Raw genomic sequence first — 72089 nt, 5'->3', positions numbered from 1 at the left:
ACACCACATTAACAGACTGCAGAAGAAAAACCATATGATTATCTCAATAGATGCAGAGAAAGCATTTGATAAAATACAACACCATTTCATGATGAAAACTCTAAGCAAACTGGGTTTGGAAGGAACATTCCTCAATACAATCAAAGCAATCTATGAAAAACCCACAGCCAACATCCTATTGAATGGGGAAAAGTTGGAAGCATTTCCACTGAGATCTGGTACCAGACAGGGATGCCCACCCTCGCCATTGCTATTCAAAATAGTTCTGGTAGTTTTAGCCAGACCCATTAGGCAAGAAAAAGAAATTAAAGGGATACAAATTGGGAAGGAAGAACTCAAACTATCCCTCTTTGCAGATGGTATGCTTCTTTGTTTAAGTTATCCAAAGAATTCTACTAAGAGACTATTGGAACTCATAGAAGATTTTGCAAAGTAGCAGGGTATAAAATCAATGCACAAAAATCAACAGCCTTTGTATACACAGGCAATGCCATGGCTGAGGAAGAACTTCTAAGATCAATCCCATTCACAATTGCTACAAAAACAATCAAATACCTTGGAATAAACTTAACCAAGGACATTAAAGATCTCTACGATGAGAATTACAAAACCTTAAAGAAAGAAATAGAAGAGGATACCAAGAAATGGAAAAATCTTCCATGCTCATGGATTGGAAGAATCAATATCATCAAAATGTCCATTCTCCCAAAAGCAATTTCTAGATTCAATGCAATCCCAATCAAGATACTGAAGACCTTCTTCTCAGATCTGGAAAAAATGATGCTGAAATTCATATGGAGACACAGGAGACCTCGAATAGCTAAAGCAATCTTGTACAACAAAAACAAAGCCGGAGGCATCACAATACCAGATTTCAGGACATACTACAGGGCAGTTGTAATCAAAACAGCATGGTACTGGTACAGAAACAGATGGATAGACCAATGGAATAGAATTGAAACACCAGAAACCAATCCAAACATCTACAGCCAACTCATATTTGATCAAGGATCCAAAACCAATCCCTGGAGTAAGGACAGTCTATTCAATAAATGGTGCTGGGAAAATTGGAATCCACGTGCAGAATCATGAAGCAAGACCCCTACCTTTCACCTTACACAAAAATTTACTCAACATGGATTAAAGACCTAAATCTATGACCTGACACCATCAAATTATTAGAGAGCATTGGAAAAACCCTGCAAGATATAGGTACCGGCAATGACTTCTTGGAAAACACCCCAGAAGCACAGGCAGTCAAAGCCAAAATTAACATTTGGGATTGTATCAAATTGAGAAGTTTCTGTACTGCAAAAGAAACAGTCAGGAAAGTGAAGAGACAACCAACAGAATGGGAAAATATATTTGCAAACTATGCAACTGATAAAGGATTAATAACCAGAATCTACAAAGAAATCAAGAAACTCCACAACATCAAAACAAACAACCCACTTAAGAGATGGGCCAAGGACCTCAATAGACATTTTACAAAAGAGGAAATCCAAATGGCCAACAGACACATGAAAAAATGTTCAAGATCACTAGCAATCAGGGAAACGCAAATCAAAACCACAATGAGGTTTCACCTCACCCCAGTTAGAATGGCTCACATTCAGAAATCTACCAACAATAGACGCTGGCGAGGATGTGGGGAAAAAGGGACACTAACCCACTGTTGGTGGGAATGCAAATTGGTCAAGACACTATGGAAGTCAGTTTGGAGATTCCTCAGAAACTTGAATATAACCCTACCATTCAACCCAGCCATCCCACTCCTTGGAATTTACCCAAAGGAAATGAAATTGGCAAACAAACAAGCTGTGTGCACATTAATGTTTATTGCAATTCAATTCACAATAGCTAAGACGCTAAGACCTGGAACCAACCCAAATGCCCATCAACAGTAGACTGGCTAAAGAAATTATGGGACATGTACTCTATAGAATACTATACAGCAGTCAAAAACAATGAAACCCGGTCATTTGCAACAAGATGGAGGAATTTGGAAAACATCTTGCTGAGTGAATTAAGCCAGTCCCAAAGGGACAAGTAGCAGATGTTCTCCCTGATCCACGACAACTAACTGAGCACCAAAGGAGAAACTTGTTTAAGTGAGATGGACACTGTGAGAAACAGTGACTTGATCAGCTCTTGTCCTGACAGTTGATATACAATGTAATACTTTATCCATTTTAGTATTTTTTTTGTTCTAGTACCATTGGTTGAACTCTGTAATTAACACACAATTATTCTTAGGTGTTTAAATTTTAACTGAAAAGTGATCCCTGTTAGGAATTTGGAAAACATTATGTTGTGTGAAATAAGCCAATCCCAAAGGGACAAATACCACTTGTTCTCCTTGATAGGTGACAACTAACTGAGCACCAAAAAGGAAACCTGTTAAAGTGAAATGAACACTATGAGAAATGGTAACTTGATCAGCCCTCACTCTGACTGTTGATGAGCAACTTGATATGTTATCCCTCTTAATATCTTTTTTTGTTTGTTCTACTTAATACGTTTGGTTGAATACTGTAATAAATACACAATTCTTCTTAAGTGCTGAAACTTAACTGAAAAGTGATCACTGTTAAATATAAGAGTGGGAATAAGAGAGGGAAGAGATGTGTAATTCGGGACATGCTCAAGCTGACTTACCTCAAACAGTAGAGTTAGAAACATACCAGGGGATTTCAATTCAATCCCATCAAGGTGGCATGTACCAATGCCATCTCACTAGTCCCAGTGATCAATTTCTGTTCACAATTGAACATAATGATAAGACTAAGAACCAAAGGGATCACATAAACAAGAATAGTGTCTGCAAATACTATCTGATAGAATAAAAAAGGGAGAGAACACTCCAACATGGGAAGTGAGATACACAGCAGACCCATAGAATGGCAGATGTCCTAAACAGCACTTTGGCCTCAGAATCAGCCCTTAAGGCATGCGGATCTGGCTGAAAAGCCCATGAGAGTATTTCAGGCATGGAAAGCCAAGACACTCTGGCAAAAAAAAAAAAAAAAAAAACAAAACAAACAAACAAACACCTAAATGAAAGATCTCCACGAGTGAGATCCCAGTGGAAAGAACAGGTCATCAAAGAAGGAGGTACCTTCCTCTGAAGGGAGGAGAGAACTTCCACTTTGACCATGGCCTTGTCTAAATATGGTCAGAGTCAGTGAACTCAGGGGGCTTCCATAGCCTTGGCAGCTCATGACAAGAGCCTAGGGTGATTACTTTGGCCATAAACAAGAGTGTCAATTTGTTAAGTCAACAACAGGAGTCACTGTGCACTTACTCCTCATGTAGGATCTTTGTCCTTAGTGTGCTGTACATTGAGATTTAATGCTATAACTAGTACTCAAACAGTATTTTTCACTTCATGTTTGTTGTGGGAGCTAACTGTTGAAATCTTTACTTAATGTATGCTAAACTGATCTTCTGTATATAAAGAGAATCGAAAATGAACCTTGATGTGAATGGAAGGGGAGAGGGAGTGGGAAAGGGGAGGGTTGTGGGTGGGAGGGACGTTATGGGGGGGAAGCCATTGTAATCCATAAGCTGTACTTTGGAAATTTATATTCATTAAATAAAAGTTAAAAAAAAATAAAGAAAGTGCTTTGGAAACCTTGAGTGGCAGCTTGGATCTCCTGCCACACTGAGTGTTCCTTCAGGGCAGGGAGTGGCTGTTGTTTTCCTCTGCATTGTCCACAGCAGCTCTGACTGTGCTCTTCACATTGGCTCTCAATGACCATTGTTGATTCGATGAGTGAAGCACAGCACTGATAGGCTTCAGGCTGAATTAATTAGGACTGTAAACCATGTCATATGCTGTTTTCGGCAGATCCAGTGTCTCTGCCCTCTCACCTACCCGGAGGATAAGGCAGACAGACACACAGTACATTTTGTGAGCAGGAGATTTCACTGCTCCTGAACTGAATGAGTTCCTAAAAGGAATATATGCGTTTGTGGGAGGTTTTATTTGGGGGAGGGGCTAGAAAACTGGGTGCATTATATACTACATAAATTGCTAATGTGCCTACGTTTTTTTTATCTTGATACTTCTTGAATATAACTTCATTGCAAATAATATTGTGTCTTGCTTGGTTACACTGAGTGTGTTGTGTGGACAAAAAATAGTCTCTGGATCAAACTGCTAAGATTAGAGGTTCTGGCTCTGCCACTTGCTGTGTGACCTGGGCAAGGGATGTAACCTCAGTGTCTTGGTGTCCTCAACTGAGGAATGTGATTAGGGGCTTGCTCTGAGGATTAAATAGTTAATGTACGTAAACCATCAGGAACCATGTGTGCTTCATACTACATTCTGTATATGAGGTAGCCATCTGACAGACCCTTGTTCTTTATTTTTTTTTATTTTATTTATTTGAGAGGTAGAATTACAGACAATGAGAGGGAGAGACAGAGAGAAAGGTCTTCCTTCCGTTGGTTCACTCCCCAGATGGCCGTAATGGCCAGAGCTGTGCCGATCCGAAGCCAGGAGCCAGGAGCTTCTTCCTGGTCTCCCACGTGGGCGCAGGGGCCCAAGGACTTGGGCCATCTTCTACTGCTTTCCCAGGCCATAGCAGAGAGCTGGATTGGAAGAGGGGCAGCATAGACTAGAACCAGCGCCCATATGGGATGTCGGAGCCAGAGGCAGAGGATTAACCTACTGCACCACGCAGCCAGCCCCGATCCTTGTTTTTATATAGTGCAAAACTGAAAGATGGAATAAGATATTGGCGTTACAGAAGGATGGATGGTAACAAATATCTGATAAAAGGAAATGATGCATTACTAGATTAATAGATACTGGTAGTTCAGAAGATGACTGAGGGTATCCTTATTTCTGTCAAATTTTTGTTTTCTTTGTTTTACCTGTTCTAATTCTCGTTATATTTGCATATCTGAGAACTAACACAGCCAAAGTTGAAGTATATTATTCCCAAAATGCTTTTGTTAAGTTCTTATTAGTCACAAGAATGAAAATCACCAATAGACTGTACTTTAAATTCTCTATTCAAAAGAGATGATCAAGTTATGACTTATCCTTGCAGATGGATTAAAAATTGTAATACAGAGTGAAGACATAGACAAATATATGAAATTGCAGTAAAAATAAAAGCAAACACATCACAAGTTTCAGGCAATTTCCCATTGTGTGAGGGAAATGGAATTTTCTCCAGCTACTTGGGAGAAGTAACACCAGATGGGAAAAGAATAACAAAATAGGCAAAACAGGAAAATGATTATCCCAGTTAGTCCCTAGATAATCCTACACCATGCTTTGACAAGTAAGTGACTTTTTTAGTTTAAAATCCATCAAAAGACTAAGAGAGAACTAAAATAACACCTATGTTCTCTGGTGGCAAAGGGTTCTATAAATACAAGGAATAAATAGTCATTAGACATTGTAAGTGATCCTGTAGACAATGAAAGCCCATACCAATTGATCATTTCTTCATAGGAATATCACAGATGGATTAAAATTCAGCAGTGTGGTTCGTAAAGTGTTCAAATAGTGTTATTCACAAAAAATGAGGCAAATATTATTTATGGATGCTGTATTTTTGTTAAAACCACACATAAACATAAACACACAAACCTGCCATCACCTCATGTCCAATTCTGTTTTTCTTCCTTCTTTTCTCTCCTCTCCTCTCCTCTCCTCTCCTCTCCTCTCCTCTCCTCTCCTCTCCTCTCCTCTCCTCTCCTCTCCTCCCCTCCCCTCTCCTCTCCTCTCCTCCTCTCCTTTCCTTCCTTCCTTCCTTTTCCTTCCTTCCTTCCTTCCTTCTTTCCTTTCCTTTCCTTTCCTTTCCTTTCCTTTCCTTCTCCCTTCCTTCTCCCTTCCTTCTCCCTTCCTTCTCCCTTCCTTCTCCCTTCCTTCTCCCTTCCTTCTCCCCTCCTTCTCCTTCCTTCCTTCCTTCCTTCCTTCCTTCCTTCCTTCCTTCCTTCCTTCCTTCCTTCTCTTTCCTTCTCTTTCATTCTCTTTCATCTATATTTCTATACTTCTGTATTATTTATTTTGAAATAATCCTTGTGGCAATGTTAGTGCAAGGGATTAATGGCCCAGATCCTAAGGTACTTTAGATTATCAACATTCAATAGAAAATCCATAAAATGTGGATGTCAAAGAGAAGGTATCGAGAGGTAAATCTTCATGAGTTACAAAGTTGGCATAAAACAGTGAATCAATCAGCTTTTTAAGCATAAAGCAATGCAAATCTCAGGAGCCTGTTTACTTTTGATCTAATGCTACAAACTGAGCGCAGGGGGTTCACGTGTCTTTCCCCTCCCAACCAGATCATATACATCTCACGGTGCTGGTGGAAGCCAAAAAGAACAAGCTGACCCATGTGAGTACATTTCAATTATCTAACGGTATCAAATCTGCTAATACTAAATCTGCAGCAAGAATTACAATGAGAATTGGGCCAAGTCAGTCACATGACAAAGCCAACATTCATGAAGTGAGGATGCTTTTCTGGTGGAAGGGCGGGCTGGGGTGGGGGGAGGTGGAAGAGTCTAAACATAGCTGGGCAATAACTCAAATTGCCAAAATTACCCTTGTATTCCACATAAAGAGCGTGGAGAAGAGCAAGGCGGCCATACATTAAACGGCACTAATGCCAGGACCCAGGCTGCCTTGGCTTCTAGAGGAAGTCGAGGATACAGGGTACAGCCCCTGTCCTTCCCAACACTCTGCAAATTCCATTTCATCTCTCTGTTTTGACTGGGGAAGGAACTGCCAGTTGGCATCTTTGTGTTGTAAAGGGAGCTTGTGTTCTATGGTAGAAAGAGCATGAGCTATGCTATCAAGAGAACCATGGGATGAACCTCAGTTCTGACACCACCTGCATTACCTTGGATAAGATTATTAGTTGTGTGTCTCATTTTCCTAAATGCAAACTGAGAGTACTATCTTCCACATAATGTGCTTGTGGCGCATGATGCCTGGTCCCAAGTAAGTGATCCGTAAATATAAGTTTTCTTTTTTCCTCAGGGCTTAGGGGGCTTCTGCAGCAGTAAGTAGAATGAGTGATAGCAACCTCTGTGAGACAACCCTTGATCTTTGCATTATTGCTTGATGGCACTTAACTCTGGTACTAAGGCTTACTTTAATATACCATTGTCTCTACAATTACAATAACAGACTTTTGGATGAAAGGGTCTTATTGCGTGCTCTGTGTTTCACAATACCTAGTAGAGCCCTAGCCTTATGAAGCAGTGTCAGGATAGGGAGAAAGCTTGCCTTTGAAATCAGAAGGTCTTTCTGCTACCCTGGGACTTGTTACCTTTAGTTGACATTTTCCTTTTCTGGCTTTTTCCCCCATCTCTAAAACAACAAGCTTGGACTGCAGTCCCAAGAACTGTACCTGACACATAGTAAATGCTTAATGAAAATGTTTTAAGAGAATCAATAATCCCTATTTAAAATTTCATCAGGATCTAAAATTCTGTAATAAAGTTGATTTAAGGCAGAGAAACAAGTGGCTGAAGTTTTATAAGCAAAATGAATTAAGCATTATTGCTAACAATTTATTATCAGATTTCATATCCTTTCTTCTCCCTAAACAGTTTGAAGCTAGTGAAAGCCTAGGAAATACTTTGTCAAAAGATACATGTAAGCATGCACTACTTTTGAAGTAATTTTTAATTATTTAATTATGAAAACAAAATCTATTCAAGTAGACATCATTTAAGTTCACTGTGGAGACACAAATTCTAACTATACTTTACAATTTGACACATTGGTCAGATCTGATGAATTGCAGCTTTTATATGCTAACTCAATGGACCTGTTAGATATTGAATAAATTTTGTGAGTTCCCTATAGACTCTCAATGATGAAAATTCCTGTTATCAACCACAAAATACATTTACCAGTAAAACACAAGAATGTTCTTTGTTGTTTTTCCTCCCCAAAAACAAATTGTCTGTTAACCTAGCTTTGTTATGAAAACTTGAAAGAAATATATCTAAACATCTCGATCTATTAAAGTAGCAGAAGGGATGGTTGAAACCAGATCTCTGCTCTGATCTCTTATGGAATTCCTGGCAGATAATTTATGGAGCTTTAGGCAGCATTGCTGTTTTTATCACTCCTATGGCATCAACTTACCCTAGCAAACATTTTTTTTCACCGTCCTCAAGAAACTGAAGAATTTTGAAGAGATAAGGAAAGATGAAATATTTGTCCCCTTTTCTGTCTCTCCCTGGCCTCACTCTTCTAAGAAGACAGCTCAGCAATTTCTTCTAGAGCCACAGGATAGTTTTAGGTGTCCTAAGTCGGGTGATGTAGGCAGTGGTGTGTCGTGGTAGAAGCCTGGAATCTGTAGCCAGATCTGCTTGTGTTTAAATACTGGCTCTCCCTTGAGCAGTTTACTTAACCTTTTTTTGTGGCTCATTTTCCTCACCCATAAAATCAAATCACAAGTATCCTTGTGAAGATTAAATGAATTACTGTACATTAAAGGTTTATAGTAGTACCTGGAATGGAGGAAGCACAATGTCATTTTTATTATCATTATGTTAATAATGTCTTTTAAAATATTTATTCATTTATTTGAAAGGCAGAGTTACAGAGAGAGAAGGAGAGACAGAGATAGAGGTCTTCCATCCACACCCCGAATAGCTGCAATTGTCAGGGCTGGGTCAAAACAAAGCCAGAAGCCAGGAGCCAAGAACTTCTTCCAGGTCTCCCACATGGCTGCAGCGACCCAAGCAGGTAGGACTTGAACAGGTGCCCATATATGATGGTGGTATCACAGGTGGCAACTTAACCTGCTATGCCACAATGCCTGTCAGTAACATTTTTCTTGGTTCATTGGTTCTATTCCTGTTGTTTGAGTCTGGATGCTATTGTGGTCACAAGTTCATCAACTTCTTCCCTTTTGCTTTTCTATCAATGCTTCCAGTTTTAGAAACACCCATTCAGGTTTGGGGGAAAACAGTAATGCTTCAAGAAAAGCTGTTTATCAGGCAGAGAGAAATTTCTAAACCATTTAGAGCTGTTAGTGTCTTTCTCCAGCTTTGGTGTGTTTTATGTTTTCCTTTGGGCAGGGAACTCATTTTGAAATTGTAAAAAGAGTAGTGAAGCTCTGGTCTTGCATCAGAATGATTTTGGATGCATCCAATTTGCATGTTGAAAGTCATCTTTCCAGAAACATAAAGCCATCAGTTGGGAAAAATAATCATTTCTCCAGTTCACTATCAGTAAAGAATTTCCTGCAGCAGGCATGAAAGACAAGCTTAGAGGATGCATCCCATAAGAAACTAAAAATGATCAGATTTTATTTATAATGGAATTCACAATGCATTAGGTACCTTTGGGGCATCAGCGCGTTCTTTTCATTAGTTTCTCAAGTGTTCTGCAGCCCTTTATTAAGATGTCTCATCTCTTTCTGGAGAATCAAAGCAGGAATTTAAGCTTCCAGGTTACATCAATAAGCCACTTGTTGTACATATTTCTTGTACTATTATAGTGGAAGTACAGATGGAAAAGAAAAAGATGTAACATTTGAAAAAAAATTATAGTGCTGTGGTTTGGGTCAAATATTTGCCTTTGAAACTTAATGTCTTAGAATGCAGATGACTTATTTGATAGCTGTCCTAGGTGGCTTATTAGAATACAGTATGAAGGATACACATTGCCTGGACATTTTGCTGAAGAGAGCAGCTTGACTCCCTTGTGAAAAAAAAAATCACCTTGAATACAATTAATATGTCCCTAGAATATTTATCAGGAGCAGCTGGTGATCTTTGATAATATATAGTAGAAATATTTAATGTGTGCAGAGAAGTGGGAGCCATCAGTGTTTTAGAGGTAAGGAAACTACATAATGTCAGATTCTCAGGGAGATGGATCAAAGTATTTGGGGTCACATTAATCTGTGGTCATCTGTATTTACATTCATATTCACGCATATAAACTACCCCCATTCCTGATCACTAAAATCTCACCCACTTTATCTGGGGTTGGAAAACTATGACCTTCCATCTATGTTCATGAATAAAGTTTTATTGGAAAACAGTCATTCCTATAATGTGTATGGCCACTTTCATGCTACAATAGCAGAGTTGCATGGTTGATTTATATCCTGTAAGTCTAAAATATTTACTGTCTACCCACCTCCTGCTGTTAGCTTAAAGCCCAAGATCTCATCTTCTGAATCAGGGTAAGTTTCAGAAGAAGCTTTCTAAGTGCAGTTCATTGAGTATAGTCACTTGCTATCTAAAGACCTGTGAACTAAAGAGCTAGAATATAACCCCCATGCATTCCCCAGCGCACAATTGTAACTCAGAGATGGGGTAGCTTCAATAGTTAACCCCTTTCAAAAAGGACTGGTAGGTAGGTACATAGCTGTGACTAGTCTACTGCAGTGCCAAGATCTAGCTGAGGGATGGGCATTTGGTACATATGCAAGCCAATGTTTCATTTGAGAGCACCTGGGTTGGACTTCTGGTTCTGCTTCTGATTCCAGCTCCTTGCTTATGTGCACCCTGGGAAGCAGTAGGTGATGGCTCAAGTACTTGGGACCCTGCCACCCACTAGAAAGACCCAGACTGAGCTCTTGACTCCTGGCTTTCGCCAGTTCAATAGCCTGTCATTGCGGGTATTTGGGGAGTGAGCCAGAGGATGGAAGATGTGTGTGTCTGTTTCTGTCTGTCTCTCAAAGAAATACAAATAAATAAATGTTTTAAAAATTAAAATCCCACTGAGTACATTATGCTAGTTTCCTGATTATGGTCCATTCTTGCTCCTTGGGAGACTTTTATGGGTCTTCACTCTATTAGCTCATCTTTTGGTTCTGCTGAAATTATCTTTCTTTTATATGCATCCTGTTTGAAACTGAATAGTTTTTTTCAGGCTGCTTCCTGTCCACAGAAGGTAGGGGTCCAATGTTGTCTTTTTTAAAAAAATATATATTTTCGAGAGACCCTTAGAGCTGAACTTTCATATATACAGTTGAAAATGTAATGATTTTTAAAAAAGATTTATTTTTTATTTGAAAGGCCGAGTTAGAGAGAGGGAGAGACCTGCTACCCAGTGGTTCACACTCCAAATGACTACATTGGCCAGAGCTAGGCCGATCCAAAACCAGGAACCAGGAGCTTCTCCCGGGTCTCCCACATGGGTGCAGGGGCTCAAGCACTTGGGCCATCTCTACTGCTTTTTCGGGCCATAGCAGAGTGGATTGGAAGTGAAGCAGCAGAGTCTCAAGCCACTGCCCATATGGGATGCCGGCACTGCAGGGCTTTGCCTGCTAAGCCACAGCCTGTCCCTCAATGTTGTCTTTTCATTCTAACCATTTCTGTCCTTTCAGTCCAAGCTAAAAAAAAATCCGTTCTGAACTTCCTGAGTTTCTTAGGTACTAATTCAAAATAAACTTCTTCAGAGAAACACCACACCAATACGTCTTTTCTTAGACAGGTCCTTCTCTACTTTTGACAGCTGTGAATCTGTCATGGAACAATGCCCATAGGATCCTAAAAATCCTACCATTGAATGAGAAAGATCTATGAAGCACACTCTTAAGATTCGTAGAAGTCCTGCAGGCTCACTCTTAAGTATTTCTGAATGGTCTTCAAGCCATGCCCTGAAATCTCTAGGCTGAGGTCTTATTTTACAGATAGCTCCCTGGGTTTGATCTTTTGTTTTCAAGTGATTTTTGTTGAAGAATATGTATAAGAGACACTGTGGATTAGAAACAATTTTCATTTTTCAAATCAAGAAAATCCCGATTCTTCATATGTCTCCTAAATTCTACTAGAAAACTTAACAGTTTTTTTTCCTAAGTTAAATCTTTTCTAGTATATGTTTAAGGGTATCAGGAAGCCAACTGACTACTACACATTCTACCTAGCAGTTTCTCAAGCTAGATCCCTGATTTATTAAATATCCCATCTATTTTCCGCATGACCACAGATATCAGTATTACCAGACTTTGCACCTCTATAGAATAATACCTTCCTCATTAAAACCTCACCAACATTCTCCCTAGGCCCTCTGAACTTCTACTTGTTGTCCAGTGGCATAGGTGGTAGATATTTTGTTCTGGGCAGCATCCCCTTCCGTGTACTAGATTCTTTTTTGTTTAAGATTTATTTATTTATTTGAAAGGCAGAGTTACAGAGAGGCAGAGTCAGAGAGAGAGAGAGAGACAGAGAGAGAGAAATAGAGAGAAAGGTCTTCCATCTGCTGATTCACCCCTCAATGACTGCAATGGCCAGAGCTGGGCTGATCTGAAGCCAAGAGCCAGGAGCTTCTTCCAGATCTCTCACATGGGTGCAGGGGCTCAAGCATTTGGGTCATCTTCTACTGCTCTCCCAGGCCACAGCAGTGGGCTGGATCGGAAATGGAGCAGCCAGGACTGGAAGCAGCACCCATGTAGGATGCCAGCACTGCAGGTGGTGGCTTTACCTGGTATGCCACAGTGCCGGCCCCACTAATTCTTATATATTTGATATAGTCAGTGTAGAATTACTGACATCTGTCCCTTTTTCCTGTCATGTCTCACAACTGGACACATTTTCTTTATTACAAGCACAAAAACTTAAAATGGCCTTTGTCATTCTCTCTCCTAGGTCTTCTGCTACAGTGACTGTGTGTTCTGAATATTCTGACAGTTAAGATTTGTGTGTTAAAGAATCCTTAAGTCAAATAAAGTGGTTTATACCTAAATAATTTCCTAGGATTGCTTTCTTCAATCTCTTTTAATGCTGCAACTTGACAGGAAAAAATTGAAAGGGAAAAACAAAAGGAAATTAAAAACAAGGACAAGAGAAAGGTCATAAGCAGTTATCTCTTTATCTTTGCTCTAGTTTAGCTAATACTTTAAGATATGCTTGGTAGTTAAGTACACCATAAAAGAAAGCCATAGCGTGGATTCCAGCCTTTTATTGGGGGATGTGAGGTGTTGTTCTCCATTGTCTATACAACTTGCACCTTACAGATGGGAAAAGCTGAAATTAGCAGGTGAATGTGGGCTGTATGCAAAACAACTAGTTTTTTTTTTTATTAAGATTTTATTCATTTACTTGAAAGTCAAAGTTACATAGAGAGAGAAGGAGAGGCAAAGAGAGAGAGGTTTTCCATCCACTGGCTCACTCCCCTGTTGACTGCAATGGCTGGAGCTGTGCGGATCTGAAGCCAGGAGCCAGGAGTTTTTCTAGGTCTCCCATATGGGAGCAGAGGCCCAAGGTCTTGGGCCATTTTCCACTGCTTTCCCAGGCCATAGCAGAGAGCTGCATAGGAAGTGGAGCAGCCAGAACTCTAACTGGTGCCCATATGGAATGCCGGTACTGCAGGCAGCGGCTTTACCCCCTACGCCACAGCACTGGCCCCACTAGTTGTTTGTGGGTTGCAAATACTGTTTTATCTGAATAAACTTTTTATTAACTGTCTTAATTCATTACTACTGTTTTCCTCATGCCCAATAGGGCAGATTCTTGGAGAGGTGTTGGGTGGGGAGATGAAAAATAAAGAAAAATATCAGAAAAAAATACCACCTGGAAATGTTTCTCAAATTGCACATAGCCAGGCTTCCCAATGGGCATCACTAGACTAGGGAATTGACTGTCGCTTTTTCCAGGGCCCTTCTCAGTTTAGTGGTAACTTCTTCTATGACTGTGCTTTTAATTCTATTTGATTAGACAGTTCCACTTGCCTCAATATTTTTTCAGCCTCAAAATATTTTCAGCTCATAACTGGGTGGTGGACTTGTGGTCAGAACTTTCTAGTACAGAGCTTTGAACAAGTTATTTCTACTTCTTCTAGGGCCTCATTTAGTACATATCCTTCCTACCTTACAGAGGAATTTTAAATTTTCTTTAAATGAAGCACCTTAAAACTCTAAAGAACCTTGAGGATCCTTTCAAAAGGTCTTTGAAAGGCTTTCCTGGGGCCACCGTTGTCACCTAATGAATTAAGCCTCAGCCTACAATGCTGCCATACCATATAGACAATCAGTCCATGTCCTAGCTGCTCCACTTCTGATCCAGTTCCCTGCTAATGCACCTGGGAAAACAGCAGAAGATGGCCCAATTGCTTGGGCCCCTGTACCCACATGGGAGACCTGGAAGAATATCCTGGCTCCTGGCTTTGGTATGGCCCAGCTCTGGCCATTGTAATCATTTGGGGAGTGAACCAGTGGATGGAAGGTCTCTCCCCCCACCCCCATAACTCTACCTTTCAAATAAATAAATAAAACTATTTTAAAATGGCTTTTTTATGGAAGAGACATTATCCATGTTATTTTTGTTCCCACTGGTAGCACAATTTAAAATTATATATAGCTCCATTTTCAGCTATACCTCAAGTGTGGGCAGCTACCTGCTCTGCAGTTGAGATTGTAGTATTAAGCCATAGTGAAAGACTTCTAAGGAAGTATTGAAAATCCATTCAGGTAACTGTTAGCTCTTCTTTCTCATCAAGGAAATTTAAAGGCTGAGTTGGAGCTGTGAAGATTTGGGGAGTGCCCTTAGTGTGTTTTGAGTCTCTCCTGTTAAGTGGGGCAAGGGATTATTTTTTTGTTTGTTTGACAGGCAGAGTTAGACAGTGAGAGAGAGAGAGACAGAGAGAAAGGTCTTCCTTCCGTTGGTTCATCCCCCAAGTGGTTGCTACAGCTGGCCGGCGTGCTGCGCCGATCCGAAGCCAGGAGCCAGGTGCTTCTGGTCTCCCATGCGGGTGCAGGGCTCAAGGACCTGGGCCATCCTCCACTGCACTCCCGGGCCACAGCAGAGAGCTGGCCTGGAAGGGGAGCAACCGGGACAGAACCTGCACCCCAACCTGGACTAGAACCCGGTGTGCCGGCGCCGCAAGGTGGAGGATTAGCCTAGTGAGCCGCGGCGCCGGCCGGGACAAGGTGATTCTAAGAATCCACAAAATGTGTTGTGAGAGGGGAGTCAAACTTGAAACACCTGCCAAACTCAGCAACAAAATTGTATCATCTTGACAGTACCACTGAAATGAGCTCTTCCTTGGCTCTTGCTTCCCGTATCTCCTCACCCTAATCTTGGAGGCGGCAGAGGTAGCTGAGTGGGCTGCTAGGGAGAAGAGAAGTGCCAGGTAGGGAAGGAAAGAAGAGAATGACCGCTCCATCTCCCTTTCCTACTGCAGATTTTATCCCAGAGTAAGTTAAACTGCAGGTTGGTAATAGAGATGGAGGAAGAAGAAAGCTGAAAGTCTTAGTAGAGTTGTAAGTATATATGCTTGTTACATAGGGGTATTGTGTGTGTGTGTGTGTGTGTGTGTGTGTGTGTTTATTTTAATCATGCGGGTGTAAAGACAAAAGTCAGAGGACATCCTAGGTGTTTATAGGGGCATGAAAAGAAAGCAACAAACTCCTCAAAGCAGGCTTAAATGACAGTGATGGGAAAAAAATAAAGAGATTTTCTATTACACCTCAGCTGTCTTACTTGTTCAGTGTGATCATAGCTTAGAGAGCAGTGTCAGGACCTGGGGACAGAAGTTGCCAGGCATGTCCTTAAAAAACATTGGCAACCATGAGAGCAGTCCAGAAATGGAAGAACTTAATGGAAGAACTTTCTTTGACTTAATTATAAAAGTTGGTGATGGCTGCAAAATTAGACTGAAAAAACCTGTATGCTATGAATCTGCTCATTTTCAGTTCTTTTCTTTTTTTCAGCTTATTTTGCAAGATACCTTTGGCCAAGGCTGATGTACCTTGCCACATCATCCCATGCTGTTTTCTGATCCCACCTCCACAGATAATGCATTGGCTTAGCTACTGAAGTATTGCTCTAACTCTCAAAAATGCAGGCAAAAGGTGAGAGCTGTATCGCAGTTAGAAAACCTACCAACTCCTTGAGGGAAGAAATCATCCCCATTGATAATGAGAGCAGAATCTACTCATGCTATGGGCCATATCTTAAATCCCAGGGATTGCCTGGCTAACCTTCAACTAAAATATGTGGACAGTGAATATGATAGACTTCATTTGGCACACCCTCCCTGAGTTAGTGTCAAGGTAATAATCTAACAGAGTCATCAGATCCAGAAACTGATAACAAATTCCATGGTAGATACCTTTCAGAGACTGTGAGGACTCTCTTAATTTGAAAAGCTCTTCTCTGTTTCTATTTCAAGACATTGAGTACTACAAAAGGTTTTCCAGCTGAATTTAGCCGATTGCATATGAAAATGTCAAGGAGTAGGAAAAGATGCAGAATTAGTTTTCCCTTTTTGGGAGACTTTTCTGAGCTTTCTAGGAATGATCTTAAGGCTTTTCCTTTAATTGTACACAGGATTTCCTGTGTGTAGAAGTTATTAAGATAGAATAAACAATATTGAAAATGAAGAAGTTTGATGTTAAAAATTAACATGGAACTACACGTTGCTCTCTAGCCTTCTTAGCCTCTGCCATACACATTTTTAAGGCAACTGTAGAGACAATATTAATCCATAGTATTAAAATAACTCTGGATGGAGTATAGCTATTGAACATGTAAACCAGTATTAGCTATGGTGACAGGTGCCCTGCAAGAAATGAACAAAGTGAAAATATGAAAGGGAACAGAGAAAACCCACTGCTAGAGTAGTCAGTAAAATCTTCTTCGCAAAGGTGACATTTTCACCATGGTAGGAAGACTGTGGAGAAAAACAAAAGGGGTCACCTTCTAGACAGGCAAGAAGGGGTTTGAAGATTTGAGGAAAGTGTGAAGGGCAGTGAACTTCACGTGAATAGAAGCCCTGAATTGGAAAAAAGTTTGAAATATTGGAATAACTTAAGGGAGGCCAATGTGGAACACTTTCATAACAAACATTTTTGTAGTACTCCTCTATCATGAAATGAAATCACATAGATTTATAGACATCATTTAAAAATCAATATGATGCCTTAACTGGGATATAAAAGAAATAAATATATTATAAATTAATAAGAATTTTCATGTATGAACTCTTGGCCACAAGTATTCTGGAATGTGTAAAGATATTGTCAGATGCTTATACCCAAAAATCAAATCAAGTCAAAGTGAATAAAAAAATCTATGTGTTGGTGCTATGGTTAGGTTGTGATTTGTTCTCCATAGTTCATGTGTTGGGTACCTGAGCCTTGGTATGGCAATATTGTGAAGTGAGAGCTTTAAGAACTGAGGCCTTAATGAATGGGCAGTGGTTAAGATGTCACTTAAGAGGCCTTAACCTTGTATCAGAGTACCTGAGTTTGAATCCTAACTCCACTTCTGATTCTAGCTTCCTGCTAATGCATATCCTGGGAGGCAGCAGGTGATAGACTAGTTGGGTCTCTGCCAACCATACGGGAGACAGATTGAGTTTCAGGCTCCTGGCTTTGGTTTGGTCCAGCCTTTGCTGCTATGGGCATTTGGGGATTGAATCAATGGATAGAAAACTTTCTTTCTCTCTCCCTCTTTCCTTCTCTCTCTCTCTCTCTCTCTCTCTCTCTCAAGTAAATACACCTAAGTGAATAAAATTGAAACAGAAGTGAGGACCAGTGGGAGATTCTCTGTGAATTGAGGTTGTACCCTTGGAAAGAATTGTAGAATCCCAGTCTCACTCTGGTTTCCTCTTTGATGATGTAATCTCTTCTTCCCATATATTCCTGCAATCTGCCATGTAACAGGAAACAGGTTAATTACTAGTAATTCACATTCCATGAGTTGTGTTGCTGTTGATGGCATGATATTCCCAGGTGGTGAATGACTCTTGTAAATTTCTGAACAAAATAAAATACCATTTCTCTGGATTTACAGAGAAGTTGTTTATACAGATTTTAACCCCTATAGAATTACTTTCTCTTTATAGATAAAATATAATTAGGTTCAGAAAACAAAACTGAAAAAAATGCTTTAACTTACATGAATGTCTACTTGGATATTCTGATGTTGTGTAGAGTACAGAAAGCTTATTTACCATGGCTAGTTCCACCCATTTAATGTCAATAGTGGCCTCCAATCACTGTGACAAACAGAAATTTACTCCCCAGAGAATGTACCATACCCTTGAGGATTACTGGAGTAGAGCATTGTGACTAATTGGGAGAGATGCTAATGATGAGGCTTGGGAGATGGTCATCCAGGAAGTGTAAAACCCAGGGGGATGATGAAAGTGTTTCCTTAGTATATATTTGGTCTTTGCATACGCTTTTTTTTTTTTTTGAAAAAGATTTATTTATTTATTTCAAAGAGTTACACAGAGAGATAAGGAGAGGCAGAAAGAGAGAGAGAGGTCTTCCATCCACTGGTTCACTCCTCAATTGGCCTCAATGGCCGGAGTTGTGCTGATCCGAAGCCAGGATCCAGGAGCTTCTTCCAGGTCTCCCATGTGGGTGCAGGGGCCCAAGGACTTGGACCATCTTTTACTGCTTTCCCAGGCCACAGCAGAGAGCTGGATCGGAAGTGGAGCAGCTGAACTCGAACTGGCTCCCATATGGGATGCCAGCACTGCAGGCAGTGGCTTTACCCAGTATGCCACAGTGCCAGTCCCCTTTGCATAACTTTTTAATCTGCTATGGTTTGAAAAGTATATGGCTCCTGAATCCATATAGCTGGTTAAATGTCAAAGTCATAAATTGATGCTACTATGAGTATGCAAAGATAATTCATTTGTGATGTTTAGGAGGTAGACCTAGCACTAGGTCCTTAGATCATTCTTGGTATACTGTAAGAAGGCAATGCTTGTAAAAGGTTTGGTTCTAAAAGCCTAAATTGGGCCCAGCCAGTATCTCTTTGCCTACTGGCTCACCATGTAATCATCCTTCCACCCACATTCTACCCTTGCCATCTTCCATTCTCACAGACATTGAGCCAATGAATCCTTCCCAAACTTGGACTGTGAACTTCCAAACCAGGAGCCAAAATAAACATTTTCTCTTTCATAAGTAGCTAATTTCAGGTACTTACTTATAGTGGCAAGAAGCTGACTAATACATAATCTTTTTGGTTTGTTTTATGAATATTTCTTACAAATAATTTTTTAAAACTATATTTGACTCACTGTACTTTTAAAACTATATTTGACTCATTATCTACCACTTGAATTTCTAGATTGCAAAGCACTGGTATAAACCCATAAACTAGGACAGCACTAGTAAACATTAGATACTTAAAATGTCTTTGATGAGTGAATGAATCAACTACTTCCTTTAATCTTCTTCAATGTTTTGCAAGTTATACATTTTGCTTTGCATTTTACATGTGATTATTTTTATATTCTCCCAAACCACTCATTAACATTTTCTATAATAATCAAAATCAAGAGTGACATGATTTATTTTGAAACTTCTTTAAAGATAATTTCTGTTTTTCCATTACTACTTCTCAGTCTTCATTAATAAAATCTTGAGTATTATGTCTACATTATCACAAGGACTTTTTTCTCTGAGAAACCTACTCTTTTTGAATTTACTTCTAGTTTTACAACCAGATGGGCACTTACTTGGCGATTTCATTTTAGTTGTTCTCTGTGTTCACTGACCATTTTATGCTTACTTTCCTGTTTTTGAGCTGTTAATTATATTTCTTCTCTCTTCAAATAATCTTCTTCAAGAAGACATAAAGGTTGTATGTTTCTAGAAACATTACATTTGATCACCTTTAGTAAGAGTTAGTTTGGTTAAGTACAGTATTTGTGAAAGCTGCATTTGCAGATTTAACCAACTACATATTGAAAATACTTGAAGAAATAAAAGAAAATACTTGAAGAAAAAATTCCTTCTGTACTAAACATTTTATCTTGTCATTATTCTTAAACAATACAGCATAATAAGAATGTACATAGACTCTCCACTGTATAAGGTATTATAAATAATCTAGAGATAATTTGAAGTGTAAGTGAGATGTGAATAGGTTATATGCAAATACTATGTCATTTTATATAAGGAACTTGAGTATCTGCACATTTTAATATCCATAGGGGTCCTGGAACCAATCCCACATGGATTCTGAAGGACAACTATTGAGTTCTTTTGAGTACTTAGGTTACAACCCTTGAATAATTAGTGCCTGAATAACTGGAAGCTGATTTGAATAATGCAGCATTTTAAAGAACACGGTTTCTAAAAACACCATTATTTACATAGTTCTAAAGTGGAAATATTTTAAAATGGTGTTTTTTTTCTGGTTTCATTATGTGAAGCAACTTTTTTATCACTCGTCATGAGATGCCCTCTCCTTGCCCACCCTTAACAGATCAAATAAAAGAGATATATCAGAAAGTTTGGTGGTCATTTATTATTTCTTTTATTCAACCAAAAATACAAAGGTGCATGATTCATCTGCTTTTTTCGAGCAGTTACAGTTTTAGCTTATAAATATAACTTGACAGAAGAGGATATCCTAACCCCTGAGATTTGAAGAAGTTACCAACTTATTGGAGAGAGAAATAATCTGTAAAAATAACTGAGGAGCCAGTTATAAGGTAGTCTGTAATTAATATTTCACATAAGGCATTCTTTTTTTTAATATTTGTTTATTTCATTTGAAAGGCAGAGTTACATACAGAAGGAGAGGCAGAGAGAGAAAGAGGTCTTCCATCCTCTGGTTCACTCCCCAGTTGGCCACAGTGGCCAGAGCTGTGCTGATTCGAAGCCAGGATTCAGGAGCTGCTTCCTGGTCTCCCACACGGGTGCAGGGGCCCAAGGAATTGGGCCATCTTGTACTGCTTTCCCAGTCCATAGCATAGAGCTAGATCAGAAGAGGAGCAGCTGGGACTTGAAATGGCACCCATATGGGATGCTGGCACTGCAAGTGGTGTCTTTACCCGCTATGCCATAGCTCCGGCCCCAGAAAACTAATCAATATGGTGAAATTTAGTGGTTGCTCCTGTTGTCAAAGAGCAAAGAGGAAGGAAAAAGAAGATGAGCTGAGAGATGAGGATTAATGTCCCAGAGGTTGAAGATCAGATTACAGGAGTCCGATGACCTAGCATGTGCAGGGTTCTTGTACCAGTTGACAACAGAGCAGGTTAAATAATTTGAGGAAGCAGCTCTCTCCAATAATGGGAAAAAATAATAACTCATGAGGTCAAACTGAAGTCTTTAAAAGTAGCAACAAAATTTGATCAACTTTGAAAACCTCACATAGTCTTATTATCTTTTTACTGGTGTTTGCTCAAAAATGGCTGGTTCTATTGGGCCACATTCTTTTTTTTTTTTTTAAAGTGTCTGCGAATATTTCCTCTCCTGTTTTTTTTTTTTTTTTTTTTAAGATTTATTTATTTATTTGAAAGTCAGAGCTACAGAGAGAATGAGAGGCAGAGAGAGAGAGAGAGAGAGAGAGCGCTTCCATCTGATGGTTCACTCCCCAGTTGGCTGCAACGCGGCGCTGATCCGAAGCCAGGCGCCAGGAGCTTCTTCCAGGTCTCCCACATGGGTGCAGGGGCCCAAGCACTTGGGCCATCTTCCACTGCTTTCCCAGGCCATAGCAGAGAGCTGGATAGGAAATGGAGCAGCCAGGTCTCAAACCGGTGTCCGTATGGGATGCCGGTGCTTCAGGCCAGGGTGTTAACCTGCTGCACCACAGCGCCAGCCCCTGGGCCACATTCTTGATGATGGAACATTTCTTTTCTTGTTAAGGCTTCTTACTGGTAACAGAACTGTCAATAGCTGACGAATGAGAGCTAGAGTGCAATGCTTTGGTGAAATAATAAAGTAAGTTTATTTATATCAGTTTGCCTACTCCAGGGTAAACACTTCTTGGGTGGAAGTGTTTTTTAAATTTTTTTCATTTAAAAACTGGCTTGAATACTAACAAGAAACTCAAGGTATATGAATTCAAAGTTGATGTTAATTTTAGAGGTGTGCATGGCATATCTTGGCTTCAGTTTTTTCTTCCCTTTCAATTAAGTAAGATAATCATATTAACAAACTCATCAGGCTGTTATGAAAAATATTTTAATAAAAATATTCCCATAGCAAAGCATCCCTTTGGTGATGAATAAAAACTTGGTGTAATGAGGTGGTGATCCCTAGCTCAGTAGGAGGGGAGCCCTGCAACAGGAAGCACTGCAATTCTTTAACCTCACTTGGGAACAATTTGAGTAATCATCATCATAACAATGCTAACAGGAAGGAGCCCAGCAGTTCTTACTATTCACAACAGAACCTGAAATTCCATTAAGAAGGCAAGTGGCAAGCTGGCTGGAAGGCTGTGGGGAGGCTAGGAGACTTGTCTTGAGGTTTGCTTGGCAGAGCACTTTGTCTAAGATGTAGAAGATGACAGCTGTTGGGAACAGGAATGGGTCAAGTGAGGGGAGTTGAGGGACCATGGTGGAATATCACTGTATTAAGCTTCCTCATCCCCTCTCCTCATTCCTCACAAGCTACTTATTATTTTATTTAAAGATTTTATTTACTTATTTGAGAGGCAGAGTTATAGACAGAGAGAGGGAGAGACAGAGATAGAGGTCTTCCATCCATGGGTTTACTCCCCAAATGGCAGCAATGGCTGGAGCTGGGCCAATCCAAATTAGGAGCCAGGAGCTTCTTCTGGGTCCCCCATTGTTAGTGCGTAGGCCTAAGCACTTGGGCCATCTTCCCCTGCTTTCCCAGCCATAAGCAGAGAGCTGGATCAGAAGAGGAGCAGCTGGGACACCAACTGGTGCCCTTAAGGGAGGCCAGTGCCGAAGGTGGAGGCTTAGTCTACCACCGCACAGCACCAGCCCTACTACTTATTATTTTTTAAAAAAATTATTCATTTATTTGAGAGTCAGACACACAGAGACATTTAGACACTCACACAAACACACACACACATACATACACACAGAGATCCCATCTGCTTGTTCACTCTCCAGATGTGTGTGACAGCTGGGGGTAGGCAAAGGCCAAAGCTGAAGCTGTGAGCTGGAAACTCAATCTGGGTCTGCACCTGGATGACCAGTTACTAGGTGAACCGATCACCCCACAAGCTACTTCTTGGTCACTGATGTGCGGTGTCTGGCTTTTCCAAACTCAAAATAGTTTATTCACATCAGTATTCTTATTGCAGACAATAATCCCCAGATAGTCTTCTTTTTTCTTCTTTAATTTCTGTTTCATATCATTCTCTCATAGGAAGGCCTATGTAGCCTGTGTAAGACTGAAATGCCAAAGGAAAGCCTGCATGGACAAACGTGAGTGCACTTCACGTCACGTGAAGTTGTCTAGTATCAAGTAACATATGTTTGAATGACAACTGGCTAATATGCTTCCATTTATGTAGAAGTTAGTACACATTTGGTAACTGGGACCCGGTGGAGACAGTCTTGGTTTATTCAGGGTATATGCATTCACTCTGCCCCAACCATTTTGTGGATGACGGCTGTATACTGGAACCTCTAGTTTTGGAAACTTTCAGTCATCTTGCTTTAAAATGAAATATCATCCTTTATGTGCATGAACTCATGAGAGCGTTTATAGCTGTATATAAATATTCATAAAAGGCAAGTATCACTTTTAACTCAGGTCACCCGCACACTGGCCTGTGCCATCAAGTATTGGAAAAGGTTTTCTCCTGATTAGTTACTGAAAGTGGATTAGCCATGTGAGTTTTTTCCTTCAGGGTTATCTGAGTCTTTTGCAGACTGCTTGAGCCATGCCTTAGGGCACATGCTCCAAGGTGCTGGATCCACTCGTAAACTCCAAATTGAGCTTCACATGGAAAACATGCGAGTTTGTTTGTGCGTTCTTGAACTTTGCCTGGGGCACCATCTCTAATTAATCCTCCCACAGGGTTTAGAACACTTCTGCCCAATCCTCTCTGATTTGTTAAAAGCAAGAGAGAATGCTGTAGTCTGAAAAAGCCCTTATCTGATAAGTGCCAAATCATATAGATTTTAATATATAAATATATTGTATTTTTCAATCCAATGGCTTTCGTAAACTGGAAAGATGGAATGCATGCATATATCCATAATCCACCAACATGAGCAGTCAGAAAGCTCGATACTTTCAGTAAAGGGAAGAAATGGCTATTTAATCGTTTTGTTTTTCCATTCAGATCGCATACAGTTCTGAAAGAGGCCTCACAGCACGGAGCCTGATATTAAAGCAGTGTTTTCAGGAAGCAATAATTGAATACTCCTCATTAAAAAGGTTCATAAAAGAATCCTATTAAAACCAATACAAATAATAAACCTTGAAAATGCTGCTTTAAATTCCAAGAGGGTGGAAAAGATTCACTACAGTAACAGTCTTCCTGTTCATAGGGTGGTTTTGAAAATCTTGTGGGCTGACTTTTTCTAAGCCAAGCAGGCAACTCCCTCCCAAATAAAAAACCCAGGGAATATGTTAAATGCATGCAGGAGAAGCCCGTGCCTTTTACAGTCAGTCTTCTCCAAGAATTTATCCCTAATCCTGACAGGATGCCCAATTGAAAGGCTAATTATCTTTAATCACTTAATTAATAGGTAATTTCTTACAAAGTGGCTAAACACCTGAACCCACCAAGTATTCTTTGCATGGGCAAATCCAGCTGGTTCATTGTGCTAATTTCACTAAATGAGAATTTGGCCAAACTCTGTGTTGCTGCAAATAATAGTAAATGTATCCAATTCAAAAATAGTAATGGAAAAGTTATTTTTTGTCCCCTTTTTAATCACAGAGGCGGCTGTGGAAGGCCTCAGATGCACAGGGCATATGGCTCCCCTCGCCACCCCAGATGGTGCTGCCGGCCCAGCCTCCCCTGTGTCTGCTCTGGCGGCTGCGACTCCTTTCCCTTGGCCCTCACCCCTTCTCAGCCCTCCAGTGCACTGCTGCTTCATGCTGGTCTTTCTCCACACTGTCCCCTGTTTTCTGTTATCTCTCAGGGTTTTCCATTCTTATCAGGGTTTTTTCAAGTGCCTTCCTCTCTCAGGTACTCAGCCCGTTTACGTCTGGCTGCTGAAAGGAATCCAAAGTCACATGGACAGGCATTTCCGTCCTCGCCAAATGTTACTAATGCACTTCTCAATCGTAGATCTCAGACACAAGGGGTGATATAGCTGAGATCTTTATACACTTTGGCTCAATGACTTCTCAGTTTTTCTGATCTGAAAAGTATAAGGGATTGCTTTGAACTAAGCACTAAGGTTATTATTTTCTATTCCCTTGAGCCATGTAGTGATTGTTTTTATTACCAACACAAAAGTCATTTAATAAAAAAAAAACCTGAATGCCTCCACCACTTCTCCTTCATTTCAATGAGTTCTATTGTGCTTTTTTTTTTTTTTTTGGACAGGTAGAGTTATAGACAGTGAGAGAGAGAGACAGAGAGAAAAGGTCTTCCCTCCGATGGTTCACTCCCCAAATGGCTGCTACGGCTGGCACTGCACAGATCCGAAGCCAGGATCAGCTTCCTCCTGGTCTCCCATGTGGGTGCAGGGCCCAAGCACTTGGGCCATCCTCCACTGCCTTCCCGGGCCACAGCAGAGAGCTGGATGGGAAGAGGAGCAACCGGGACTAGAACCAGCACCATAGGCAGAGGATTAACCAAGTGAGCCATGGCACAGGCCCCACTATTGTCTGCTTTTGTTCCCTCTTCTCACACAATATTTCTTGTATGCTGTTACTACAACTGAGCCTTTATCAGTGGTTCTCAGATTTTACCTGCATCAGAATACCTGGAGGGCTTTTCCAACCAAGCTGGTGGAACCCTTCCCCAGATTCTGGGTTGGTAGGTCTGGATGTGCCAGGGAATTTGCATTTCTAACAAGTTGCCAGGTGGTTCTGATGTGCAGGTCCAGAGAAGGCACATTGGGAACTACTGCTCTAGAGACAGGAGCAACTGAGGAGGGAAGTGTTTTTGCTCCTGTAAGTTGTAATCTCTGCCACAGTACATTCTGCAGGGTGACCTCAAAGATCCTAAAGCTCACTAGGCGTCAGTTCCTTCACTCTTAAAATGAATTTAACAAAATACCCCCAACAGGGTTACTGTAAGAAGAAAATGAGATAATTTTATTAAGCATTTGAAGGAAAAGTGGGATGGCTTTTTGTTGCTTTTACTTTTTATTTGTTCCCTAGGACTTGATTATTTTGAATTTCCAATTGAATCATAAAGGATACTTTAAGCACTGAATTTGGTTAAGCAGAGTGTGTGTATAGAAACCCATGAGAGTATTTCAGGTATGGAAAGCCAAGACACTCTGGGGGAAAAAAAACCTAAATGAAAGATCTCCACGAGTGAGATCCCAGTGGAAAGAATGGGTCATCAAAGAAGGAGGTACCTTTCTCTGAAGGGAGGAGAGAACCTCCACTTTGACCATGGCCTTGTCTAAATATGATCAGAGTCAGTGAACTCAGGGGGCTTCCATAGCATTGGCAGCTCATGACAAGAGCCTAGGGTGATTACTGAGGTCATAAACAAGAGTGTCAATTTGTTAAGTCAACAACAGGAGTCACTGTGCACTTACTCCTCATGTAGGATCTTTGTCCTTAGTGTGCTGTACATTGAGATTTAATGCAATAATGAGTATTCAAACAGTATATTTCACTTTGTGTTCTTTGGGGGTGCAAACTGTTGAAATCTTTACTTAATGTATACTAAACTGATCTTCTGTAAAAACAAAAAAAAAGAAATTATCAATTCCCAACTTGACTCTCACTGGGATTAAACATGACAATAGGTCTGATCTGATTTCATCATCATTTAAAAAATCATCTATTATTTTTCACTTTATGTTTCTGTGTGGGAGCAAACTGTTGAAATCTTTACTTAATGTATGCTAAACTGATCTTCTGTATATAAAGAGAATCGAAAATGAATCTTGATGTGAATGGAAGGGGAGAGGGAATGGGAAAGGGTAGGGTTGCGGATGGGAGGGACGGTATGGGGGGGAAGCCATTGTAATCCATAAGCTGTACTTTGGAAATTTATTTTCATTAAATAAAAGTTAAAAAAAAAAGAAAATAAAAAAGTAAAATTCCCTTGAGAGGTTCTTGACCAAATAATAATTCTAGAAAAATCCCCTGGATGTGTACAATAACAGACAAGAGAGCTTTGAAAGGTGGCTCTTTTTTTGATTGGGCACTCATCCTTGTCATAAAAATGTATAGATCATACTTTGGAAATTTATATTCATTAAATAAAAGATAAAAAAAAATAAAATTTATATTGGGGAGAAAAAAAAAAGAAAAAAAAAGAAAAAAAAAAAGAAAAATGTATAGATCAAACTATCAAGATGTATTAAGAAGCCAAAGTAATCAAAACATTCCTATTTGCTTAAGAAAAGCAAATATGTTAAAGGAGTAGAGCAAGAAATTCTATATCACACAGGAGCACACACACACACACACACACTCATGCATATGTACATATGTATAAATATAAATATGATTTCCAATAAATGAGAGAAATATAGGCAATATCAAGGGCAATATGTTGGGGGAATTAGCTAATGATATTTAAAAACTGATATTTGCCTTATGTCACATGAAAATAGTTTCTGAGCAGGTTTTTAAATCCTAGAAAGTATTGAAAGAAAATATGGTGTGGTACTTCTGTAATCTTGGGGGATAACAGAGACAAGGGTAAAAATGCCAGGTTTCATCATAAATAAGAGCATCAATTGTTAAATCAACAACAGGAGTCATGAAAAAAAAAAACAAAACAAAAAGACAGGTACTACCTAAGTTAAAGAGAACTAATAAGACAAAAAACTCAATGGAATATGTGATCCTTGTTAGGATCCTGGATTTAGAGATCAAACATGTGTGTCCTCTTCATCTAAGGTAGATTTCCAAAAACTGAATTTCTCATACCTCCTTGTCATTAGCAAATAAGCACACAGCCTAGGTTATACCAACTGGATGCATTGAAATAAGAACTGGATGTAAAGGGGCAGCATGATGTGATGGTCACATACAGGTTAATCTTGGGACTTGAGTGCTGAAGGAGATGTAGCATTGTCAGTGCCAAGTGGTTAGCTGTGGCAATGATGGTTTTCTTACCATAAAGTTCTCACAAGGGTATAGCTCTTGGCTCCATTGTTTCCACAGAATAGCGGGCAGAAAAATCCAGCCTTTGCCCCTGGTACAAATATTATATTTATAATGACAGAAGCTTTAAAGTATGCTTTAATATAGACTTCAATAATTCTGTTTTTATTTTTTATTACCATTGGTCCATATTTATTTTCTGTGTAAATAAATATTTTGGCATTGTAGCTTTAAATAATTATAAATTTGTAAAAAAAAAAGTGCCAAATAATATAATTTGCCATGTACATTTCACCCATAACAACATTATGGGTGCTTCAAGTTAGGTGCTTCAAATTTAACATACATGCCTCTGAGCTCCAAGAGTTCTGAACAATGGTTTATTCAGATTCTGATTGCATTATCAGATCAATGCTCAGTCTTTTGGCTTTCTGAATGCAATTCTCAGGCAAATCTAAAAGTTGCTTTAAAATTAAGAACTGGTATATCAATATTAGTAATCACTTATTTTTAATTATTCATAGCATACTTTTACAGAAAAATTATTGCCATTTTTGGACATTACCTTTCAACTCTTGTCCATATGGTCCTGAACTTCAAATTGTAACATGCTATACCTCCAATTTGTGTTGACTTCAATTAGTCATATCAAAATCCCCGGTTAATTTATGATCTAAATAATTGTCATGATGGAAATTTGGAAATATTCTGTTCTACACCAACAGTAATACATTATTATCTACCAGAGGACACTAGATTTTGTCCCATGTTGTATATCCCACAACCTCACCTCCTCAAGGCCCCACCAAAGGTAACTATTATGTTAAATGCGTGTCTAGCATCCCCATACATTTCTTAATTGTTTCCTAAAATATCTGTATTTCTAAGCAGTATTCAGTATTGTTTTGTGTGTTTCTAGATGTTATAGGAATGGCATCACAAGGTATAAATTTTTCTACAACTTAAATTTTTCATACAAGTCTCTGTTGTAAGAATCACTTGAGTGGATAGACATTACTCTGCTTCCCAAATTTTCACTGCAAGTCTACTATTTGATTTTACCACAGTTCATGTATATCAAACATGCAAATTAAATCTTTTGCATGGCTGTTTGTCTAGCAGTTAAAAGATATCGGAGTGCCTGGGTTTAATATCCATCTCTGCACCTGACTCCAGCTTCATGCTAATGCAGACCCTGTGAGGCAAAGATTATGGCTCCCATCATTATGTCCCTACCATCCGTGTGGGAGATCTGGAGTTTCTAATTCCTGGTTTAGCCTGGCTGAGTCCTGGCCATTGTGGACATTTGGGAAGTGAACCAGCAGATGGGGGATACCCCTCCAACTCAGTCTTTCTGCCTCTCAAATAAATATGTTTCTTTTTTATGATAGTGATGTTTTATTTTGGTAAGAGAATGTTCTTGTTCTTCAGAGATGTATGGCATGTAATTAGTAGAGAAGTATAGTATCTATAACTTACTTTCAAATGGTTTTGTCATAAAGTCAACATGTTTGTATGAAAGAAAGAGGTGTGTATACATATACTTATACATATACATATGGGGGAAGGAGACAATATGAGAAGCCGTTAACAAAAGGTACATCTAGGTGAAGGATAGATACTGTTCATGGAATTATAATTTCAATTTCCTATAGCTTTATACTTTTTCAAAACAAAGATAGAGGAATAAAAGAAAGATAAAAAATAAAATATTCGCCATCAAATAGTTAAATCCTCATTTATGTATGAAGCTACATTGAAAAGTCCATGCAAAATATAATTAAAAATAAGTTTATTTTGGTGCAAAAAATGTTGAAGTCCATTCAAACAAAGGGTATTCACAAAGTTCATAGAAAATCTGTATTATGAAAAAACTATTCTTGTATTTCAAAACTTTTGCATTAAAATAAACATTTTTTCAAATCTATTTTTAACAACTTTTTGAAGTACCCTTATGTCTAAAGAATATTTGTGGATAATGCATTTATGTCAAATTCTTTATAAAATAAGGCAGCTGTAAGAATAAATATACAAGTACATAAAGGGATAAATGATGTAAGTAGAAACCATCTGTCTCTTCTCTTGATAGATGAAGACTTAAATCCAGGAATAAATTAACTCCTATAAGGTCACACTCTAATGTGTATAGGATTCAGTTTCTGTGAGTTTTGTATAGCAAGTGAACATCAAATATGGTCCTTTGAATACTTGAGATTTTCTTTCTAGGCTGTTGGCTGGAGGAAGCTTATAGTGTTACACTTTATCAGAGAGAACAGACCTTTTGAGGATTTTGTTTTTCTTTTTATATCTGCTATTTCTCACGTTTTAGTAGGAATTGAAATATCAGTGGGGATGCTTTCTATTTCTTAACCCGGTTCTTCGTAAACTGGTGAAGCTGTTGGGAATTCATTAGGTCTGTTGAATAAGGTTATAGAGATACTGAAATGAACACTAAAGGAAGAGCATTAAAATAGATTCTAGACAGAACTTAGTATTTTGAAACTACAAAAACCTCTATTCCCCTCTGTTACGTAAGGATTCATTTTCGAATCCTGGATCATGATGTTACGCATAATCACTGGTGCCATTCGCCCGGGCCAAGGGGACTGTGGGACACAGTGATTGCTCCTCCAGTCTTTTGGAGGCCTGGGCCGATCTCCTGCGCTGCCCCTGCCGCCTGTGCGACTTAGGACGCGTTACTGAGCCTCTTCAGCGTCTGTTTCCTCAGGTACAAAATGGGAATAATAACAGTGTCTAATTTTTTTTTAACTTTTATTTAATGAATATAAATTTCCAAAGTACAGAATATTGATTACAATGGCTTCCCCCCCATAACGTCCCTCCAACTCACAACCCTCCCCTTATCCACTCCCTCTCCCCTTCCATTCATATCAAGATTCAGTGTCGAATTGATAGATTTGTTGAGAAAATTAAATGAGAGTATTCACAGGACAGAGGTGTGTACATAGTAAGCAACTGGTTATTTCCTAATAAGCTTTATATCACCAATTGGATTTTTCTTAAATGACTAGAAAAAAATGTAAAATGGTTTCTGTTTTACAGATCTCTCTGACCTTTTAATTTTCATATTTACATATCATGGCAACTTGACTAGAAATTGTTTTTAACATGAGGATGCATTAAACAAAACAGCATGCACTTCTTATATATTTCCCTCATACATAATATAAGGAAATATTACTCTGACATATAAGACTAAGATTTTTTATTCCAACATGTTAGATTGAAACTGGTACCTCACTGATGCTTTTGTTCTCCCATTATTTTCTGTGCTATAATTGTTATATTTGATTGGCTTTTACAATATTTTCAAGGATTGGGAGTGAAACATGGACATATAGTAACGGGGAGCTAGTGTTCAACAACGATTGCATTTGATCTGAGTGAGCTTCGACCCCTATCCTGTGTCTTCTAAATTTTTATGTAAATTCTACCTGCACAAACATTGTTCATGCTTCTAAGTGTATTTATCAAGTGCCTGTTAATGCTCGCTGCTGGGGGAAATGTAGGAATTTGTACTTGTTCTCTAACAAATAACACCATAATTAGAAATCTATGGGCTGCCGCCTGCAGTGCTGGCAACCCATATGGGCTCTGGTTCTAGTTCCAGCTGCTCTGCTTCCTATCCAGCTCTGTGCCATGGCCTGGGAAAGCAGTAGAAGATGGTCCAAGTCCTTGGGCCTCTGTTCCAATGTGGGAAACCCCAAAGAAGCTCTTGGCTCCCTGCTATGGATCAGCGCAGCTGCAACTGTTGTGGTCATTTGGAGAGTGAACAAGGCGGATGGAAGATTCTCTCTCTCTCTCTCTCTGCCTCTGTGTAACTCTGCTTTTCAAATTAATAAATGAATCTTAGAGAAAAAAGAAATCTAAATCATACATATATAAACATATGTACAAGAATGGATGATAATATATAAGGAACCAAAATGATTGTTCCTAGATAAAGGTCAATAAAACCAGGACTGGTCGAAAGTCTTCTCACTTTATGTTAAATGAACTGCTTTTTAAAATCAACTAGAAAAGGAAAAACATTCTATGTGAAAGGAGCTATGTGATCAACAGCTTATAAGTCAGAAATAGGTAGTATGGAGAGAGATTTCAGAGGATCTTATTGTCCAGACACATTTAGCCATGTGTTTTCCCTTAAAGAAAATGAAAAGATTTAGAGGCTATTCAGCAGTGGGAAAACTTGATGACAAAATACTTTATGAAAATTTAATATATGTTACTGCAATTGAAAGAATGAGGAAAAAGAAAATGGAAGCAGAAACACAGACGAAAATACACTATGCATTTAGTCTCTCTGAGGAAAATGAGGTTGGGTGTGTTGTATTTAGCAGTGTACTAAATGCCTGGAGATAGAACTTTGATGAGTCATCCTTAAAATGGTGATTGAGCAGTTTAAAAAGATGAAAACAGAAACATACTGACTCATTCAGACAGGAAACTGAGATAAAACCAAAGATTGTGAACAACAGAAAGAGGGGTAGTGAAAGTCAAGTCATGCTTCATGCTAAAGTGAAACCTTCTGATGTCTGTATTTGCATTTTATGCATTTTTGATATAAATGTTCCAGCAGGTCCAAATGCGAGGTGTGGTCTTGTGAAGTGCCAGAGATCATCTGATTTGCTTAATGACTCTCGACTGAGAAGTACTTGATAAGGCATTACATATACTGCTGAAGTATTTGATAAGGGCTCATTCTCCTTGTCTTCACTATATGCTGTTTTTTTTAAAACTTTCTGGATAAATATGATGGGCATTTATGATCATGAAGAACATTCGAGACTCAAATGCAAAGACCAGAGAATTGCCGTCTTTGTGGCAGATGGATTAGCCAGAGAAGAGCATCAGAGAAGAACAACTTCTCTACATCTTTCATAGTCTTACCTTCTTATCTGTGGTTCTTTCTAGAATTAACTAATTAATTTTTTTTGACAGGCAGAGTTAGACCTTTCTCTCTGTCTCTCTCTCTCTCACTGTCAATAACTCTGTCAAATAAATAATAATAATAAAAGGAATCCCAGAAACTCTAATGAACTTTATTGAGTGGAGGAGAAAGCAGTGAAAGTATACCAATTTCAATGTTTATACAGGATGAACCAGATTGATTAGATATTGCATAACCTTAGGCAATGTGGACCATTTCTAAAACTATTTGAGACTATTTAAGAGATATTGTATCCAATTGGCCAGGATTCCCTAAAATAAAAGTCAATTAAAAATCTCATGTGCATATCCATACATGCACATTTATACACCTGAACATGCACATCATTCTCTCTCTCACACACACACACACACACATTTTTCTTTGCCTTAAGCTACTTAAAATCAAATGGTTTGGCAAACAAAAAAGCTGTCTGCACATTAATGTTTATTGCAGCTCAATTCACAATAGCTAAGACCTGGAACCAACCCAAATGCCCATCAACAGTAGTCTGGATAAAGAAATTATGGGACATGTACTCTTTAGAATACTATACAACAGTCAAAAACAATGAAATCCAGTCATTTGCAACAAAAAGGAGGAATCTGGAAAGCAGATTCTGAGTGAATTAAGCCAGTTCCAAAGGGACAAAAATCATATGTTCTTCCTGATCGGCAACAAATAACTGAGCACCAAAGGGGAAACCTGTTGAAGTGAAATGGACACTATGAGAAACAGTGACTTGATCAGCTCTTGTCCTGATGGTTGATGTACAATGTAATACTTTATCCATTTTAGTATTTTTTTTGTTCTAGTACTATTGGTTGAACTCTGTAATTAACAAACAATTATTCTTAGGTGTTTAATTTGAACTGAAAAGTGATCCCTGTTAGGGATTTGGAAAACATTATGCTGAGTGAAATAATCAGTCCTAAAGGGACAAATATAATATGACCTCCCTGATCAGTGACAACTGAGCACCAAAAAGGAAACCTGTTAAAGTGAAATGAACACTGTGAGAAACGGTGACTTGATCAGCCCTTGCACTGACTGTTGATGAACAACTTAATATGTTATCCCTCTTAGTATTTTTTTTTGTTTGTTCTACTTAATACTTTTGGTTGAATACTGTAATCAATACACAGTTATTCTTAAGTGTTGAAACTTAACTGAAAAGTGATCGCTGTTAAATATAAGAGTGGGAATAAGAGAGGGAAGAGATGTGCAATTTGGGACATGCTCAAGCTGCCTTGCCCCAAACGGTAGAGTTAGAAACATACCAGGGGATTCGAATTGAATCCCATCAAGGTGGCATGTACCAATGCCATCTCACTAGTCCAAGTGATCAATTTCTGTTCACAATTGATCATAATGATAGGACTAAGAACCAAAGGGATCACATAAACAAGACTAGTGTCTACAAATACTAACTGATAGAATAAAAAAGGGAGAGAACTATCCAACATGGGAAGTGAGATACTCAGCAGACTCATAGAATGGCAGATGTCCTAAACAGCACTCTGGCCTCAGAATCAGCCCTTAAGGCATGCAGATCCAGCTTTAAAGCCCATGAGAGTATTTCAGGCATGGAAAGCCAAGACACTCTGGCAAAAAAAAAAAAAAAAATGACCTAAATGAAAGATCTCCGCGAGTGAGATCCCAGTGGGAAGAACGGGCCATCAAAGAAGGAGGTACCTTTCTCTGAAGGGAGGAGAGAACTTCCATTCTGACTACGACCTTGTCTAAATATGATCAGAGTTGGTGAACTCAAAAGGCCTCCATAGCCTTGGCAGCTCATGACAAGAGCCTAGGGTGATTACTGACACCATAAACAAGAGTGTCAATTTGTTAAGTCAACAACAGGAGTCACTGTGCACTTACTCCTCATGTAGGATCTCTGTCCTTAATGTGTTGGTCAATGTGATTTAATGCTATAATGAGTATTCAAACAATATTTTTCACTTTGTGTTCTGTGTGGGTGCAAACTGTTGAAAGCTTTACTTAATATATGCTAAACTGATCTTCTGTATATAAAGAGAATCGAAAATGAATCTTTTGTGAATGGAAGGGAAGAGGGAGCGGGAAAGGGGAGGGTTGCGGATGGGAGGGAAGTTATGGGGCGGAAGCCATTGTAATCCATAAGCTGTACTTTGGAAATTTATATTCATTAAATAAAAGTTAAAGAAAAAAGAAAATCAAATGGTTATGTGTTGAGTTACATTGGGGGCACCAACCTGATAAAAGCAACCGAATGCATGATTTTCTAAAGAATATGAAATCTTGCTGTAAGCAACCTATCTCAATGGAAATACTGGCCTTATTGAGAGAGAAACTGAGGAGAACTTACATTTTGGTGAGAAAATAAGGATGACTTTTCTTTTGGTAGTTTGTTTCCTGGTTTGTAAAAAATACTTGCATATAAAGGTTTAGGGAATTGCACAAGTGCAACTAATATTTATTTCCTCTGAACATTTGCTAATATAGTACCACTGAAATGCACCAATGTGATTGTCTGAATCTATTTCTAAAGAATTCTTGGAACTTCCACCTCAAAATTAGTCAATATGTATCTTTGCAAAAGAAGAAAGAAGAGTGAATATCAGTGAAATGGCCCAATTGTTTCTATGGGTGTGAATGTCTGTGTTCTCTAGAGATATGCTTGTCCTTTCACAAGAAATATTACGTTATTCCTAAGTGGTGTATGCTAAGGAGTGATGAAAGGAAATGGAAACATTTTAAGTGGGGCTCAAGTTGTTTATTTAAAGATTCACATCTCTCCTATTGGTCCCACAAGAAAACAAAATGACATTTTCAAGGAAAAGAATAAGTGAGACTCAATGAATTCATATGACTTAATTTTATTAAAAATTCAAGAAGAACACAGATAATTTAATTTTTGTTGTCTACAATTGGAGAATATATCATTCCATGAACTTGCTGTCTTTAGGATACTAAATGCTATGTGGAGTTTCCAGAAAGCAGCTGCTAACCTGGATATCCCACTTACTTGCCAATATTTTATGACCAAACAGATGTGTACGCAAATCACACCTGTTCTAATTCCAGAAGCTCTGCTTCAGTCAATCACTTTAAAATAACTTCTGTCTCCAAGACATAAAATGTACTAAAGAATCCTGAAGGCTGGACAATGAAGGTGTCAGCAGCTCCCCGACCAAGGGCACAGCTGAAACATATGGTCACATTTTCCAGGCTTTCATGGGACTCCAGGGAGCACTCAATGACAAATCAATGAAAACTTCTTGTGGATGGGAAAGTGAGAAGCCCGGAGAACAAGCTGGGAGGACAATAAGGCATATCTTGCTCTGTGAAAGCTTTTCTTTTGCTGCTCTGTTCAGAAAAATCTTGAGGCATTGATGGCCTTGAGTGAGATAAGAACAGATAAATCTTATTTTGAAAGTTAAACTTATCCACTGAGAGGATGAAAGGTGAAGTACTTATGTCAACTGTTTTGGTTATTCTTAAAATCTTTTTGTGTTTGTTTGTCACATATCAGGTATTATAACCCAGAAGATTAAACTGACACTTTTTCTATAATGATGTACTAATAAGCTGAGAATTTCCACATTCTATCACCCATATCCTCCAGTACTATTGTTTGAGTAGAATCTAGTGTGTTAAAAAATTCTGAAGAGTTTTCCTCCCAGAAAAGTAAATTGATTTTAAATTGACCGTGAGCATTGTGTAAGCTGGGTTCTGACAGGTCCCTGTACTTCTCTCTACACGTGCCTTCATGTTATTTCTGCTTGGTAAAAAAAGAGGCTGTTTGGTGTATGCCCAGAATTTACTGTGCTATGTTTTAAAACAGTCCAATTACTTTTCATTGCATTTCTTAAAGAAACTTAATTGGTGGTGAGAGCAACTGTATCAGTTGTGTCTGGCCTTTTTAATGCACAATAGACACATTCCCAACAGTCCCCTTGGTGATCTGATTGATTGGCTCCCCGTTTTCACAGTTCTTTCACAATTGTCCTTTCACTCTATCATTGCTCAAGACTCCTTATTATAAACGGAGAATGTGATTGGATCTCTTTTTGTTTTAAGAATTTTTCATTTTTTGTTTTCATTTCTTTACTTTCTGATGACATGTGACATCCATAAAGGAAAGCTGTTATGTGAACAGTCTTTCTAAAAATTCATATAGACACAACAAGATAAATGGAACCCAGATAGATAAATGGAACATTATGGGCACCACCTTCTAGACTCTGTCCTAACTCCCACAGGTAACCACAGTCCTGATTTCAAAGAGCCTCACTTATTTTTTGCTTGTTTATGAACTTTGTTTGGATGTTTACACATATAAACATCTTGCTTGTATGTGGTCTACTTCATTTATTCTCATTGCTATACAATATTTCATCATTTATATTTTTCATCCATTCTAGAGCTAGGCATTTACATACTCTAATTTTTAGCTATTATGAAGAAAGCTGTTATGCATTTCTAGTGTATGCCATTTGGTGAACATATGTATGAATTCCTGTTGGGAATAGTTCTAGGAGTGGAGTTGCTAGGTTATAGTATGTGTTTGATTGTAGGATTGTAGAAAAATAACTGATCAAATTCAACTTTTTTGAAGGATTATTGTTATAGCAATAAAATAGTGGACTAAGGAATGGCAAGAATAATTTAGGTAAAGATGAATAGGAGTTTGATCTACTACATATCAGTGAGATGGAAAATAAAGAGATGTATATGAGAGCTACTTATGAGGGAAATAATTGGACTCGATGGACTAATTAGACGTGAAGGTGAAGTCAGATGGCTCCCAGGTATTTGCTGAGTGAATATTGGTGCCACTCACTGGGATAAGAGCTGTAAGAATTTCATTAAATGAGCCCAAGCATGCTTCCAGGAAGTTGTTATTGTTTGTTTTGAAGATGAAGAATTAGGGAATTATAGAGGTAATAGCTGATAAGTGATGTATTTCCTGCAAGATATTTTAACAATTCTTTAAACTGCCAGAATAGTTCCTAGATTAATTTCTTAATTGTCACACATTCTAAAAATTATATCTGTTGGTATCTCACAGAAGGCTGAAAGAGATGGACATAGTTTAGGCTAGCTCTATAACTTAGAAGTGACATGAGCTTAGGCTATTTAATGCCCAAATGGTTGTTTCTTTACCTATAACTAAAGGATAATAATATACATCTTGCATAATTCAATAAGATCAAGTATATAAAGCATCTATTAGTGTGTAGCATATAGTAATATTTTTCATCCAATTAGTTTTTAATGAGATCTTCCATATATGCAATTGTATTTCACTTTAAAAGATTATTTATTTGGAAGGCAAAGCAACACTCAGAGAGAGAGAGAAAGGGAAAAGGAGAGAGAGAGTATCTTTCATCAACTAGTTCACTCCCCAAGTGGCCACAACATCCAGGTCTTTACTAGGCCAAAACCAAGAGCAAGGGACTCCATCTTGGTCTCCCAAGTGGGTTGAAGGGGCCCCAGTACTTGGGCTAACTTCTGCTGATCTCTTAGATGAATTATCAGGAAGCTGGATTGGAAGCAAGGTAGTCAAGACAGTACTCTAATAAGGGATGATGCTGTTGCAAGTGGTGGCTTAACAAGCTGTGCCACAATGCCAGCCTCTCATTTTTATTTTTAACTGATACATAATTATACATATTTGTGGGATACCATGTGATATTTTGATACATGTATAAGCTGTGTAATATTCAGTAAGGGGATATTCCATCTATCTCCTCAAACATTCATCATGGCACATAGTAATTTTAAATGTTAGCTATTATTGTTACATTGAGTTATTATATATTAGTGCATTTTTAACCACTTATATTTTCAAAGGTGTTCTCTCTAAACAACTCCTAACAATTTACCCTAAAATATAAACAATTGAATCTTAAGTAAACATCCATGTTATACTTAGCAACCTTAGACCAGACCTAACCATTCTCTCCCAGTTACTCTCTGATTTAAAGTAAAGATGTGAGCATGCTGAGATCTTACCACAAATATATTCCAGTTTTGTCTATCAAATTTACACAATCTTTTTGTTGGTTAAATATCCTAAATTGCTTTTAGAACCTTAAATTTTGTATCCAAGATAGAATTTTGGCTGATACATGTTCTACTACACATTTCTGAAGTTGGAGGTATAAAACCATAATTGCTCTGGCAACAAATTTGTACAGAATGCAGCCTGAAAACAGCTTTACCTTCACTTTACAGCATGGGGATTATTGGAATTCACCACATGTGCCTACATCTGCATGGGAAACACAAAGATCTCACATAGCATCAACTTCCAGATCCTGAAATATTTTATGGGACTCCAGAGAAGCAACAGTGCTCTTGCAACCCAGCTATGTCTGTTTTTTGTGCTGTTATTTTTAGGAGCAATAAGCAAGACTATATGTTCCCTTATTTTTGGTCCCTCATGTTTAGATCTGTTGACTTTGCAATACTGGTACAGGCTTGGAAGGATTTAAAATATGAAAATGATTAGTGCAATATTGATTTCATTACTGGAAGTGTTAGAATTGCTGAGAGATGCTTTGGAGAGCCTTTTAATCTTCAGCTATTTGCTTCCGGGCAATCCATCCCTCCCCATCATTGTCAGTTTCTTTGTTTTCCCTCCCTGTCTTCAAATGCAAATCCAAATTGCTCTATCCTAGTATCTATGTAATAATCAAGCAAAATAAAAATATTGTAGCACTTTCTACTCGTATTATTAAAAAATGTTTATTTCCTATAAAAGTTGGCAGCAATACATGTGCCATTCATGATTCACTGATTTTCCTGACATCTGAAAAAGACTTTGGATCAGATCTGTGCTAGAACAGCTCACTTGGTTATACTCTGTGGTGACTAGGCTATAGAAAATTGTACCATAGAACTATGTGAGAGTGCCTCAAAAAGTTCATGGAAGAGTGTAATTAAAAGGTAAGTGTATTTTGGTGCAAAAAGTTTTGCAATTCATATATAATTTTTCACATATGCATTTTCAGGAACTTTTTGCATGGATCTCAAATTTTTGATACCAAAAATAAACCTACCTTTTAACTCCATTTCCAACTAAATTTTTGAAATACCCTTACATTTTGAGCTCTAGGAAATGGATGGAATGGATATTATTTAGGGCAGGCATTTAGCCTAGTGGTTGAGATGTCATGTCCCACATTGGGATACCTAGGTTTGATTCTTGACTCTAGCTTCCTGCTAATGCACACCCTGGGAGGCAAGATGCGATGACTCAAGTAGCTGAATCTCTCAGTCGTGTGAGAAACCTCGATCCAATTACCAGCTCCTAGTTTTGACTTGGCCCAACCCTGGCCATTTGGGCATTTGGGGAGTAAACCAGTGGATAAAAGCTATGTGTGTGTGTGTGTGTGTGTGCGCGCACGCACGTGTCTTTCTGTATGTCTACCTATCTCTATGTCTGTCTCTCACTCCCTCCCTCTCTTTGCCTCTCAAATAGATACATAACAGTTTTCTAAAACAAGAAAAGATATTTTTGAAAAGTAAACTGATGTTAATGTTTTACTTTAGTGGAGCTTGAATTAACTGAAAGAAGATGAGAATGTGCTAAGATGAGCAGGGCTATACAAACAACACTCTTGTTGATTACAGGGAATGCCACATGCGAGGTTGCCACCGTGTATGTCTCATTATATTGATTTGAAGACTCAGTAGGAATATTTTGTTTGGTAAAACACTACAGGAATTTAACATACATATAATGAGCATAAAAGTGGTAAAAGTATAAAATTCTGAATTCGTTTCCAAACACTGTCTCCTGAGTCTAGCACACGCCTTTACCATCACAAGGAATAGCTTAGGGGATAATGCCCCCCAAACAGCAATAACATTGGGGAAAGGATCCCCACCACCACCCCAGTCTCAACATTGTACAGTTCTGCCCACTTTACAGTTCTGTACAAGTGAAATGAAAATCAGTAAAATGAATAGAATCCCAGAGGTTGTTTAATACAGCTGTTCAGTGGAGTCTTTTCAGGCTGCGTTTATTGGCAGTGGGGGAGGAGTGAACCAGATACAGTGAATGCTGCCGGGGAATGAAGCGGTGTGTCCAAGGCCACTGGTGTGTAGCCTCCACTCTGGTTCATTTCCTGTGATGACCGGTATTTTCCCAGCACTGCCCTGTGCTCATTTTAGGCCTTTGCTTTATGACTGTTTTTTGAGAAAATATGGAAGCAGCAAGTATATAGAATCTTTATGCGTGTGAGCTAGTGTGAACATGACTTCTTAAACATTTGACAGAATGCTATGGATTTGTGAGATCCAGTTCCTTTTAGTGACATAGATGGCAGTGTGTTATTTGACTTGCCCTTTCCAGAAATGTATTTTTTTTCCTGCTAAGGACCTGTCTTTACTGGAAAGTCCAGAAACATTATTATAATACATATGACATATCTTTGTTCATAAATTTCCATGGGCATTTTTGGTTGTAGATTTTCAGAACTTTCAGAAATATTTTAACAAAGTAGATGTCTTACCTCATTTTTTTTACTTCACATAAACCATGTCATATATTGTTTTGTATATGAAAATGAGAGTACATGGAAAAGGTACATAATTTGAAACATACAAAAAAGATCCCAGGAAGTCAGCAGTCCCCCATAATCACTTTATCATTCCATATATGCATTATTTGATGAGGCTTCTCTTGAAGATATTTAGGTTGTTTTCAATCTTTTATGAATGACGCCATAATGATATATAATTAGAGTGCTTCTATAGGTGTCTGCATAGCTAATGTCTTCATCTCCTTCAGATTTCTGTTTCATTTTCACCTCCTCACCTACCTTGCATAAAATGGCATCCTTCTTCATTATCATCTCCTCTGCTCACCTCCCTTTACCTCACAGCACTTGCCACAGTGAACATGTAATATATTTTTAATAAGCGCTTTTCCCAATGCGCTCCGGCTTCACAAGCTCTCCACTGTGTTTCCTGCTCTATCCCAATGCCTACAGCAGTAGCTGGCATGCAGGTAGTGCTCACTAAGTACTTATTACATGAAGAGATAGTTTTGTATATCTGTGAATAGATTTGCATGAAAAATTACTTGAAGTGGAATTTCTGTATCAAAAGATGTAGGCATTTCTACTTTGACACGGCTTTCTAAATTGTGTTCCCTAGAAGTTTTAGACAGCAATGTATTCACACCCTCACCAACATCGAACTTTTAATATTTTCCAAATTATATGATCTATGTTATACCATCTTAGTTTTAATTTGCATATCTCTGTTTTGAGTAATGTACATGCTGCCAAAAGTCTTTAGCAACTTGGGATGGAGTGAAAATGTATTAAGTATTTTTATTCAGTCTTTTTCAAACATTCAAAAATCTTCCTGACACTCATGTTTTCATACCAGAAGTTGCTTAATATCTCTCTCCTGGGCAGAAGGGTTCCTGGATGCCTCAATTACGTCTTTATTTACTCCGAAGTACAGAATTTACCTGTACTGAATACTGGACAATAAAACCAGGGATTGAATTTATTTTCTTAAATTTTTTTAAAGATTTATTTATTTATTTGAAAGTGAGAATTACAGAAAAAGAGAGGAAGAGGCAGAGAGAGAGGGTGACAGAGAAAGAGAGAGAGAGAGAGAGAGAGACCTTCCAACTGCTGATCCACTCACCAAATGGCCACAAGGGCCAAGGCTGGGCCAGGCTGGAGCTAGGATCCAGGAGCTTCATCAGGGTCTCCCACATGGTGCGGGGCTCAAGGACTTGGGTCATCTTCCTCTGCTTTTGCAGGCACATTAGCAGGGAGCTGGATTGGAAGTGGGGTATCTGGAACTCGAATCGGTGCCCATATGGGATGCTGGTGTTGCAGGTGGCAACTTTATCCACTACGCCACAGCGCCGGCCCCCTTATTTTCTTAATTGAAGTCCCCAAGCTTTCTTCTTCTTATGAAGATACTCATTTCCAATATATTTCCTATTCTAGCCCTTAACTCCTAGGCAGCACAAAAATTTTCAGTGTCCAGAGAAAGCTTCTTCTGTCCAAATAGTGCTTAGTATCCTTTCACCCTAAAGTATTATTACCACAACTGGTTGACAGCCTGATAAGCAAGTTTATAGGTACATTTTGTAGTTTATTTTGACTTCTAGATATCTTATGCAATAAGATTTATCTAATTTTCCTTTTACCTTATGCTAGTTAATGTTCTAGGTCATACTTGAGACCAGGATGTACCACCTTGAACACCAGCATCAAGTAATACATCATACTGTAGCAAAAGTAAAACTACCAGGACTTTGATCTGTAATTGAGTTTAGTTTTCAACGATGATATCAATCCATTGTCCTATTTCTTGGTTAATCAGGTTTCAGGAATCCTTTGACTCCACTTTTTAAAATGCTTCTGTATTCTAAACTGATGTGTTTAGACCACTACACAGTTTACTAGGAAGCAAAAATTTCCTGTTGGAATTCAGTTTTTGGCTTGTTAGATGAAATATAAATGCAAAAAATACAGAATCCTCATACAATAATAAAATACTATGACTAAGTCAATCTTCAACACTGAAACCTTTTGCTGTTGCAACCCTTGTCATAGCAACACCTTTACATACCCTTCCCTTCAAAATAAATAAAAGTAGGCATAGGTTATTTTAGCTTTACAAGCTTTATCAAAGCCTTAAAAATGGTATTATTTCAATAACACTGAATCAAAGACATAAAACAATTGGATCTTCTGCAAACTTTTGTTGTTTTATTTCTAAAAAGAAATCAAATGCATTAAGTATATGCCTGTCTAATCTTGAGGGTTGGTTTAAGATCCTCTGAGCTTTGATGTGGTGTGCCTATAATTTATTATATGATATTTGTTGGATAATATCTTCATTCCATTTGTATTAGGTATTGATATACTAATTATTTAACTTATATAAATGGTACTAAATAAGATTCCATCTTTAAACCAGTTTAGTAAGATATTGATAAAAATACATTTGATAGGTCAGAGAAGCATTTTGTTCCTCAAATCAGTAACTTTTATATTTAGAAAATTTCATGAGTTGAAAACAGATCATTTGTATGCATCTAACCAATCAGATGAAGTAACAAATGAGGTAACAAAGATCTCTTACTTTATAAGGACACAGCAAAATTTTCCACTAATACTTTGATGAGTAAGGTTTTAAAAGCAATAGCCATAATATTAAGGCAAGGGAATATGAAAACTACAGTGGCTAAGAGAATATAACTTTGACACTATAATATAAAATCCCTGACATGTTATAGATGACTATGTTGTATAAATGTAACTTAGAAATATCTTCATGCTGAGATTTAATACATGGGGGTCAGTGCAGTGGTAAAGTTGGGAAAAAAATAAACATATCAACTAAACAGCCTTCATTATTGTGTCCACTAGGGAGTCTCAGTATGAAATCTTTTCACATCAAAGATAATTTCAGCACTGAGTCAGAAAGCCTGAAGCACACAGGAGATCACCAAGCAATGACAAAATTCTTAGAGAAACATGAACTCCTGAACTCTGGCATAAAGTTTTATATATAATTCACTTACAGAAATATATTAAAGATGAACTTGCAAGTAAACAAAGAAGCATATTTCTGATAAGTTATTTTCCAAAGGAATGTTGAGTTAATAAAAATAAAAAATATATTAGAATAATTATTACACAAGATACACATAAAATTAAAGCATAGAAGATGCTTTTATTTATTTTCATATTAAAATATCAATAGCTTTTTTGAGGCATAATTGACCTGTAATAAACTGCACATGTGTATAGTAAATATTTTGGTATGATTTGGCCTGTGTTTGTACCCATAGAAGTATTAACACAACAAAGTTGGTGAACATTTCCTTAACCCCCCAAAGTTTCCCTGTGTTTCTGTTAAATGCACCCTACTGCCCCCTTCCAGTAGGGTTCCTAGATGACTACTATTCTGCTTTCTGTCTCTAAATATATAAATGGAATCATATAGCATGTAACTTTTGTTTGTATTCAACATGAATGTTTTGGATATTTTCCATATGCTATTTATCAAAAGTTTACTTTTAATATTTTATTATTTTTGAGATAATTTATTTTTAACTTGCATTATATTCAAAGGCTTACTGCTCCAGTAAACAAAGTATTCAACAAATAAAAAGACCATAGTTCAGCAAGAAAATAGGCAAGGGCTGTCAGCAATAATCAAATGAAAAGGTGGTTTTCAATTGCATGAAGTTCCAGTTTGTTTACCCATTCACTTGTTGAGGAACATTTGGCTTGCTTCCAATTTTGGGCTATTACAAATAAAGTTACTATAAATGTTTTCTTATTAAGTCTTTGAATGAACATATGCTTTCTTTTCTCTTGAGAATATACCTAGTAGTAAAATGTGTGATATATTGTGGTAAAAAAAAAATGACCTAAATGAAAGATCTCTGTGAGTGAGATCCCAGTGGAAAGAACGGGCCATCAAAGAAGGGTGTACCTTTTTCTGAAGGGAAGAGAGAACTTCCACTTTGAATATGGCCTTGTCTAAACAAGAATTGGTGAACTCAAGAGGCTTCCATAGCCTTGTCAGCTCATGACAAGAGCCTCGGGTGATTACTGACATCATAAATAAGAGTGTCAATTGTAAATTAACAATGAGAGTCACTGTGCACCTACTCCTCATGTAGAACCTCTGTTCTTCATGTGTTGTACTATGTGAATTAACGGTAAAACTACTACCCAAACAGTACTCTATACTTTGTGTGTCTTTGTGGGTGCAGTCTGTTGAAATCTTCACTTAGTATATACTAAGTTGATTTTCTGTATATAAAGATAATTGAAAATGAATCATGATGAAGAATGGGATGGGAGAGGGAGTGGGAGATGGGATGATTGTGGGTGGGAAGGAGGTTATAGAGGGGAAAAGCCGCTATAATTCAAAAGCTATACTTTGGAAATTTATATTTATTAAATAAAAGCTCAGAATAGTGCAGCAGAAGTGTGCTGGGCCCATAAATAAAAGTTAGAAAAAATGTGTGATATAGTGCTTGTATGAAAATACTTTAAAATGTTCATGGTAAATGATAAGCATATTTTAGTGCACTGTTTTTTTCATAGTATACATTTCCTTCATAGCTTTAAAAAAGTACCAGATTGTTTCCAAAGTGGTGATACTATTACATATTACTTACTCCTGGCAGTATGGTAATAGAGAGTTCTAGTTCCAGTGTGCTTGTCATTCTGGGACCACAGTTGTGGCATAATGGGTAAAGCTACCTCCTGCAGTGCCAGCATTTTTATGGGTGCTGGTTCAGGCCTTGACTGCTCCAATTCTGATCCAGAACAATTAGAATTGTTAATGGCCTGGAAAAAGCAGTGGAAGATGGCTCAAGTGCTTGGGTCCCTGAGTGTGGGAAACCCAGAAGAAGCTCGTGGCTTTTGGCTTTGGCCCAGCTCAGCACTCACCATTATGGCCATCTGGGGATTGAACCAGCAGATGGAAGACCCCTCGCTGTCTCTCCCTCTCTCTCTATAACTCTGACTTTCAAAATAAATAAATAGGGGTTGGTGCTGTGGCATAGTAGGCTAAGACCCCATGTATGATGCTGGCATCCCATATGGGTACCAGTTTGTGTCCCAACTGCTTCTCTTCCAATCCAGCTCTCTGCTGATATCCTGGGAAAGCAGTGAAAAATGGCCTAAGTGTTTGGACCCCTACACACACATGGGACACCTGGAAGAAGCTCTTGGTTCATGGCTTTAGATCAGCCTAGCTATGGACATTGTGTTCTTTTGGGGAGTGAACCAGCAGATGGAAGACTTTTCTGTCTCTCCCTTTCTCTGTATCTCTACTTCTCAAATAAATAAATAAAACCTCTAAAAATAAATAAATCTTTAAAAAAAGTAAATTTTATTCATTTTAAATAGTGGGTGATAATAATATCAATTGTAGTTGTAATTTGCATTTCCCTATGATTAATGATGGTGAGCATCTTTGCGTGTGCTTATTTGCTATCCATATATCCTTCATGAAATATCTGTAAAAATCCTTTACCATTTTTGAGTTGTTTGTATTCTTGAGTTTTAAAGTTTTTTAAAAAATATTGCAGATACAAGTTCCTTTTTCCCTGAAAAACCCCTTAAATTGTACTCATGGTAACATCAATATATGAAAACACATGCTTGCAGTGAACCCTTTAAAACAAGAGTAGACAAGTGAAAAATTAATACGCATTCTTATTTTTACCTTAAAGAAAGATACTTTATAGGGACATAGGAGAAATTTCCCCTAATACTCATGTGGTTATAACCTTGATGAGAAAGTTTTTATAAGCAACAGCCATTATATTAGAGTTAGTGATTACGAAGACTATAGTGGCTCAGAGAATATAACTTTGACACTATAATATAAAATTCCTGACATGTTACAGATGACGATGTTGTATAAACTCATTAGGAATTGAGTCACTATGCTTTTTCTTCTTTATTGAGATATGCCATACATGTTTCCTTGTCAAGCTAAACTGATAATCTGCCAAATACTGTACTAATCCAACGCAGATAGATGACCACTAAAGGTTTTTCTTACCCCCTACCATGCTGAGCTTGACCAGTGGAACACCACGGCAGGGGAGATGTTGACAGCAAGAAGAAATTAGAGTGGCTCCCTACAAAAAACCTGACAAACTAGTTTATATGGAAAGGACTTTAAGAATTATGAGCAAACACTCTGAGTGTGCTATAAGAACAGGATCACTTTTAGTCTATTTCTAGCACAAGCATACATGAACTGGTACCCAGCAAAATAGGAACACCAATGTAACTATTTTTTTGCCCTCACGGAAGAAACAACTAATGAAGCACTCTGCACATAATACTTTGAATTTGTGTAATAATAGGAATTCCAAGATCATGTCCATTAGGTTATTTCTTTAAAAGCTAGAAAATTCCTAAATGTGAGTAGCATGTTGAATATGTCATCATACACTTCATCTTTAGAGTGTTGTAATGTGGAAGTCACCATCTTAAATCCACTAATCTACTCCAGTAACTATTTTTTTTAACCAAATGCCTGGCCCTCTCCTCCTCTTTGTTTTTATTTGACAGTTAGTGAGAGAGAGAGAGACAAAGAGAAAGGTCTTCCTTCCGTTGGTTCACCCCTCAAATGGCCGCCACAGCTGGAACTATGCCGATCTGAAGCCAGGAGCCTGGTGCTTCCTCTTGGTCTCCCATGCAGGTGCAGGGCCCAAGCACTTGGGCCATCCTCTACTGCACTCCCAGGCCACAGCAGAGAGCTGGACTGGAAGAGGAGCAACCGGGAGTAGAACCCGGCGCCCATATGGGATACTGGCACCACAGGCGGAGGATTAACCAAGTGAGCCATGGTGCCAGGCCCTCAGTAACTATTTTTCAATGGACTTTTGTACCAAAGAAATATATTTGTTAAACAGTGTGGCCATTTGGTGGTTGCACTTGGAGGTTGCAGTGGTTAAGACATGGCTCAAGATGCCCATATCCAAATGCCTTGGTTCAAGTTCTGGCTCTATACTCAATTCCAGCTTCTTGCTAATGTATGTCATTGGGAGAGAACAAATGATGGCTCAAGCAGTTGTTCTGTACCTCCCATACTGGAGACCTGAATTGAATTGCTGGCTCATGGCTTTGATTTGTCCCAATCTCAGCTATTGTAAGCATTAGCGGAGTGAACCAGACAGTGAAAGATCTCTGTCCCTCTAGGTAAGAGTGTGTGTGTGTGTGTGTGTGTGTGTATGTGTATCCTCTTAAAGAAATAAAAATAATTTGAAAATGGCACATAGGTGAGTTTATTCTCTGCAGTGTTTTAAAATTCCTGGTAGTTCTTGTTCATGAAATTTCTTGTAATAGCTAGAGTGTTAATGTCCTCCAAATATCCAATCATGGCATCAAATTCTGCATCAGAATTGGAGGACAGTGTGAAGCTCTCTTCTTCTAAGGTGTCCATCACTACTGCTATTTCCAGCCTGTTGGCTTCCAATGCAGCCTATGGTCTTGGCCTAGCCTCCACACCGCCCTGCAAAACCCCTACCAGTATTGAGGGGCCCGTGATCAGATGCTGGGAGAAGGCCTGACTGCTCCATCCAGGCTGTGGCATTATCAATGCCTGTGCATGAGGACTAGCCTCAGGTTCCCTGATTGCAGATACGCACCGGCCTGGGCTCTATGCCTGGCCAGGCTGCTATGTGAGTCAGATATGGCTGTTTATCAGAGACGAACTTTGCAAATATTTTCTTTGATTTGTAGTTTGCATTTTCATGCTCTTATATGATCATAGAAAGAGAAATCTGCTATTCTCTTTTGGTTCCCTTTCTTTTTGTAACACATGAAATATAGTTATAATAATTTCAATGTCCTTGAGTAGTAAATCTAACCTCCATGTCAGTGCTGATGAATTGATTCCCACCAAAATGGGTTGCTGTTTTTGCTTCTTTGCGTGGCTGGTAATCTTGAATTAGATGCCAGACATTGGAAACTTGAGCTGCTTTTAGATTTCCTCTTTGTCCTTGGTTTTGAGCAAGTTGCTTATGATGTGATTTGCCATAGTTTTCATTATGTTTCTTGTGCTTGTAGTTTGTTGAGGTCCTGAATCTGTAGGTTATTTATTTTCATGAAATTTGGAAAATTTTCAGACATTTTTAAAAATACATTTTCTGTTTTCTCGTCACTATGCAAGTCTTTGGAGACACCAACTACATGTATATTAGGTTACCTGAGGTTGTCCCAACTTCTCTGATTTACTTTTCATTTATTATAGACATATTTTATTTTATTCTATTTGAGAGGTACACACACACAGAGGAGGGAAGGAGAGGGAGAGAGAGGGAGAGAGGGAGAGAGGGAGAGAGGGACACTGTCAGAAAGAACTCCCATTTACTGGGTAACTCCCCAAATGCCTGCAACTACTGGTGCTAAGTCTAAAGCAAGGAGCCAGGAACACAGTCCAGGTCTTCCACATGGATGGCAGGACCCAACTTCTTCTTCTTTTTTTTTTTTTTTTTTTTTTTTTTTGACAGGCAGAGTTAGACAGTGAGAGAGAGAGAGAGACAGAGAGAAAGGTCTTCCTTCTGTTGGTTCACCCTCCAAATGGCTGCTACGGCCAGCCGTGCCGGTCCGAAGCCAGGAGCCAGGTGCTTCCACCTGGTCTCCCATGAGGGTGCAGGGGCCCAAGCACCTGGGCCATCCTCCACTGCCTTCCTGGGCCACAGCAGAGAGCTGGACTGGAAGAGGAGCAACCGGGACAGAATCTGGCGCCTCAACCGGGACTAGAACCTGGGGTGCCAGCTCTGCAGGTAGAGGATTAGCCAAGTGAGCCGCGGCGCTGGCCATGGACCCAACTTCTTGAACCATCACCTGCTGCCCCTAGGGTATGCTTTAGAGGAAACTGGAATTGGTAATGGAGACGGGATGCAAATCCAGCCACTCCAGCATGAGACATGGGCATCCAAACCAGCAATTTAACTGGTACGCCAAATGCCCGCTCCTGATTTTTAATTTTTAAAAAGTTTCTTTCTCTGTGATTAATTTTATAATTCTATTACTGTATCTTCAGGTTTACTGATCTTTTCTCCTACAAAGTTGAATCTACTTTTATCTTACCCAGTATATTTCTCAACTCCAGCACTGCAGTTTTCACTTCAGGAAATTTGCTGTAGATCTTATTTTGTATCTTCAATGTTTGTATTTGACTTTTGGAACATATGGAATACCATTACAATGACTATTTCCATGTCCTTATCTAGTAAATCTAATCTGTCTGTCAGTTCTGATCAATTGATTCTTATCATTGTGGGTTGTAGTTGTCTGATTCTTTGCATGGTCATCTTGAATTAGACATCAAGATTTTATCTTCTTGAGTATTGAATGTTGTGTTTATATAAATTGTAATGAACTTTATTCTGAGACACAGATTATCTGCTTAGAAACAGTTTGATCGTTTCAAGACTTATTTTTATGACTTGCTAGAAGGGTCTGGATGAGTGTTCAACACAGGGCCAATTATTTCCCACCACTAAGGCAAGATGCTTCTGAATGGTCTACTGAGTGCCCCTCCTTTTTTTTTTTAAGACTTATTTGTTTATTTGAAAGGCAGAGTTACAGAGGGAGAGGGAGAGGGAGAGGGAGAGGGAGAGGGAGAGGGAGAGGGAGAGGGAGAGGGAGAGAGAGAGAGAGAGAGAGGTCTTCCATCTACTGGTTCACCCCCCAAATGGCTGCAATGGCCAGAGCTGGGCTGATCCGAAGCCAGAAGCTTCTTCCAGGTCTCCCATGTGGGTGCAGGGGCCCAAGGACTTGGGCCATCTTCTGCTGCTTTCCCAGGCAATTAGCAGGGAGCTGGATCAGAATTGGAGCAGCCAGGACTTGAACTGGTGCCCATAAGTGATGCCAGCACTGCAGGATGGGGTTTTACTCATTATGCCACAACGCCGGCCCCAAGTATCTCTCTTGAATTATGAAATTTTAGGATCTAGCTTTTATGAACAGACTTCATTCCCAGTTCTGAGCACCAAGCACCATTCCTTCTGACAATTTCAAATGATTCTTTTCCAGGTTTTGGGTAGTCTTCTCACACACCAGGGCAGATCAGTACTTAGCAGTACTCCAGGGCCTGCTCTGTAGGTGTCTAAAGTTCTCTTTCCATGACGTCCTCTCCTGTCTGGTGTTCTGTCCTAGGAATTCTAGCCTCTCTGGTTTTCCTGTATTCTTACCCATGGCTCTTTAATTCAGAGTTCACCAAATTCACCCTATGTTCTCCCTCTCTGTATACTGAGGCCTGGAAACTGGGGAAAATGTACTTTTTTTGTCCCTCAGGGATTATTATCCTTTGTTCCCTTGTGTTCCTGTGTCTTGAAATCTTACTTCATTTGCTTTGGCTAATTTATACTTGTTGTTGTTTCAGCAAAAGCATTACTTTATCTTGGGCAGAGTAGAAGTTTCCAAAGAGGAATTTTTAATAACTTACATTCTATTTTTGAAGAATAGTCAATGATTTTAAGATATAAATAAGAAGAAAGGTGAATGTAATATTTCTGTTTACATAGAGAACTTATCCTGAGGTACAGTCTTAATGGTTTGAACTTTCCTTTAATTTGTTATTACATTGAAAAGATTATTATTTAATATATGTTAAGCCTTCCAGATATGGACACTGTAGCTATCTTGTAATTAATCAAATTACTGTCTCAAGGATCTTGAAATTCAATGGCACAACTTATACATTATAATATTGGAACTCAAGGATAGACTAAAATCCAAGTGGGCAGCGGTAACCAATGTGGAGAAACACATTAGGTTGAAACTCGAATTTTCTCTCTTTAAGACTTTCTTTAAATGGAGGAGTCAAACTACAAAGCAGTAATGAAATGAATAATTATTAAGAATTATGAGAGTGAATTAGAAGCAAACCGCTACGAGGAGGTCTAGGAGTGCCGCACTCTGGCAGAGAGGCTGGGGAGTGGTGCCATCATCTCCCTGGAGGGCAAACCTCTGCGGGCCCCTGCAGCCCCTGCCTGAGTATCTGGCAGTCTCAGAACTGCACTTGGGGGTTGCAGGCTGCACCTTCCCTGCTGGACTGGAGGGGCTGGGGGATCACAATTGGGAGAGGTCAATTCCTTCACCCCAGTTGCCACACAGCCCCACGCCTGGAACTTCCTCCTCCCTCCATCTCTAATGATTCTGGACTTCCAAACCACCTTCATCTTTTGATTCTCTCTGGTTTGAAGCAGACCAAGTTCCCCACAGGCACGCCAGTTTGGTGGGTTTCTCTATTTTTTTTACTGACACATCTACTCCCTGCCTGTTTCTTTCCTTCCCATGCTGCCAACTTCTAACCACAATATTGACTCTATGCCTGTCTGTTTAGATCTGTGCGTGATTAGACTATTGTGGGAATGACCCTTCTCTGAGCTGGGTGGTTCTCTTCCCTCTTCCCCTGGTCTCAGCCACTCATGGAAGCAGAATCAGTGAGGGACCTCCGATAAAACAACAACAATTAATAAAAAATAATTATGGGCCGGCGCCGCGGCTCACTAGACTAATCCTCTGCCTGCGGTGCTGGCACTCCAGGTTCTAGTCCTGATTGGGGCGCTGGTTCTGTCCCGGTTGCTCCTCTTCCAGTCCAGCTCTCTGCTGTGACCCGGGAGTGCAGTGGAGGATGGCCCAAGTGCTTGGGCCCTGCACCCGCGTGGGAGACCAGGAGAAGCACCTGGCTCCTGGCTTCGGATCAGCACAGCGCGCTGGCTGTAGCAGCCATTTGGGGGGTGAACCAATGGAAGGAAGACTTTTCTCTCTGTCTCTCTCTCTCTCACTGTCTAACTCTGCCTGTCAAAAAAAATTATGACAGAAGATAAGTTATCAAACTTTCCACAATGATAAAACTGTAGTTGTCATGTGCACTATATCTATGAATCTCCTGAGGTAGCAGGGTGAGTATTATCTCAATTTTAAAGATGATAACACTGAAATCTTATGAAAAACATAATGGGTTCTTCAAAGACATAGCATCTGTAACTGCTTGAGTAGAGCTAACACGCCTTCTCCAGCTTCCTCTAATTATGCTTTTCTTAGATCACTTTGAGACCACAGTGACCAAGTCAGTAGTTCACATGGTACTACAGTGCAAATGGATTCATCACATGGGAAGCCTGTATGTTTGGAGAGGTAGAGTTTGTCTTGAGGTAGACCTCAAGAATTGATATTTTGTGCTGTGTGACAATGTTGAAGCTGTTATTGTCGCAGAACCGTAATATATCTTATCCATCTTTGAATTTCTATTATTCAGCATAGCACCTTATATATGGCAATGGACCAGTAAATAATTGGGAAATAAATAAATAAACATGTAGCCTAGATTTTAGAAGAATTGGAGTTAAAGTATACTAAGTTTAAACTTAAAACAACCCTACTTTTCTTAATCATGACTTCATATTTCCTTAAATAAAGCAGAGGCAAATATGAGGTGAGGTAAATAAAGCCAGGAGCTAGAGTTTTCTGATCTCCTATCTCCAGTGTTGAACGAATAATAAGGGATTATTGTTTCACACACTTTGCTTTTTTCATATCTACTATTCCTTTTCCTCTTGTCCACATCCAAAACATAAGCCCAAACTAACTGCTCCTCACCACCTCCATCACTGGCCCTGCTACAGGAAAACACCATCACCTCACATCTGGCAGTTGTCTGGTTGCTGCTACTCTTGCCCTTCTACCATCTGTTCTTAACATTGCAGCCAGAGTGATTTTGAAATATATTTTATCACTTCCCTATTTAAAAAAAAATTAATAGTTTCCCATCAAACTGACAACTTCTAAACCCTGTTTCATGACCATGGGGTCCACTCTGCTCTGTTCTTCAGTCTCCTCCTTCCTTCTGCTTATATTGGCATTGGCATCCTTTAAGTGCTACTTGTGTTGTGTTTGCTTTCCCCTGTACTTGGAATGCCTTGCCATGCTTTATCCCAGAGTGACTTGAATAATAGTACCTCTAACAGGTACTAACAAGCATACACAACTCTAACAAGCATACAAAACTCCCAGTGAACTCTGCTGAAAATCAACATGCTTGAATACAGAAGTTGCAGATTTGTTTAAAAATTAAAAATACCACTGTTTTTAGCCAATTTACATACAAAGGTTTGGGGAATAAAGATGGTTTACTTCCATTTTAGGAACACAGATGGTTTACTGGAGGAGAAGACTTCCCATTCCTCATAATTGTTTTGGGATGCTGTTGTTACTGCTTGAATCACAAATTACCTAGCACCTGAATTGGTAGAACAAGTTTCTGTCGTTCATTCTGTCTCTCAGTGTGCTGTCACCTCCATAGTCAGCATTTTTCCCAGCTTGAATGAGCGTCCCGAGGGATCTAACACCTAACCTTCCCTCCAAGGTCAATTGCCGTTCAGTTGACAAGGACAGAGCTATTACAGCTAAGTTACACAATTTGTTTTTTACTCTGATCCATTTTGTACCATTAATATGGACATGGCTGTTTTGCTAGAAAAAGGAGTCTATGTTCAGGGAGAAGGACATGAAAAATGACCTGGGATGAAATGGGATCTTTCTAACAAAGAAATATATCAATGTAAGAACTTATTAAAAACATACCATTTATAATGCACAAATTGTAGTCCTCCAAATGGCCATCATTGTTATTCTGAACTGCTTCCCTAGACTTTCAAAGCAGACCAGTGTCCTCAGACAGTCTCTTTTGTCAATGATGGATTTTTCTTTTTATGTTGCAGTACTATAAGATTTGTTCCTCTGCGTAGTTCAAAGGGCTGTGCTTCTGTTCATCCCTGTTTTCACCAATTTCCCTTCTATCTTGTCTCTTCTAAGCTAGTTCCAGGAGTTAAGAATATTTTTTAATTTTCTAAAAATAAACAGAAATTACTTTTCTGCTTCAGGGAACTTAAAACTTCCACAAAAACAGTAATAAGAATATGATCCCTGTAGAATCTCTGTAACAATCAATTTTGTTTCCTATAAGAATATTTTGACATCTTGTGTTTTAATGGCTGTGAGTGCTATGCATTTGTATGATACTCCAGAAAATAATGCATTCTACTGCAGGTGGACTTTTTATACACCTAAAGGCAGACTTTTACAAATATTTGACTTCTTTTTCTCAATTTATAACTAGCTACTAAGGTACGATTTGAACCAGTTCAACCAGTATGCTGATAATTACGAACAAACAGCAGTAAACTGTGCTGGTCTCTAGGAATCAGAAGTGGCATGGTTTAATTTTCAGTGGTGATGGTGTGACAGGATAGCAAACAGTAGTAAGTAGAGGAAAAACAATATGTGGTAGACAAAGAATTATGCATGATGCTCTAACTTTAAATACCCATACATGGGGGAAGTAGTACAATTAGTGGCAATATATTGCAGTGAAGAATGCATATTTTACAGAAACCAAATTGGGCAAGGTATTATAAGCCATTTGCAGATTGGGACTCTCCTGGACTGAAAGTGTCCCTCCTCCATTCATATGCTGAAACCCTAAACCCCCATGTGGTAGCTTTAGGATGTGGGGCCTTTGGGAGATAATTAGGGTTAGATGAGGTCATGAGAGTACGACCCTGGTGGTAGTATTAGAACCCTTGAAAGAAAAGATAACAGAGTCTGCTTACTCACTCTCTCTCTCTCCTCTGACATCCACAAAGAAGGCATGTGAGCACATAGCAAGGAGATAGCCAAGCACATCCAAGTGATGAGGCCTGGGAATGAAATGACCTTGCTTGCGCCCAGATTCTGGACTTCCCAGCCTCAAGAACTATGAGAAATAAGTTTCTGTTATTTCAACCACCCAGTCAGGTACTTCGTTATGGCAGCCTATGAAATTCTAAGGGAATGTATGTGTGTGTATGTGTGTGTGTTTCATTTTGTCAATTAGAAGGAGAATCTAGTACAATACTTTTTATATTTTTTCCTAGAAATCTTGTATTTAAGGTATACAAGCTTCATTCATTTCATAATACAACTTTAGGTATATAGTGATTGTTCCCAATGTACCAGACCTCCCACCTTCACTCCCACCCTTCTTCTACTTCCCTCTCCTATTTCCACTCCTATTTTTTACTAAGATCTATTTTCAATTAACTTCTAACACATAAGATTAACTCTACATTAAGTAAAGAGTTCAACAAATAGTATGACCAAAAAACAGTACCACAACAGTCAAGACAACAGCTATTCAAACTCATCACATCTCAAAGTGTCAATTTCACTTCTATAGAAAGAACCTTTTAGGTGCTCTATTAGTTACCACAGGGCAGGGAGAGCATATGGTATTTGTCCTTTTGGAACTGACTTATTTCACTAAGTATGATGTTTTCCAGTTTCATCCATTTTGTTGCAAATGACAGGATTTCATTTTTTATTGCTGTGTAGTATTCTGTGGTGTACATATCCCATAATTTCTTTATCTAGTCTTCCATTAATGAGCATTTGGGTTGATTCCATATCATAACTATTGTGAATTGAGCTGCAATAAACATGGAGGTACAGATAACTCTTTCATTTGCTGACTTCACTTCCCTTGGGTAAATTCCCAGGAGTGGGGTAGCTGGGTCATATGGTAGGTCTATATTCAGATTTCTGCAATATCTCCATACTGTCTTCCACAGTGGCAGTACCAGTTTAAAGTCCCGCCAATAGTGGATTAGGGTACCTTTTTTCCCTCCACATCCTTTTTGGCATTTGTATGTCAATTTCTGTATGAAAGGCATTCTAACTGGGCTTGTGGTGTTGATTGGCATTTCTCTGATGGCTAATGATCCTGAGCATTTTTTCAGTGTGTTGGCCATTTGGATTTCTTCTTTTGGAAAATACCTGTTTAAGTCTTTTGCTCATTTCTTAACTGTGTTGTTTGTTTTGCTGTTGTTGAGTTTCTTGAGCTCTTTACATATTCTGTATGTTAATTCTTTATCAGTTGCATAGTTTGCAAATATTTTCTCCCATTCTGTTGGTAGCCTCTTCATTTTGCTCAGTGTTTCTTTTGCAGTGCAGAAACTTCTCAATTTGATGTAATCCCATTTGTGAATTTTGGCTTTGACTGCCTGTGCCTCTGGGTTTTTTCCAAGAACTATTTGCCTATGCCAATGTCTTGGAGACTTTCCTCAATGTTCTCTAATAATTTGATGCTATTGGGTCATGGATTTAGGTCTTTGATCCATTTTTACTGGATTTTTGTGTAAGGTGCCAGATAGGGGTCTTGCTTCATATTTCTACATGTGGAGATCTAGTTTTCCCAGCACCATGTGTTGAAGAGACTGTCCTTGCTTCAGGGATTGATTTTTAACTCCTTTCTCAAAGATAAGTTAGTTGTAGATGCATGGATTGATTTCTGGAGTTTCTATTCTGTTCCATTGGTCTATCCATCTGTTTTTGTACAAGTACTAGTCTGTTTTGATTATAACTTCCCTGTAGTATATGTCTTGAAATCTGGTATCGTGATGCCTCCTTCTTTGTTTTTGATGTATAAGATTGCTTTAGCTATTCAGGATCTCCTACATTTCCATATGGATTTTAGCTTCATTTTTTTCTATACCTGAGAAGAATGTTCTTGGTATGTTGATTGGGATTGCAGTAAATCTGTCAATTGCTTTTGGTAGTATGGGCATTTTGATGATATTGGTTCTTCCAATTCATGAGCATGGAAGATTTTTCTATTGTTTTGTGTCTTATTCTATATTTTTCCTTAATATTTTCTATTTGTCATCATAGAGATCTTTGATGTCCTTGGTTAAATTTATTCCAGGTAATTGATTTTTTTATAGCTATCATGAACGGAATTGATAGTAGAAGTTATTTCTTAGCCATGGCATGGTCTGTGTATACAAAGGCTATTGAGTTTTGTGTGTTAATTTTATATCATGCCAGTTTACCAAACTCTTTTAAGAGTTTCAATAGTATCTTAGTGGAGTCTTTTGGATCCCCTATATATGGAATCATGTCATCTGCAAATAGGAATAGTTTGACTTCCTCCTTCTCGATTTGTAACCCTTTGATCCCTTTTTTTGTGCTTATTGGCTCTGGCTAAAACTTCCAGGACTATACTGAATAGCAATAGTGAGAGTGGGCATCCTTGTCCTGTTCTGGATCTTAGAGGGAATGTTTCCAACTTTTCTTCATTCATTAGAATGCTGACCATGGGTTTGTCATGAATTGCCTTGGTTGTGTTTAGGAATGTTCCTTCTATACCCAATTTTCTTGAAGTTTTCATGATGAAATGGTGTTATATTTTTTCAAGTACTTTCTCTGCATCTACTAGGATGATAATATGGTTTTCATTCTTCACTTTGTTAATATGATAAATCACATTTATATGATTTGCAAATGTTGATACATCCCTTGGTAACAGAGATAAATCCCACTTGTTCTGGCTGAATGATCTTTCTGATGTGTTGTTGGATTCTATTGGCTAGAATTTTGTTGAGGATTTTTGCATCTGTTCATCAGGGAAATTGGTTGTTAGTTCTGTTCCTCTGTAGTATCTTTTTCAGGTTTAGGAATTAAGGTGTTGCTGGCTTCATAAAGGAAATTGGGAGGATTCCCTCCCTTTCAATTATTTTTGAGGAGCTTGAGAAGAATTGGACTTAGTTCTTTTTTAAATGTCTGGTACAATTCAGCACTGAAGTCACCCATTCCTTGGATTTACTTCATTGAGAGGGTCTTTACTACTCATTCAATTTCTGTCTTGGTTATGGGTCTGTTTAGGTTTTCCTGTGTATTCATGGCTCAATTTAGGTAGGTTGTTTGTGTCCAAGAATGTGTCCATTCCTTCTAGTTTCCCAGTTTGTTGGAATACAGCTCTTTGTAGTAATTTCTGATGATTCTTTTGTATTTCTGTGGTATATGTTGTTATCTTTCCTTTTTTATCTCTAATTTTATTGATTTTGGTATTCTCCCTCTTTTTTTGGTTAGGAGGGCCAATGATCAGTCAGTTTTATTTATTTTTCAAAAAATGAGTTCTTCACTCATTTTTTGGTTTCAATATTGTTTATTTATTCTCTAATCTTAATTATTTCTTTTCTCCTACTAGTTTGGATTTGATTCACTGTTGTTTTTCTAGATCCTTGAGATATATTGATATATTATTTATTTGGTTATTTTCCTGTTTCTTGATGTAGGCATTTACTGCTATAAACTTTCCTCTTAACACTGCTTTGCTGTATTCCACAAGTGTTGATATGTTGCATTGTCACCTTCATTCATCTCCAGAAATTTTTTTATTTCTCTTTTTATTTCTTCTATGACCAACTTCATTCAGGGGCATGTTGTTCAGTCTCCCTGTGTTTGCATATATTCTAGAGATTCTTGAGTTGTTGATTCCCAGCTTCATTCATTGTGGTCAGAGAAGATGCATGGTATGATTTATGTTTTTTTGAATTTGCTGTGGCTTGCTATATGGCCTAGCATGTGGTCTATCCTAGAGAAAGTTCCATGCACTCGTGAGAAAATGTGTATTCTCCAACTGTAGTATGAAAAGTTCTGTAACTCTGTTGTTTCCTTGCTGATTTTCTGTCTGGCTGATCTGTCCCCATTACTATTGTATTAGAGTGTATATCTCCTCTTAGACCAATTAATGTTTTTTTTTAATATCCAGGTGCTATATAATTAGGTGCATATATGTTATTATACTAATGTCTTACTGCTGAATTCATCCGTTATTCATTACATAGTGCCCTGCTTTGTCTCTTTGGACAGTTTTTGTGTTAAAATCTGCTTTGTCTGATATTAGGATGGCTATACCAGCTCTTTTTTTTTTGGTTTATTCTAGCGTGGGATATCTTTTTTCCATTTTTTTCACTTTCAGTCTGCACGTATCTTTGTGAGATGCTTTTCTTATAGGCAGAAAATAGATGGATTTGTTTTTTTAATCAATTCGGCCATTCAAGGTGACTATTTATAAATAATGATTTGCTCCTGCCATTTTCCCATAAATATTACTATTATTTACTTTGGATTTCCTTTGTACTTTTACTGGGAGATTTTCTGCCCTCGCTTTCTTTCATAGTGGTGACCATGTTTCTGTGTGTAGCACTTCCTTAAGCTTTTTTTAAGGCTGGATGATGGTGACAAATTCTTTCAATTTCTATTTGTTATGAAAGGTCTTTATTTCACCTTCATTCATAAATGGGAGCTTTGCCAGATACAGTATTCTGGGTTGACAGCTTTTTTTCTCTTAAGACTTGGAATATATCTTGCCATTCTCTCCTAGCTTATAGGGTTTTTTAGCTGTGAGTCTAATTAGAGATCCTCTAAAAGTAATCTGGTATTTCTCTCATGGCCCAATTTTGAATCTTTTCTTTATGTTTTACTGTGGAAAGCTGACTGCAATGTGTGGTAATGAGGATATTTTCTGATCATGTTTGTTAGTAGTTCTATGGGCTTCCTCACTTGAACAGCTCTTTCTTTCTCCAAATTGGGGAATTTTTTGTAATTATTTCACTAAATATGTTTTCTGTTCCCTTCTCTCTTTCCACTCCTTCAGGAGCTCCTAAGACCCATATGCTGGATCTTTTAAATGTGTCCCATAAATCTCCACCCTGTTTTTCAGTTTTCTAATTATTATTATTTTTGGTCTGATTAAAAAATTTCCAGAGTTTTGTCTTCTAACTCAAATATTCTTTCTTTTGCCTCATCAATTCTGTTGTAAGGCTTTCCATGACATGTTTTATTTGTTCTATTTAATTCTTCATTTCTAGTATTTCATTTTGATTTCTCTTTGAAATCTTAATTTCATGGGAAAAATTTTTATTCATGTCAGGTATGGATTTCTTTAATTCATGGATTTGCTTCTTACTTCTAAGTAATCCTACAATCACTTTTTTGAATTCCATTTGTGGAATTTCTCCAGTCTCTTCATCTTCACATTCTAGTATTGTTGTGTTTCTTTGGTGGCTTCATGTTGTTTTCCTTATTTTTGTTTTTTGAATTGCTGCATTTATTTTTAGGTATTTGTGGAGATACTTATTGTTTGCTTTTTTTTTTATCCTTGTGATGGCTTTTATTTTTGGACTATGCCTCTTTGGCTTATTGGAATGTCCACTCTTTCAGTGAATGCCCAGAAATGTGTACTGAATGTGGCCAGGGAGCTCTATTCAGTGCTCCAGGGTAAGGGGAATGTCCAAGGTGACACCCAAGTTGGGTGTGGCAAATCTCTCTCTCTCTTTTTTTTTCATCAGAGGGGAGATTTGATCAGTTCTGTTGGCATAGTCTCATGCTCACCTCCTCTCCTCCAACGAGACCAATGCCTGTGTGCTACACCCAGTGGGTACAGTATTCATTTGCACTGCCACAAGAACTATACAAAAGATCCATGTGGTCCTCAGTGTGAGCACGGATCCTGCAACAATGACCCTCACCAGGGAATCGGAGAACCCTGAGTGTATGGAGCCATCCACAGTGACTGCCCAAAGACCCAGCAACATCCTGCCTCCTCACATGCAGCCTCAGTCTTTTCACAGTGGCAGCACACAAGGCTCTTACAGTCCAGGAGCACCCAGTCCCCATCAGTCCCTCTAGCCAGACTCAGGTATCTCCTCTTCACTGGTTGCTGGGCGCATGAACACGAGCTGGCACAGCTTTTATGTATGACTAAAATGGAGCCTGCCCTCTCTCTGCTATTTGTAGGACTCTGGTGTTGGGAGTAGAAAAATTTGCCCCTTTTTTTCCCTCTAGGTTGGCAGGTACACTCACACCAGGCTCTTCCTGCAGCTTTATTGCCAGTGGCTTGGGCTGCTTCAGTCTGGTCTCACCTCACTCTCCAAAGCTGGTGCTGAGGCTCTTGGCTTCTGGGTCCTGAGTTGTATGCAACCACACATGTTTCTCTAATTTGTACAAAGTTTCCTCTATGGTTTTCTCCCTAACTATTCCCTGAGGTTGCACTCTTTCCATTTTTTAAAAACTATCTTCCCCTAGACTAGAGTGATAAGCTCCCTCCCTATTCTGCCATCCTGGAATCTTCCAAATACATTTTGTATTAAAACTTTTGCAGCCTCTCTCATGTTACAACTGATTGAATACTGAGGTTGACACAGCTCAGTCTCCTACCACATAATTAGTTGTAATTCAAGACGGAGTAATTATAAATCTTTTTCCCTACCAATGCCTACCTTTTATCTTATCTTATTTCTCCTTGTGGTGTTTTCTATGTAGTTATAAAATATGTTATTGTGGCCGGCGCCATGACTCACTTGGCTAATCCTCCACCTGCAGTGCCGGCACTCCAGGTTCTAGCCCTGGTTGGGGTGCTGGATTCTGTCCCAGTTGCTCCTCTTCCAGTCCAGCTCTCTGCTGTGGCCCGGGAAGGCAGTGGAGGATGGCCCTAGTGCTTGGACCCTGCACCCACATGGGAGATTAAGAGGAAGCACCTGGCTCCTGGCTTCAGATTGGGGCAGTGCGCTGAAGCAGCGCGCCAGCTGTGGCGATCATTTGGGGGGTAAACCAATGGAAAAAGGAAGACCTTTCTCTCTGTCTCTTTCTCTCTCACTGTCTCACTCTGCCTGTCAAAAAAATGTTATTGTGAACTACAGTTGCTCCCCTATGAAGTGTAACACTAGAACCTATTACTTTTATCTAAGTGTTTTTGGTGCCCCTTATGCAGCCTCCCTCTATCTCTTTTCTCTCTGTACTCCTCAGTCTCTAATAATCACCATTCTAGGTTCAGATAAGCATTTTAAATGTCCACATATGAGACAGAACATGCAATATTTGTCTTTCTCTGTTTATCTTCTTTTGCTTACCACAGTAACCTCCAGTTCCCTCCATTTTGCTTCAAAAATCAGGATTTTGTTATTTCCATAGTTGAATTGTACTTCACTGTACTGTATAGCACATTTCCTTTATACATTCAACCACTGATGGACACCTAGATTAATTTCATGCTTTGCTCTTGTGAATAGTGCCACTTAACATAGGAGTGCAGGCATCTCATTGACAGGCTGATTTCATTTCTTTTGGATTTATATCCAAAAGTGAAATCGCTGGGTCAAATGGCAGGTGTATTTTTTTGTTTTGTTTTGTTTTCTGAGGGACATACATAGTATTCTGTTTAAAGGCTGTACTAATTTGAAATCCTACCAATGGTAAGTAAGGGTTCCTTTTTTTCCACATCTACGTGAGTATCTGATATTTTCAGTCCTTTTGATAATAGCTATTCTAACTGGAGTGAAGTGTTCTCTCAATATAGTTTTGATCTGCCTTTCCTTTTATTTGTCTTGTTTTCACTTTTATTTAATGAATATAAATTCCCAAAGTACAGCTTATGCATTGCAATGGCTTTTTCCCCCCATAACTTCCCTCCCACCCGCAACCATTCCATCTCCCGCTCCTTCTCCCCTTCCATTCACATCAAGATTCATTTTCAATTCTCTTTATATACAGAAGATCAATTTAGCTTATATTAAGTAAAGCTTTCAACAGTTTGCACGCACGCAGAACACAAAGTGAACAATACTGTTTGAGTACTAGTTATAGCATTAAATCACATTGACCAACACATTAAGGACAGAGATCCAACATGAGGAGTAAGTGCACAGTAACTCCTGTTGTTGACTTAACAAATTGACACTCTTGTTTATGGCATCAGTAATCACTCTAGGCTCTTGTCATGAGTTGCCAAGCCTATGGAGGCCCTTTGAGTTCACTGACTCTGATCATATTTAGACAAGGTCATATTCAAAGTGGAAGTTCTCTACTTCCATCTGAGAAAGGTACCTCCTTCTTTGATGACCTGTTCTTTCCACTGGGATCTCACTCACAGAGATCTTTCATTTAGGTAATTTCATATATATATATATATATATTTTTTTTTTTTTTGCCAGAGTGTCTTGGCTTTCCATGCCTGAAATACTCTCATGGGCTTTACAGCCAGATCCACAAGCCTTAAGGGCTGATTCTGAGGCCAGAGTGCTGTTTAGGACATCTGCCATTCTATGAGTCTGCTGTGTATCCTGCTTCCCATGTTGGATCGTTCTCTGCCTTTTTTATTCTGTCAGCTAGTATTTGCAGACACTATTCTTGTTTATGTGATCCCTTTGGTTCTTAGTCCTATCATTATGATCAATTGTGAACAGAAATTGATCACTTGGACTAGTGAGATGGCATTGGTACATGCCACCTTGATGGGATTGAATTGGAATCCCCTGGTATGTTTCTAACTCTACCGTTTGGGCCAAGTCAGCTTGAGCATGTCCCAAATTGTACATCTCTTCCCTCTCTTATTCCCACTCTTATATTTAACAGGGATCACTTTTCAGTTAAGTTTCAGCACTTAAGAATGATTGTGTATTAATTACAGAGTTAAACCAATAGTATTAAGTAGAACAAAAAATACTAAAGGGATAAAGTATTAAATTGGTCATCAACAGTCAGGGCAAGGGAGGATCAGTCATTGTTGGTGCTTCTTTCGGGTCTCCCACGTGGGTGCAGGCACCCAAGCACTTGGGCCATCCTCCACTGCCCTCTCGGGCCATAGCAGAGAGCTGGACTGGAAGAGGAGCAACCAGGACTAGAACCCGGCACCCATATGGTATGCCAGCACAGCAGATATAGGATTAACTAAGTGAGCCACAGCGCCAGTCCTTCCTTCCTTCCTTCCTTCCTTCCTTCCTTCCTTCCTTCCTTCCTTCCTTCCTTCCTTCCTTTCCTCCCTCTCTCTCTCTCTCTCTCTCTCTTTCTTTCTTTCTTTCTTTCTTGAAATTTATTGAGACTTGAGTTTTTGTATAATATATAGTCTGTTCTGGAAAATGTTCCATGTGCTGATGAGACGCGTATGTATTCTGTAGCTATAGAATTGTGTTCTGTAAATATTTGTTATGCCCATTTGCTCTGTAGTGTGGTTGAACTCTGATGTAGTGTTGTGAATTTTCTATCTGGATGACTTGTCCATTGATGGTGGTGGGATGTTATTATTTTTGTATTGGATTTTATCTCTCCTTTTGTTCTAAAATATTTGCTTTTTATTTGAATGGGATCAGTTGGGTGCATATATATTTATAACTATTATATCTTCTTGCTGAATTGACCTTATCAATGTTTAATGTCCTTCTTTTACTCTTTTTACAGTTTTTGATTTAAAATCTATTTTATTTGATATAAGTATAGCTATTTATTCTTATTATTTCCTTCTATTTGCATGTATATCTTTTTCCTAATGTTTCCTTTCAGTATATTTGTATCGTTATCTGTAAAGTGAATTTTTTGTAGGTAGTTGGGTGTTGTTTTTTGTACATTCAGCCAACTTACATTTTTTGATAGGCCATTTATATTCAAGGTTAATATTGATAGATAAAAACTAACCCTTGTCATTTTGTGAGTTGTTTACTGATTATTATGTATATTCTTTGTTTTTTTTCTGCCTTTCATAGTATTTATCTTTTAAATAAAGATATTGGTAGCTTTATGCAATGATATGGTTGCATTTTCTTTTATTTCTCTTTTGAGTATGTGCTCTATTTTTGAATTTTGTTTTCTCATATGTTTTCATGATTGTTATTATCCTTTTACTTTTTTATTTTTTTATTTTTTTTTTTATTTTTGACGGGCAGAGTGGACAGTGAGAGAGAGAGACAGAGAGAAAGGTCTTCCTTTTGCCATTGGTTCACCCTCCAATGGCCGCCGCAGCTGGCGCACTGCGGTCGGCGCACCGTGCTGATCTGATGGCAGGATCCAGGTACTTATCCTGGTCTCCCATGGGGTGCAGGGACCAAGCACCTGGGCCATCCTCCACTGCACTCCCTGGCCACAGCAGAGAGCTGGCCTGGAAGAGGGGCAACCAGGACAGAATCTGGTGCCCCGACTGGGACTAGAACCTGGTGTGCCTGAGCCGCAAGGTGGAGGATCAGCCTAGTGAGCTGCGGTGCTGGCCCTCCTTTTACTTCTAATATAATACTCCCTTCAGGATTTTTTGTAGTGATGGTCTGGTGGTGATTAACTTTGCTTGTCTGGAAAACTTTTTCTCATTCACTCTACAAGATAGCCTCACTGGGCAAACTATCCTTAGTTGGAAGTTTTTTTTTTTTTTTTCTTCAAGACCTTGAATATATTATCCCACTCTCTTCTGGCCCATAGGGTTTCTTTTGAGAAGCCTTCTGTTGGTCTAATCAGTTTTTATTTAAATGTAATGACATTTTTCTCTCACTGTCTTTAGTATTCCCTAGTTTTCCTTAGCTTTGACTATTTGGTTAAAATATGCTTGCAGAAGACTTTTTTTTTGGATTAGTGTTATTGTAGTTCTTCAATCTTCTGTATCTTGTTCATATCCCTTTAAACAGTTGGGAGATTTTCAACTAATCTTTCCTAAATAGGCTCTCAATGTCTTTTTACTTCTCCTTCAGGTATATCTGTTTTATCAATATTTTTTCTCTTAATAGTATCTCATATGTCTTATACTCTTTCTTCATTCCTTTAAATTCTTTTATCTTTATTTTTATCTGACTCAGTTATTTCAAAAGTCTTTTTCTCAAGATTAGAAATTCTTCCATTTGGTTTATTCTGTAGTTGAAGCACTAAAATGTATTTTTATTTCATTGATTAAATTTTCAGCTCCAAAATTTCTGGCTTATTTTCTTAATGATTTCTTTTGTTGACTTTCTCATTCATGTCATGTGTTATTTACCTCATATCTTTAAATTGTTTATCTTTAGTCTGTTGCATCTCATTGAGTTTCATTAGGACCATTATTTTGTATCCTTTTTCTGATATTTAGAGATGACCTTCAAATCCAGGTCTATTTCTAGAGCATCTTATCTTCTTTTGAAGGTGTCATGCTTCTTTGCTTCTTAATGTTTCCTTTGTCCCCATGTTGCCATACATGGATCTGGTGTAATGATTCTTTTGTCTTTGTGAAATAGCTTTCATTGGACAAGACTTTTTGTTCAGATGGAATATAATATATAAGTTGGGTAGTTGCTGCAACATTGGTTCTAGGTGATCCCTGAAGTGTAAACTCTGAGTAATTTCTTCAGCTATAATCAGTGTCAGCAAGGCCTATGACTGCCACACTTGTCTTCTGCAGTAGTTTGTGGTGGTAGTAATATGACTTTGGATTGGATGTGGGCTTCCAAAGATGTGTGTCTTTATGCCTCAGAGAGTATGTCAATCAGACTGGGGTTTGTGATGGCTATAGACACATTCTTGGCACTGTGGGACACAGAAGGGACTCTCTCCATGTCTCACCAGGCAAGCTTGAGTTATGCTAGGTCTTGTGAGGCCAATAGGTATGGTCTTGGAACTATGTGATATGGATGGGTTCTTCTCTGGGTCCTGCTAGGTGGGTGAGGGTGATTCTTGGATTCTTAGCATAAAAATACCTCAGTAGGGAATGTAGACAGGATCTTGTCCAGATTCCACAGGAGGCAGACAGATTTGGCTGGAGATGGTGCATTGGCAGTTGTGGACCTGGAGCAGTGGAATGCGGGTGGAATCTTCCCAAAGTCCTACAGGGTGAGTTCAATGTGAGTGAATCTAGGAATACAGTACCAATAGTCACAATCCTGGAACTTCAGGGCAGAAAGGGTAACTTGCTCAAATCTCACAGGAAAAGAATATTATTTCGAGTTGTGCACTGGCACCCACAGGCCCATAGCAGAAGAGGGACAGAGCTTTCCCCAGGTCTTACAGATCAGCCACAAGTGCTCCTGGGACTTACAAAGCCAACAGTCACAATCCTAAATTGCAAGATGCAGTGCAAATCTTACCCAAGTCTCCCACTTCACATGCATGTTATTCTGTGGATTGTGCACAGTAAGACATGGATCTGAAATAGCAGATGACTTATAGGCTCCTCCTTACATTTCATGGAGGTGAACTCAGATGATTGTAATTCCAGTAGTCCCAGCGATAGAACTAAAGGACTCAGAAGATATCTTACCCAGGTCCCACAAGGTGATCAAATGCTATGCTGAAAATAGTACTCTAGCAGGTGCAAGCCTGGATGAGACGGATGCAGAAAAGGCCTCCCCAAGGCTCATGGGTTGAGCACTGGTGTTCCTGGAATTATGGAACACATAGTCACAGACCCAGAAATCCAGGATGCAGTAGGATTCTTCTTTACCCAGGTCCTTTGGGGTGAACTCAGATGACTCCGTGGAATATAACTCCAAAAATCACAGTCCAAGACAGTGATCACAGATTTTACCAGGGATTGTACACTATCAGGCCTAGAGGAAAGGAATACATATAGAACCTACCTCAGATTCTATGTGATCAAAGGTGTCCCTTAGACTTATGTAACCAACATTCACAGTCCTAGAGATGTAGACTGGAGTGAGATCCTTACCCACATTTCACAGGATGAGTGTGGGTTACCCAGCACAATTTATTGAAGTAGCAGTCCTATCATCAGGATATGTTTTTATAGCCTTTGTCAAGATTCATTTCTGGAGTCTCAGTTCTGTTCCAGTGATCTATATGTCTGTTTTTATGCAAATACCGATCTATTTTGGTTACAGTAGCTATGCCTTGAAACCAGGTATTGTGATGCCTCCAGCTTCATTATTTATGTTCAAGATTGTTTTGGTAATTCAAGGTCTTTTGTGTTTCCATAGGAATTTTAGGGTTTATTTTTCATAGTTTCAGGAATAGTGTTGGCATTTTGATTAAAATTTCATTTACTCTGTAAATGGTTTTGGGTAATATGCATATTTTTATAATATTAGTTCTTCAAATCCATGAACATGGAAGGACTTTCATTTCTTTGTGTGTGTTCTTCAATTTCTTTTGTTAGGATTTTGTAATTAATATTATAGACATCTTTCACATTCCTGGTTAAGTTTTTTCCAAGGTATTTTATTTATTTATTTATTTTGTGGCTACAATGAAAGGAATTGCACTTGTAATTTCTTCCTTAGTGAATTCATTTATAGTGTATAAAAATACTACTCATCTTTTCATGTTAATTTTATATCCTGAATCTGAATATGTTTACCAGTTCTAAAAGCCTCTTGGTAGCGGCCTTAGGTTTCTCTCTATTCAGAATCACGTCAACTGCAGATAGGGATAATTTTACTTTCTCATTTCATATTTGTATGCTTTTCCCTTCTTTCTCCTGCAAAATGACTCTGGGTAAGACTTTCAGTACTTGGCTGGCACCGCAGCTCCCTAGGCTAATCCTCTGCCTGCAGTGCCGGCACACCGGGTTCTAATCCTAGTTGGGGCACCAGATTCTGTCCCGGTTGCTCCTCTTCCAGTCCAGCTCTCTGCTGTGGCCTGGGAAGGCAGTAGAGGATGGCCCAAGTGCTTGGACCCTACACCCGCATGAGAGACCAGGAGGAAGCACCTGGCTCCTGGCTTCGCATCAGCACAGTGTGCTGGCCGTAGTGGCCATTTGGGGGGTGAACCAACGGAAGGAATACCTTTCTCTCTGTCTCTCTCTCTCTCACTGTCTAACTCTGCCTGAAAAAAAAAAAAAAAGAAAGAATTGCAGTACTGTATTAAATAAGAGCTGTGAGAGTGAACATCTCTGTAAAAGAAAAACAAAGCTTTCAGGTTTTCACTATTCAATATGATGTTGGCTATGGGTTTATCACAAGCAGTCATTGTTGTGCTGGGACATGTTCTGTATCCTTAATTTGTTCAAGGTTTTTATCAGAATGGATATTGAATTTTATCTGATATTTTTCAATATATATCGAGATGATCATATGATTTTATCCTTAATTCTGTTGAGTAATGTATCACATTTATTGATTTGAATATGTTGAACAACCCCTGCATCAATCAAATAAATCCCATATGGTCATGATGAATGATCAGTTGATATGTTTTTTGTTGGATATGATTTGCTAGTATTCTGTTGAGAGTTTTCCCATCTATGTTTACCAGTGTTACCAGTCTCCAGTTTTCTTTTTTGTTGTGTCAATGTCTGGTTTTAGAATTGAGGTAATGTTGGCTTTGCCAAGCGAGTTTGTAAGAGGTCCCTCTCTTCCAGTTCTCTGGAATAATTTGAGAATAATTGATATTAGTTTTTCTTTAAAAATTTAGCAGAGTTCAGCAGTGAATCTATCTGGTCCTGAGTTTTTCACTGACAGACTTCTGATTACTTATTCAATCTCATTAACCATTGTTGGTCTGTTTAGGTTTGTTGATGAATTCATGGCTTCATTTTCGTATGTCAATGGGTCCAGGAATTTAAACATTTCTTCTAGATTTTCTAATTTATTTACAAATGGTTGTTCATTAACAGTCCCGACTGAACTTTCCTATTTCTGTGTTGTCATTTTTAACTTTTGATTTTGTTCATTTGAGTCTTATCTCTTTTTCTTGATTAATTTATGTAAAAGTTTATTGATTTTTGTTTATCTTCTCAGAACCCAACTCTTTATTGTTCTTTTGTATTATTCAAAATCTCTATTTTGTTTCTTTGTCTTATTCTTGCTTTGTAAGTTTGTTTATTTGAAATGTTCCCATTTTTTGATGTAGGTGCTTATACACCATAGGCTTTCCTCTTAGTACTTTGTTGTTGTATGTCATAGGTTTTGGTATATTGTGTTTTGTTTCCTTTTTTGTCTTTCAAGGAGTTTTAGAGTTTCCTTTTTGATTTTTTCATTTACCCATTGTGCACTAAATAGTGTGTTCATTCTCCATTGTTTATATAATTCCTAAAGTTTCCCTTATTATTTTTTTTTAAAGTTTTGCTTATTTATTTGAAACACAGTGTTACCAAAAGAGAGAAGAAGAGATAGGGATTTTCTATCCTCTGTTTCTCTCCCCACATCACCAAAATGGCTGGAACTGGGTTGGTCTGGCTTGGCCACCTTCCTTTGCTTTTCCAGGCCACCAGTAGTGGGCTGGATCAAAAGCAAAGCAGCCAGGACTCTAACTGGCACCCATATGTGATGCCAGCCTTGCAGGCAGCGGCTTTACCCACTATACCCCATCTTTTATTGTTGATTTATAACTTTATTACATTGTGATCAGAAAGAATGCATAATATGACTTTGGCATTTTTGAATTTGTTGAGACTTATGTTGGGATAATATGTAGTCTTTCTGGAGAATGTTACATGTGCTGGTGGAAAAATGTGTATTCTGTAGTTGTTGGATGGAATGTCCTGCAAATGTTACAAATGCATATTAGGTTCATTTGGCATATGGCATATGGCATAGCACTGATTTTTTTTTTGTGGGGGGGGCTGGGTGACACGTTCATTGATTAAAGTAGGGTGTTGGAGTCCTTCATCATTATTTTATTGGAACCTCTTTCTCCCTTTATTTTTTCTATTTTTATTTTTTGACAGGCAGATTGGACAGTGAGAGAGAGAGAGAGACAGAGAGAAAGGTCTTCCTTTTTGCCATTGGTTCACCCTCCAATGGCCAACACGGCTGGTGCGCTGTGGCCGGCGCATCGTGCTGATCCGAAGCCAGGAGCCAGGTGCTTCACCTGGTCTCCGATGGGGTGCAGGGCCCAAGGACTTGCGCCATCCTTCACTGCACTCCCTGGCCACAGCAGAGAGCTGGCCTGGAAGAGGGGCAACCGGGACAGAATCCGGTGCCCCGACCGGGACTAGAACCTGGTGTGCCAGCGCCGCAAGGTGGAGGATTAGCCTAGTGAGCACGGCGCTGGCTTCTTTCTCTCTTTAAATCTAATAATGTTTTGTAAAGTTGTGTGCTCTGGCATTAGGTGCATATACATTTATGTTTGTAATATCTTTTTGTTGAATTTATCCCTTGATCATTATATAGTGAGCTTCTTTGTATCTTCTTTTGCAGTTTTGTATTAAATTCTACTTTCTGTGATATAAAT

The sequence above is a fragment of the Oryctolagus cuniculus genome, chromosome 5 (genome assembly GCF_051225735.1).
Source record: "Oryctolagus cuniculus isolate XC-2025 breed Fujian yellow rabbit chromosome 5, ASM5122573v1, whole genome shotgun sequence".
Lineage (NCBI taxonomy): Eukaryota > Metazoa > Chordata > Mammalia > Lagomorpha > Leporidae > Oryctolagus > Oryctolagus cuniculus.
The sequence above is the reverse complement of the archived record's forward strand: the minus strand, read 5'-3'. Positions refer to the sequence as shown.